The sequence below is a fragment of the Lytechinus pictus genome, chromosome 7 (assembly GCF_037042905.1).
Source record: "Lytechinus pictus isolate F3 Inbred chromosome 7, Lp3.0, whole genome shotgun sequence".
NCBI lineage: Eukaryota > Metazoa > Echinodermata > Echinoidea > Temnopleuroida > Toxopneustidae > Lytechinus > Lytechinus pictus.
Genome location: NC_087251.1, coordinates 46,836,330 through 46,908,418, shown reverse-complemented (window position 1 = coordinate 46,908,418; position 72,089 = coordinate 46,836,330). Strand labels below are relative to the sequence as shown.

Sequence of the window (72,089 nt, the reverse complement as noted above, 5' to 3'; positions counted from 1 at the left end):
AACCTCTTTAGGTAATAAAGAGAATTCCTGTCATTACCTGCTAAATTGTTCAAACAGCTCAATTCAAATTCAGCTGCCTGGTCCAACATATGCTGAGGTATGGTTGCTTGATTAAGGCTAGATGCTGCTTGATCCTGACCTGGTCCTGGCCTTGCTAGACCAAGAGCAGCACTCATGTTTCTTCTTGTTGCACCCATGTCTAAGTCCTTGATACACATGAGGGCTCTGTGGTACTTCCCAATGGCACCTTTGTAATCCTTGTTCTTGTAGCATTCGTTGCCAGTGTTCTTGTAATCTGAAGCCCTTTCTAGCCTCTGTTCTGGACTTTGGATGCCGCTGCTTGATGCATCGTTAGAGCTGGAAGGTCCTGCTTCAGCCATGTTCAAACGTGCATAGGACGCAGAAGAATTAAATTTGGTATTTGTTGCAACCTTAAAATGAAATGAGAAATTACAAATGTTTCAATAATGAACCAATATACAACAGTAACAGTCCAAATTCATGACAATTTATTGGAACAAGGACCCATTTTTTTTACACTCATAGTCGAAGAGTAAATTTGAGATATGGTAATGACATCGTCTGCTAATGCGCTATCAATTTATTTCACAAAGTCCTCTATTTGTTATACCAGGATGAAACTCCTGACCAAATAGTTCAAACACCCTAGGCCTAAAAAAAACCTGTTTCCTGTAGCAGAGGACAAAAAAATGGGAAGGTCAATCAGTTTTTTTTTTTTTTGGGGGGGGGGGGGGGTCGAAATTGAGCAAACTCTGCTCACGATATGTTCAACAATATCATAGGCTTATTATATTCACTCGCGTTCGTAATCACTCGCGTCGGGTTGGTAATCACACGCGTTTTTGATTTTTGGCGATTTTTTTTTTTTCGGTGCGATTTTTTTTCTAACGGTGTCTTCAATGGGACAAACGTACTGGAAAAATAAAATAATATTGAAATTCGAGTTTCGTTTTATTTTAAGCTGGTAAGTGCCTTAAATAAAACGTTCTCGACCAGTTTTAAGATAACAAGCAAATTTTGACTACTGTTTTAACATAATCACATTCCACATCTTAAATCTTAGAGCCATAGGCGGCGGAAGCGGGGGCTCCCCCTAAAAAAAGAGAGAGGGGGGGGGGGAGAAAGGAAGGGAAAGAGGGAGAAAAGAGAAAGAAAAAAAAAGACAGACAGAAAGAAAGAAGCAAGGAAAAAAGGAGGAAAGGCTACTCTCGATTTAGCTTTGCCTTTGGAGGATTTTCCTGAAGTCTGTGGTATTCTTTATAAAGCATAGTGAGGTGCTACAATTTCATAATATCACTATTTATTTGCTTCTCCCTTTCTTTGTGAATTATTCTACACTAACGTAAAAATCAGGGAGGAAAAAAGTGCTGAAGAAGAAAAGCAAGAAGGAAGGAGGAGGAGAAGTAGAAGAAGAAAAAAGAAGATGGAGGACATAAGGGGGTAAAAATGAATCTAAAAAGAGAAAATTGAGGGGAGGATGTAGAAGAAGAGAAAGAGAAAATAAAATAAGGGGAAGACTGAGAAGAGAAAAGGAAGAAGTGAGAAGGGAGATGAACAATAAGGAGAAAGGGAAGAAATTGAGAAGTAGAAGAACAGGGAGAAGAATAAGATGACATAATAATGGGAATAAAAAGAAGACTGAGAAGAAAGAGAAGTAGGAGGGGGAGTAAAGTGCACTCTGGTTACAAAGAAGTCCGAGGGACCAACAAAATTGTTCCTTTATACACATAATTGTGTGTGTGTGTGATATGAGTTTTTTTTAATTTTTTAGAGTGGTCACAAAATTCGAGCGGAGTTGACCTTCCTTAGAGCAACACGCTTGTGTGTTGCTGCCCTCTACGTTCGTTGATATTGACCAAAAGCTTCGGTCTTAGTGTCTATTAATTATTATGTTGGTTGTTCCGCTGAACGCCGTTGGCTCCACTCACCAAATACAGAGAAATTTAAAAAAAAAAAAAAATGTTTGAAAAAAACTCCTCGAAACAGACTGCTGCCAGCTGTCTGGGGCAGATCAAGCTTGTTATCTATTCTTGGTACTTAGAACAGTAGTCGAGTACATTTTATTTTAAGGCACTTAATTGCCGGCTTAAAACGAAACTCAAATTTCCCTGCATGTCTGTCCCATTGAAGACATCGTTAAAAAAAAATCGCACCGAAATAAAAAAAAATCGCCAAAAATTCAAAACGCGAGTGATTACGAACCAGAACGCGACGCGAGTGATTATAAACTGCCATATCATATGGACAATGTTCAACTGCACAATTCCCCAGAAGAAAAAAAATTACAGAAAAGTAGAGTCTGTAGACACTTCCATATATTTTTTTTTTGGGGGGGGGGGTGAGGGACATGGTAAAATTTGAATAACAAAATAAATTGGCAGATTAGAATAGGGTCGGTCGGGTTACAGTGAGAATTTTTTTTTTTTTTTTCATTTTTCACCCTTTCCTTTTTTAAAGCAAAATGCAATGCACACTCATCAACGGCATGAAATTTGTCGGTCACAATAATATTTGTATGTCCCAAGATCAGTCACTAAGAAACATAAGAAATCTGTTCATGATCCAGCCAACCTACAGAGGAGAGAGAATTTGGAACTGAATATAGCTGTTTAAGCCTGCGTTTGTTCAGAAGCATCTATAAGTATTTTGAGACTAGGATCTTGCCATTTATTTGGTAGTTATGATTTTAATTGATTTTTTAATATTCATTTGGTAGTTATGATTGTAAAGGACAAGTCCACACCGACAAGAAGTTGGTTTGAATAAAAGGAGAAAAATAAGAAAGTTATGACATTTTAAAGTTTCGTTTAAAATAACCCACCTAATAAATGGCAGCGAATCAATGTCAGACTGCACAGCAGTGACAGCACTGGTGACATATTTCGCAATAAATTAACATTGCCAGTCATATCATATGAATGTTGCCTTAGCCTAGGCCTATCGTGAAATTTGCGGAACTTCTGAAAGTTGGATGTCAGTCACCACCGACTGACAGACTTTTTACTTTGTTCAATTTTGTGCAAGAAGGAACCACAGTGAAAAAACGGTGATTCAGACTGCACTTTTCCACATCCATATATTGGGTATACCTAGTTTTTGTGTGTCCGGACGATCAATTTTAGAAAGTCATTTGGAAAAATTTACAAGCAAAGTTTCATCAACTTTTAGTACAAAATGTTAGGAAATATTATATAGAGAACAAAATAGATTAGAAGATGATTACAACTATTGAACTCATATTTCTAGTGTAATCTAACCCAGGGCATGCACTGATGCAGGGAGCTCCGGCCCGCTTCGCTTCGCGGGCCGGAGCTTCCTGGGTAAGTGTAATTTAATCCAAACTACAAAATAGAAGGCGTCAAAAATATGAAGTGACCGGACACCTGACCCCCCATCCTAACTCCATCTCCGGTCATAATATGGTGACCGATTTCACGATGGCGATGCAATGGAGTAGAGAATTCTGTCTGACTGTCATTCTTCTTAAATCATTTTCCAAAGTACTGCCCTTCTCATTCTGCTTCTGTAGACTGTGCACAGTCTACAGAAGCAGTCTACAGAAGCACAGTCTACAGAAGTAGTCTACAGAAGCAGAATGAGAAGGGCAGTACTTTGGAAAATGATTTAAGAATGACAGAATTGTGAGCCGAGCTGGCCGACAGCGACCGGTGCGCAGCGCATCGGCCGCGCCGTCCGATCCCCGGCCCACCGGGTCGGCTTTAGAGAGGTACCGGTAAGGTGTTCCTGTGACTGTGGTGCTGCGGTTCTGCAAGAAAGAAAGGGAACTGAACTAAACTAGGTCAGGAATAAGAAAGTAAGCTAGCAGAGGAAAGAAGTAAGATATTTAGAATTAATAAATTACTCAAAATTTCAGAAGATTTCTACCTTTTAAAAAAATCTTTGATCGTTTACAGCCTAATTTTACCTTCAAAAGTGCGGACGACGGCAGGCGCATGCAGCTTGTCGATAAATATTACATACAACATGTTCCCACATGTTGATATTTGTGTTGGGTGTGAATGAATGTTGCCCGCAAAAGGAAACAGAAAGATTCTCAACTCAATTCCATTTCCATGAATCAAATTTAATTACCATTAGAAATTAATGTTACCAACCATGTCAGTGCATATATACGAACCTCGTATTAGTCACTCATCCTACGAACGAGTGTGAGTGGCTTTGTCCTGTAGTGTAGGTACCGTACCGGGTAGGCCTAGTTGATTTAGACTCGAGAGTCTAAGACTAAGATGTACGACGCAGATTGCAGGGCCCTCTTCTTCCGTTGAGCACGTCTCGGGGCCGGGGGGGGGGGGGGTATTTGACCAAAAAAGTGGTAGGTATGTGCCGCGGGCGAGACAAAAAACGGGGGCTCTGAAGCGGGCTTATTGTAAAAAGGAGGATCCTCAGAACGGGCTTCGGAACTACAAATGTTTGTGAAAACGGGGGTCCTTCTGTTGGAACGGGTCGCCTGTGTGTGCGTGTGTGAGTGCGTATGCATCCCTATGGCTATGGAACGGGCATACATGCATGCAGCTAGCCTGGTGGCGCGGCAGGGGCGCCGGGTGCGCTCGTGCAGAGCTAGTAGAGGCGATGGTCGAACTGCGCTCTGCGGCCTCTTTTCACCAAAATTGCAGCTCATTGTAGCGGATCAATGCGGCCGGAACGGCGTAACAAAAAATATGCTATTTTTTGGAGCGGCTTCCTTTAATTCATTGTTCTTTTTCTCAATAAGATAAAAATGCTATGCCTTGGAACGGAAATTATTTGAGTGTAAAAATACGCCTTGGAACGGAAATTTGAGTGTAAAAATACGCCTTGGAACGGAGATTTGAGTGTAAAAATGGGGGCCCCCTCCGCGGCACATACCCATATCGCATTATATATAGTCCACCTCCTGGACTGTTATTACCAAACACATAACACACTACATCCCCAGAACACGCATACACACACCCCCTGAATAGTCACATGAACCAACATTTTTTTCGGGGAAAGTGAATCAGTGGGTTAGGTGAATCACTGGGTTAGGCGAATCACTGGGGGTCAATCAGTGGAGGGCGTGTTTGTGTTGGTTATGTGTGCGCGCGGGGGTATCGGTACGGTCGGATAGGGTTTGCCCCTTTGGATTGCCCAATCAATAAAAATCGTCCAGGACGTGGACTACATTATATACTGAGTGCTCCCCCCCCCCGGGTTGAGCATAAACACATCGGGTACTTGACCTGGATTTTGCCGGGAACGGCAGGTGCACCACACTGGATGAACACCCTACTCTTTGACGAATAGGGTATTGGTTTTAATGTGCATAGGTTGTACCTCTCTTATAGGCCTACACGGGACCAACATTTGCGTGTTTGAGTGTTTTTCCAACTGTATTCACACCTGCACTGAATACAGTGGTGAGGCACGCTAACACACAATGCTATAGACAGCTGGCAGCCGTCTGTTTCGAGGAATTTTTTTTATAACATTTTAAATTTGTTTTTGGTGAGTGGAGCCAACAGAGTTCAGCGGAACAACCAAAACAGAGACCGAAGCTTTTGGTCTAACTTAGCCAGAAACTCTTTAATACTATTAAAGAGTCAGACTATTAAAAGGGTTGGTCCAGGCTGGAGATATTTCTATCTCAATAAATAAAGTAAAATTCACAGAGCAAAATGCTGAAAATTTAATCGAAATCGGGTAACAAATAAAGTTATTGAATTTTAAAGATTTGCATTATTCTGGTGAAACAGTTCTAGGCATGTCGTTATGAATATTCATTAGGTGGGCTGATGATGTCATATCCCCTATATGAAATTAGATTTATTCAAAATTTTTCTACCAAGAACTAAAACAATTGGATTGACAACTGATTAAGTGCATTAGTTATTTATTGCTGCAACTTATTTCATCATAACGGAGACACATCATTTACACATGTATGAAAAGAGGAAACATTTATGATTTCATGTGATAACATAAGAAAAAAGAAAGTGGGGATGTTGGGGATGTGACATCATCAGTCCACCTAATGAATATTCATGACGATGTGCATATAACTGGTGCAAAATATTTATAAACTTTAAAATTCAATAACTTCATTATCCGCATTTTATTATTATTCAGCATTTTGCTCTTTGAATTTTACTATGTTTAATTTAGATATAAATATTTTCAGCCCGGACCATCCCTTTAATAATAAATAGTCTGACTCAAAAAGCCGGTCGGGAATCACTCACACTAGTACGAGGATAGTATGCTATACTATATCTCTGTAATTTTAAAGACTGAAAGTAACGTTAGGCCCCTATCACAGATACAGCTATTCAGGATATCTCTATCAGATACGTGTTGAGAAAAATTGCATATGTTATAATGGTCTTATGATCTTTTCAGACGTAGGCTCTTCCTAATTTACCTAATTTCCTAAATCTATATCTTTTTATTAGGGTCTATTTTTGCAAATCCCGGAAAGGGGGGGGGGTGGGTGACAGCGATGCAGTCGAGGTTGTCCTTGAGTCAAGAGACCACAATTTGCCAGGCCCTGGCCTTGGCTTGGCCTTGGGCCGAGTCACGTATGAGGGAAGGTTTTCTCCAGCAGCCTTGACTGACAAGAAGTACCAGCCGCAGTCTCAACTGCATCTGGGTGGGGGGGGGGGGGATAGGGAGCGCTCAACTCCCAAAGTGTGGAAGGTATGGTAGTGGATAGACTCGTGATTCATGAACACTCTCATTTATCACACACATTATTTTCTTAAAGTTTATCAGTCTCTCAAGTCGCAATAAACTTGGTTTAATGTACCTAACCTAACATTTCCAAAAATATATGTGCAAATTTTTTCCAAGATCACCCCAATATCAGATTATAGATATATCTGATAAAGTATTCATTAATAAAATAACTATATCAAAACAGATCCAATGTTTGATTAATTTCTTTCTTTTTGCTATACTTTACAGACGGAGGCTTCACCACTTCAAAAAGATGAAAGATGGAAAGTCTTTTCTTGTCTGGTCAACATCCAAGGTCAAGATATATTGAAGTTGACAGCTACTAATGACTTAAATAATGAAAATCTTGAGAGCTCTGTGATGGACATACCTCCTAAGGGAGAGAAAAAAAAAGCATTGGAAAAGCTCATTCATCTTTGCAATATATCTGCTGGCTGATTTGAGAGAGAAAAGAACCAAGGAGAAGAATGAAAAAGCAAACAAGAAGAATAGTGTGTCAGATAATTCTATAGGAATCGTGCAGTGAGGTTAGTAAAGACGGAAGAAGAACTAAAAGGGAATGGACATCTAGAGCTCAAAGATGAAGTCACAGAATTCTGTTAGGAAGAAGCAGAGAGACAAACCAGCGGATCGCAATGGGAACAGCGACCTGACTAAAAGTAAACAGAATGGTCATAAGAAAAAGAAGAAAATAAGTGAAAAACAAGGCATGATAAACATAACAAATACTAGTAGTAAAAATAAGGGAAATGCCGAGAATAACAAAGAAATGGTTAAAGGGAGTCAGAGCAGCTTGTTAGATTTTGTGTCTCCAGTTGAAAAGAGTAAATCAAAGAAAAAGAAGAGAAATGACCAAACAGATAATGGAAGACAGCAAAGTTTGTTAGATTTTATATCTCCGAAGCAGAAGAAAAGAAGAGGTATTGGGAAGGGGAACTGTGTTAAAGAAAAAGAAACCAAGGAGATTAGTGAGACCAGAAAATGTATTGAAGGTGAAAGTTCTGCCTCAATATCAGGACTGAAAAAGAAAGTTCCAAAGAAAAGGACGCAGGAGGATGGTCAGAGCAAAAGTAAACCTGCAACAGACCCTGTACTAGAACAGAAAGCTTTTAAGAAAAAGAAAAAGAAGAAACACAGAGAACATAATAGCAATAGCAGCAGCATATTCTCACGGGATAGTCCCCAAGAAAATAAACAAAAACCTGGAAGTGAACAGCAGGATCCATTGAATACAAAGGGAAAGGATTTGAAAGAAAGCAACAGCAGTGCTTCTGACCTTGCAAAAGACAAGAAAGCCAAGAAGAGGAAAGTGTCTACAGAAGTGTATCCAGAACGGTCTAAGAGAAGCAAAGAGGTCAGATCACCGCAGCAAACTTTGGAGGAAAAGAGAGCATTAGAGGACGCATTTCTGTTCCAGCACACACATATTTCTAATTATATCAGAGGTATGTTAATGATCTAACTTTTCATATCCATAAACCAGTCAAGGGACTCTCATACCAAACGAGTTCTCACTTCTCAGGTACTGCATTTATAAAGGATCTTATCTGTTCCTAGAGAAATGTAAACATGTTTATTGCCAGGCTAGAATTTGTATTCTTTGGGCCAATGATATTATCCTTGTTAGTATAAACAGCCTTCTACTTTTAAGTAGAGGCCTAACTAGACATAAAGATATGTCTGTTTTGAGGAGTTTATAAGCACACCCCTTTTTTTCTCTCATACACATGGGGATCTCCATTTAGATGGCAGTGTTTAGTGGAGCCAGACAAAGTCTCAGCAAAACACCAGAAACAGACTCAAAATTTCAGTCTAAGCCTAGGGCCTCCTGTTTTATATTCAGTTTATATCAATTCTAGATGGGTAGATTTACCATTCAAAACACTAAAATCTGGTATTAGCTGGTATACTATAAACCTTGTTAAGTCTCTCTGTCTCATTTTAAGATGTTGAATTAGGAACATGTTAAGAAATTAGAGTGAAAGCCCCCCCCCCCTTTGTGATCATGTGCGACGTTTTTAATGAACATAATGCAGCTCTTTATTCACTTAATTTATTGGTATTACTTATCCCATATAGAAATTTGAAGAATTCTTCCCAAATCACTACCAATATTTCATTTAAATGTGTGTTTATTTAATAGTTTTTCAGCAATTGTCTATGAATTATCACATAATTTAGGTTTGAAAAGTTCTAAGATTGATAGTTTGAAACATTGTTTTCAGTTCAAACTACAGTTCAAACTACAAACAGAGGACAAGTCATTGAGAAATTTTCTATATATTTGTATTTGAGAATACAGGTGGTATTATTAAATGTATTCAAAGATATATGTTTCAGTCAAGACAGTTTAACTTGCAGAATCAGAACTTCCCCTGAAATCATGTGATATATTTGTTCTTAACTTTGTTTTTCATCCAAGGCGAGCTCTACAGTGAAGTTTACGAAGGCTCAAGCTTTACTGCAATGTCAAGCATGTTGAAAGAGTGTATTCTGCAAGAGAAATGGGAGGATTCTATCAAGATCCTGTGTGCCCTATGTACCTACCAAAGACCTGATATTGAATGTCTCTGGAAGGTGAGTTATCTTTCATTTAATTACTACGGTATTGCTATATTTTATTTTTTATTTCATTTCCAGGTACACATTTTACTCGTAACAATATTTAAATTCATTACATTGAAAATAATCATCATACATTATCCAACATACAATATTTATCAAAGTAAAAAAAAAAATATAAAAAAAACACTCACTCAAAAAAAGGAAAGAACACAAGCTAATGCCTGGGGATTATCAATTATCAAAAGAAATCAATTTTCTGTTAAAAGACTATCCCCATCAGCTGGTGCTAAAAAAGAACACTAACATTAAAATACTATTCAACAAATAACAAATAAAAATGACATTTGAAGATATAATTTGCAAATGCAGGTTTAGAAGAAGGAAAAAAATGAAGGAAGGAAGAAAGAAAGAAAGACTTTTTACTTTCCAAATGAAAACTTTATTTACAAATTATAATCACAAAAGTCAAGTATACAATAAAAGAATAATTTGACATGAGTATTCAAAGGAAATCAGGTAGTACAGTTTTTCAACTGTTGATTATAAACACAGAAGTAAAACCAAATGTTATATTTAAAGCAATGCAATACTGCCCTCGCTAATGGTAAAAAGTAATTCATTCATGCACCATTTCCGTAAGAAGGCATTGATATTGGAGCATAATTTGTAATAAGAACATTCATACAGAATTCTGTTTTTTAGACGATGTAGCCAAGCAATTAGTGGATCAGTGAAAGTTGAGGTGCGATGCATACAATAAATGGTACTTTTTAGACTGATGATAACAAAATTTGCAAGGCCGATAACCTTTCTGTCACGTCCTCTGGCATGCGGAATGAGAGCCCAGTATAAGTCAAAATTAAGTTTAAGAGAGGGGAGGAGATTGTTCAAAAGTCTGTGAAGAAGATTAAGAGGGGGTTGGATTCCTTTACACTAAATAAAGACATGTTGAATGGTTCCTGGTTCTCCGCACCATCCGCAAAAAGACGAAATGTCTGTATTAAGATGATGAAGTATACCGGTAGTTAGCGACGGTAATATATTGTGCAGGAGTCTGTATTTGATATCAGCCTCTTTTTTATGTGTTGGTAATAGATAAATAAACAGCCACTTCACTTTTGTAGATGAATCGAGAAAACCAGTATCATGCCAATGTGAGCTTGATGAGGTCGTCACATTATCAAGTTCTTTCCTGTAGATCCTGTAGATAGCTTTAAAAGAAGCAATGGGTCCATATTCAGAAGAAGCCAGAGTGAAGTTGATTGGCGTATCTGGAGCCAACAATAGATCAGAGTTTTTGCGTTGACAGCCTGAGTCGTTAAAATATGAAGGGAAAACTTGAGAGAAAGAAAGAAAGAATGAAAGAAAGGAATAAAGAAAGAAAGAGGAAGAAAACAATAGAAAAAAGGAGAAAAACGGGAAGGAATGAAAGAAAACAAAAGCTGGATTAAACTTTTAAAGTGATAAAGGAGAAATGATGAAAGCAAAGTAAGAAGAGAGGGTGAGAGTTTGAATTGAAATAGAGAGGAATAGAATTAGTGTAGGGGGGGTGGCAGAATCACTGATATATGCATTTTTTAAAACATTTGTTGGCTAGAATGAAGAAATTGCAATGTTTAAATTACAAAATGTTTAAAATGCCTTTTCGATTGGTGGCATGTTACATAAGAGCTCTCGAAGAGCATTAAGAATTATGATGACATTTAGTCGCTATACCATAAAGCAGTGACATATATCAATAGACCAGTCATTCAATGTGTAACAATTTTCACTATTTTGTATGTCTTGTCAAGGGGAATTGCTATTTTGCAAGCCATTGGCTTTTATTGAAATTCCCCAGTCACATCCCACTGTATATCATTGCTTTGTATGTTATGAAACTGAAAAAAAAATGAATAGAAACGGCCTTATGATTACCTGTTACGTGCATCATTAAAAGATTTTGACACTGTTTTTTTTTGGTGTGATTGTGTCCTTCACAGTTTGGAGCCCATGTTCTTCAAAATCATCCTGATAGCAACGCTGAACAAATAGAAGACCTCTACAGGTAAAAGTGCAAAAAGTATGGTAATTTAATGGGTAAATTAAATAAATAATAATATAGGATTTGTATAGCGCACGTATCCACCTTGCTAGGTGCTCAAGGCGCTCCTATATTACCCCGGCTAAGCTAGTCTACCGATTCTGGTGCGCACAGCTTTTTGAGGAATTACTTCCTGCCAGTACCCATTTACCTCACCTGGGTTGATTGCAGCACAATGTGGGTGAATTTCTTGCTGAAGGAAAACACGCCATGGCTTGGAATCAAACCCACGTCCTTCAGATTGAAAGACGAGAGTCTTAACCACTACACCACGACGCACCCACTTGCCACTTGGTCTACACTTGTTTGTTTACTATCTATTTGGTCTCGTCCCACCTGGACTAATACCAGTTTGTCTGTCAAACCATTTGGTATAATTGCCATTTAGCCCATTAACCATTTTGCCTAATTTCCAGTTATGCTAAACTCATCTCATTTAATGTCCACTTGGTCCAATACTACTTAGTCTATATATATTAGATGAATTGATTATGAATTTATTTTTTCATTTGACAAATAGTGAAATAATGAGAAGAAGTGGACATTAGGCCATCTGGGCAATAAGACTAAAGGGCAATTGTACTCAATGTACTCTAGTACTGTAGACTGTATGGTAATTAGACCAAATTGATACTAGACCAAATAGGTTTAGTCCATGTCATACTAGACTATCTGAGAAGTAGTCCAGGTGCTTGTAGATCAAGTAATCATTTAATTGTCATGAGAGAGAACTTTCTCATGAGTTAGTGAAGTAATCACCCATGATGATATAAATTTGCTGGAATTTATTCATTTCAATTTAGATGTTGAAACAAATTGTAAATGAATTACTTATTTAGATATCAGTAAGAATCCTGCAAAAATGTTTGATTTGACTTGAATATAAAATAAACCTTTACTCTCATAACAAAAAAAAATCAGCTTACTCTTGTGAAGACAGTTGGATTCAGCAAATTTAGACACACAATGAAGTCTACTTATAGAAGGTTGACTATATCTTCAGAAAGATTTATACCTATTCATCTTCTCTCATGATAAATTTCATTTAATTGTTCTCTCAGATTTGTCCGCAAGATCAATACGGCCAATCCGTACCAGAAGAAGTTAGAGCATGCCCTCTTCCTCCTCCGACAGGATAGGATGAAAGATGCACTGACAACTCTATCAGAAATGTGGCCTGCATCTAAACAATTTGCTAACAAAGAAAGCAATCAGCCACAGGTTTGTACAGTTTGTCTTTACAGCCATCTAGTGGGGGGGGGGGGGTCACGGACACAAAAAAGTTAAGTATGACTTAGAGTCGCGCTTAAATATCCAGTTGCGTGCGATATGAAATGCATCTACCCATTGGTCAGATCATACTAAGAAGACGTGCACTACTGCGTATCAATCAATAAGATTGCGCATTACATATCATGCGCGTCAGCACTAATCATGACTTTAGGTGACACTTAACTCTTTGTGAAACATATATTAGCCAAGTGGATATTGGTCAGCAGCCCATGTTATAAAGACTTACAAGTAATGAAATTATGGAAATACAAGCATTGTTTCGAGGGAACATAACTTTTTTACTTCTCGACCATTTTTTGTGATTAAGGTATCAAATAAAAGAGCAGATATTGAACTTTTTAGGCATGTGAATTTCTTTTTGAAATTCAGATACCCCCCGCCAAATGACTTTTTGGTATCCTTTCTTCAAATTGTTTTTGCTCACTCATGCGTGAATGAGGAATAATCTTAGTAATATCAGATGAAAGAGGAGATTCTAAGCTTTACATTGATAGGTCATTTGTCTTTTGTTTTTATGATTAAGTTATGATAAATCATAGCTAAATCTCGGTTTCGTTTTTTGTGGGATGCACTGTATAATGGCTGGCTTTGGCTGCACTTTCTTAATTTATCTTATTATTATAAAACCATTGTGAGATGGTTTCTTAACATGGTAGTTTACAAATACCTTTTACTCATGCATTAATTCTTGTTATAAAGTCTCTTTAGATTTAGAAGTAGATTTAAGCCAAGCATCCTTTAATTTACAATCCATATCCAATCTCACTTTTTTGTTCTTTGCAGATCAGAAAGAAGCTCATCTCAGCAAATGCTGGATTGATTGAATACTGCCAGTGGCATGAGAAAACAAAGGGGAGAGGTGATGATGAAGGTATGAAATTATCAAGTTGGGCATTCGATTGAGTACCAAGGTGTGACATCAGGGCCCCGTCTTACAAAGAGTTACGATTGATCCGATCAACCACAACTATGGAAAGCCAGTAAAGTCAACAGAAAAATGCATGTTTATTTTAAAAAAAATTCTAGATATGAATGTATATTCATAAATTCATTGATTCATTGACAATTTGGTGTGATCTCCTTTGTTTACCAAGGACATTTTGCAAATTTCCTGTAGAAAAAATTATGACACTGATGGATTTCCATAGACTTACAATTGATTGGATCAATCGAAACTCTTTGTAAGACAGGTTTACAAAGAATTATGATTGATCCGATCAACCACAACTATGGAAAGCCAGTAACACCAACATCTTAAATGCACGTTTGTTCAAAACTTTTACTAGATATGATGTATACTCATACATTCATTGATGTCCTGACAATTTGATGTGTTCCTCTTTGTTTACAAATGAACTTTGTGCAAACTTTTGGTAGGAAAATTGCGACAATGGTGGATTTCCATATAGTTGAGATTAATTGAATCAGTCGCAACTCTTTGTAAGATGGGACCCTGTTTCACCTTACATGCTTTTTGAGTATTTTCATGATTAGATTTTGATAGAGCATATTGAAAAACATCCCCACACCAAATTTGATATTAATTTGTTCATGGTGGCCCAAGGAAAGTCCATATGAATACCTAATTGGTCCCATTGAAGTCATTGTAAATGACTCATCTTGCGCTCCCCACAGACAAATCCCCACCAAATTTGGGTGGGTTTTGTTTTTTCATCATGCTCGGCCAAGACATCAAAATATGCTGAAATGTAAAAAAAAAAAAAAATTGTGACATCAACCCTTCAGTACAAGATTGCCGATTAACTTTTTAACATTACAAATTTGCCAGTTGGCACCTCGAGCATATATTCACCTTATCATCTGGCCCCGTATTTATAAAACCTTAATAAATCACATGGTGATATAGCATAAACCCTTTTATAAATATTAAATTGAATTCAATTGAATTGACATTGCACATTAACCAAACTAAATTGAATAATAGCACTTCATATCTTTCATATTACACTTAATTGCAGTTGTTGAAGATGCAACTCTTCGGAAGAGGGCTCTTACCAATCTGGGTAAATTCAACAATGATCCAGGTGTATGGGATATTTTCATCACAAAGCAAGTGGAGGTAAGGCTCCTGAAATGGAGAGTACCCTGTCATATGGTAGTATAAGTCTTAGAGAAATCGTATATTAGGAGTCACATTATCATATTAGTATGAAAGCAACTAAGCAAGCCTAGTACAGAGATGCCAACCCTCCCGATTTCATCGGGAGGCTCCCGAAAATTCATCCCAACTCCCGCCCTTACGATTACCATCTTTATCCTCCCGAAATTACGATTTTTTTGCATTGCTCAAATTGGATTGGAAACTCATGTATCGTCTGCTAATTGTAGCATGTAGTAACTCAATTACGTTCGCTGCTTCTAAATTATGTGTGAAAGGTAGACAAATAAGGAGCAGCGAAAAGCTGGTGCATGTGATATACCCAACGGGAATCCACTGTGCACCAGGCCGGTAGGCCCGGCTAGCTTCGCGAGGCGTGTGCGCTCGCGGCCACTGTAATTGTTGAGTCGTGCGGTGGAATATCGGTGTGTGATTTCGGCGTATTGATGGGTTGATATTGACACGAAATGGCGGAAAATCAACAAAAGAAGACCAAGAAATGGTCTCAGAAGTATAAGACTGAATACAGTCTCCAGTACCCGTGTATTCGGAAGTCGGAAAGAGGAATTTACCATGCATTTTGCACAATTTGCAGCGTGGACATTTCAGTTGAGCACGGAGGTCGTGATGATATTCGGAAGCACGTAGGGAGCAAACGGCATACGGACATTGCGAAGACGAGATCTTCGAGCTCCACTAGTACCCTGTTGACTTATTTCACCAAGCAAGGGACCAGCGAGGAGGAAGACGTTACCCGCGCTGAGCTTTTCTTTACTGGATTTATAGTGGAACATAACCTGCCTATTGCTGTCTCAGACCACGCTGGCCCTCTATTTAGGAAAATGTTTCCAGACTCGAAAGTGGCTTCGAAATATGGCTGTGCTCGGACAAAAACTTCAGCAATAATTGGTGAGTTATCAAATGTTACTGCTACATCTATTGCTGATATTGCCAGAGGGTCTCCCTTCAGTGTAGCTACAGATGGGAGCAATGATGGTGGTGAGGCTCAACTTTACCCTGTCCTCATAACGTACTTTGACAACAGTGCTGGAATTGTGAAACAAGGTTTGCTAAGCTTACCATCATGCAAACAAGATTCCACTGGAGAAAACATCTACAAACTGCTCAATAAAGAATTCAATGACAGGAAAATTTCATGGAAAAATTGTGTTTCCTTTTGTGCTGACAATGCTAGTGTGATGGTGGGTAAGCACAAAGGAGTTGCTGCTTATATCCACAAAGAAAACCCAAAGTGCTATATCATGGGCTGCCCTTGCCATATGATACATAATACAGCCAAAAAGGCAGCTCAGGCCTTACCAGTTGCATTGGATGAATTTCTTGTTGATATCTACTACTATTTAGACAAGAGCAGTAAACGCATCAAAGGAGTGAAAGCCCTGCAAGAACTTTGTGATGCCCCGACACACAAGATTCTGAAGCATGCTGCAACAAGATGGCTGTCACTTGGTCAGTGCTTAGACAGGTTAATAGAACAATGGGAGCCCCTTCGCCTCTTCTTCAAAGCAGAAGTGCAAAAAAAGATGAAACCGACGAAAGCCATAAATCTAACATCCAGCAAGAAGAAGACCGCTGTATCTACTGCAGGATCTGTAGCTACAGTAAGCACAAGTGGAGCAACAATGGCGAGAGCTGGTAGCATCACTGGCCCTTCAGAGTCAAGAAAAACTGTACTCCCATCGAAAGGCAAAGGAGGACCCAAGTTAAGTTCTGCTTTTGCCAAGTCACTTGATAGAAGCTCAGCAAAACCCTCAGCAAAAAGTCAGAGGCCTACTCCTTCCTTGTCTGCATCCAGCTCAAGCTCTCTCCTTAAGCGTAAAATTGGATCTGGTACAGAGAGTCTGACTACTTCTGCTGGCAGTAAACGCAAGTGTAATCTTCCTGCCACTAAGTGTTCTACTAGTACCACAACAAAAAGTGCATCTTCCTCCCACACCTTGCAGGAATCTAGAGAAAAACGTGCCAACAGAATGTTCTTGTCACCTCAAACAAAACTTTATTGCTTCTTCCTTCGATACGCTAACAAACTTTTTGAGAAGGGGAATCTTCTGCTCCAGAGGGAAGAGCCCTGTATCCATCTCCTCCACAGAGAACTTAATGGACTTCTGAAAAATATCTTCATCCGGTTTGTGAAACCATCATCAGTATCATCATTTGCTCTATTAGAGGTACCTTATTCTGACAGAGATCATCACAAGAATGATGAGGACCTAATGATTGGGCAGAATGCCAAACTGTACATAAGAGAACAGAGAAGTCTAGAGAAGTCTACCTTAACTCTGAGTGAGTCAGACATCCAAGGATTCTTCAGTGCAGTTCGCTCATACTATGTGAAAGCCTGTGATTACATCTTCAAAACCTGGCCTCTGGATGATGAATTATCAAAGCATGCTCAGGTGTTGGATGTTAAGCTGCACCAAGAAGTAAGGTTTGACTCTGTGGAGTTTTTCATCGAGAAATTCCCCTGTATGTTGGGTGATGGTGAATTTGACAGTCTTGAGAGTGAATTTGCCCACTACCAGGCAGACTCCTCCATAGCTACAATTGCTACTGAGACAGAGAGAGTGGATGAGCAATGGCATAGGATTTCACAGCTATCGGATCCCTGTACAGGTGCCAGGATTTATCCAACTTTGACCAAAGTGATGACAGGAATCCTGGTCATCCCTCATTCAAATGCCTCATGTGAAAGGGCATTCAGTGTTGTGCGAAAAAATCATACTGAATTTCGCCCAAACTTGAGTGTCAGAACTCTGGAAGCCCTCTTGATTGAAAAGCTTGCACATAGTACCCCTTGCTTTGAAAGGCAATATAGCAAAGACACTATCAGAAGGGCTAAGAAAGCCACAAAGCTGTCACTCAGCAAAGCTGCTGGAGATCTAGAAGGAAGCAGTACTAGTTCTAGCCAGTGAGGTAAGAGGAATATTGCTTACAAATATATGTAAAAAATGAGGGGAGAATAGACGAAAAGTACCTGCACAATAATAAAGAGGATAATTCCTCATTATTATTATTGTTTAACAGGTACTTTTCTTCTATTGTCCCCTCATTTTTTTTTTTATGTTAAAAAAGTGGGAACAATGTTTCTTTAAAAACATGTGAAATGCTCCAAAATAAGGGTCAGATTGCACCAGAGAGCATCTAGAAACCCAGAGCTTCCAGGGCCCTAAGGCGGGCCCTGGACCCCGGCCGCAAGGGTCGAGCGCTCCGCGCTCGAGATGTGCGCTACGCGCACATAATTTGGAGTCGGTTGCAAATCCTCCCTAATTCTGATTTCCAAAAGTTGGCATCTCTGCTAGTAGCCCAACTAGTATTTGATTTTAATTACTTGTAGAGTTGTATAACTATTAAAGTTTTAGTATTATGGACTATTCGTTAAATTTGGGGAATAGGATGAAAGTAGACAAAAGTTTGCAGTAAAAATTAGTTTAAGGACTATTTCAGAAGAATGGCAGTGTACCAGTGGGGTATTTTTTTTTGGGGGGGGGGGGCTAGAGCCCCTCCAAAATATATGACAAAAAAAGTACATTATTGTTCCATCAGTTTATCATGCAACATAAATTTTCTGATGAAACACCCTAAATATCTGGCCTCTTTGTGCTTCCAGCTATAGAATCTTTAGCAGAATAATTTTCAGCTCATTAAAAATGTGTGCTAATAATATTGATGGTAATAATTATAATATTTCATGCTTGTATAGTGCATATCACATTCATATGTATAAACTATCTCTTGTGCTGCTCCAGCAACAGCGCCAGCTATGACGAAGGTCTGATGAGGCATGCAGCCTAGCAAGCGTTAGCTTACCAAAAAACATTTAAGTTTTGTGATTGTGTAATAAAGAATATTTTTTCACATATAAACTGTTTTTTTGTTTTTTATCCTAGATGTTGGAGATTAAAGAAGGCAGTATCAACAAGGCAGAGCAAATACTCAACAACTATCTAAGTAACAACCCTGGGAATCCCAATGCTCATGTCTATCTCTACCAGTTCATCAAAAGGAACAAGCCTACTAAAACAAACAAACTCAAAACACTATTGAAGGCAAGTGTGATCAGCAAATCTTTGAAAATAAACTAATATTTATTAAATATAAGAATGTTGATTATGCAAATTAAACAAGATTAAAGATGGAAATGAACGCAAGTGCAATTCCTCTTTGCAAGGAGTTTAGTTTTGGAACACTTTTCATTTAAAATTAGTGGTGGACGGAAACAGCGTTTTTCATGATGAGTGGTGGTCAGAAATCTTCTGTGCCAGTTTGGGCCCAACCACTGTCGTCTACTGTAGCTATAACACTGACCACTAAATATGATTGAATACTAATTCAAATATTTCTTGCTTCTGTATGAATTCCTCCTGTGTGTCCATTACAGAAGTTAGCCACCCTCTTGCCTGCCAGTGATTACCTACTTGAGTACGTGGACCTCCTGGAGAAGACGGAATCGGCAGAGTTAGCCGAGGTACTTCCTCTGATCTTCAACATGGCTGATTATAGTACCTGCCGTTATCACATTGCACTGTGGAAGACGCTGGTTGAGCATATCCTCCCTGTTGTTGAAAGGTATCAATGAACATATTTTACTTATTATCTTGTACAAGTTATGACTATGTTTTATTTATTTAGATTTGCCAGGTGCGGAGGTGACTTTTCGTTTTCATATTTCTCCATAACACAGCCCCAATGAAAATCAAATATTTTATCTGTAACGGTTTTTGTACCTTTTGAAAATAGAATGATTTATCTATCTACCTATCTCTGTATCTAACATCCCTCATAATAATTTCTATGATTATCTAAAAGAAATGTTATATCATTTGGTATTTATGTAAGCATGCAAAAGCAATCTTGGCCAGAGCCAATTTTACGTAGTTGAAAGCATTTGTGGTCTAAACCAATTCGCGAGTCTTTTAGCATACATGCTTCTTAGTCTTGTATTCTCCTGTTCTACAAAGTGTGCATATCTCTGTGCAAATTATTATGTTGGTATTAGCTCGCTTTCTCTGACGCAGCGTCCAATCTTTGGAATAAATTACCCTTTAAATTTTATATATATATATATATATATATTGTCATTCAAGACTTTCACACCTAAACTAAAGTCTCATCTTCTCTAGCATCTTCTTCTTCCAGTGCTGCTTCAAGATGATAAAGATAAACGCACCGAATGTGTGTGTATATGTTTGGAACTTTTCACATATTATTATTATTATTTCATATTAAAAGCTAAATGAACGTAGTTGCAGTAAAACACTGATTTCGTGAGAAAGTCTGTAAAACCAAGGTAAAGTATTGATATATCATCGTGGATCTAGATCTGGTACAGTTACATAAACTGAACTTTGTGAAATCATAATATCTAGCTAAAAAACGATCACACTGAAGATCGCCAACACAGATAGGCACACGTGGGACAGTGTATTATTATTGCTGGAATAAAGACCCGACGGAAGTGACCGAATCAGCGCTTATTTTGCTTATTTCTCAGCAATTACACAATTTCTTCCAGAATCCTTTGGCACATATTTTTTATTCATACAAACAGACACTTTGGTGATCATTATATTAAATTCTGTAAAAGGTCATTTTGAGATCGTTCCCAAAACTGGAATTTATCTTTAAAAGCTATATTCTTGTAGTGCAGGTGGGTATATACATTTGTAAGTAAAAACAAAAAACTGACACGCATCCGAACTCTTTTATTCTTTCTATTTATCTATCGTGTACCTCGGAATAGAACAGTTTTAGAAAGAGGGTTATATGAATGCCTATAATTATGATTTATCATTATCGTTAATTTTAATTGCCATTCACAGTAAAGACAAGCCTGCCAAAGCTATCCTGAAGAAATGCTGGTCCAGTCGTAAGTCTTGGTGGACTAGCTATCACTTTGACAGGCATGGTGTAGCAGAGATGGTGAACAGACACCCAGAGATAGCAGTACAGAAGGCAATCCTGGCAGCCATCTTCTATGGATCTAGTAAGATTGCAAATTTAGTGGTCCGTATTCTGAAATCCGGTCTAATTCAAACTCTGATCTTAAAAGTCAAGTCCACCCCAGAAAAATGTTGATTTGAATTCATTGATAAAAATCAAACATTGCTATTTAGTTTCAAATTTTTTCATGTTCATTTCAGACAATCTTCAGGAACTAATTTGTAAAGTGAAATTTCTTCTTACTTTTTCTTTATGCAGATTATCCATTTGTGCGGAAGGTACAGAAAGCCATACAAGAAATTAGACCCGAGTTGTCCAAAGAACTGGAGGATGAAACTTCCTTGTGGTCAAATCCTGCTGTATGAGAATAGGTGTCCTCCAGTACTCCCCACTTGCTGAAAAAACTGAATTGAAAGTGTATTATTAGAACCAGAAACAAAGATTATTTTGTGATGCCATGTTGCAGGAATAAAGTCAAGGCTAGTCTCGAGGCCAAATTTTGCCGGCATTGGCCGAGTCATAAAGTCAATGGGAAATGTGACTTGGAAGTAATGGCCTTGACTACATGTTTATGATACACTTAACTCAGGGTACCATTCTGCCTCCTTCAAGTTGTTCAACGTGTGAAGATATTTTTATGAGAATTTCCTCTAGTACTCTAAACATGCTGAAAAAGATAGAATTTGACATTGAAATAATCGTTGAATGGCATTCAGAGAAATGGAAACAGATGACTTTGTGATGCCATATTAAACTATGTTAAACATCACATCTCAAAATGTAGAAATTTCCAGGGCAGCTCAGACAAAAAAAACACTGTATAATAGAATCATGGTTTTGGTGACGGCCTTAATGTGGCATATGATAGTTAATGAACCTTCACATTGAAAATAACGAGTCATCACAAACTAGGAGGAGGAGGAGGAGGCAAGGTTTACACCAAGAAGGGGTACAAAACCAAGGACTTTGACAATTTCATGGATAATGCCTTTATACTAAGAAAGGGCCAATGATGAATGATTCTTTTTTTTTTTTTGCAAAGGCCACTAGATACATGGTAAATTAAGACCAATTAAACATGAAATCTGCATATTCCATGGTTTTGCCTCCCTCCTGGTTTAAAACTAAAACCTCTTTTAAATTTGGACCTTTAAGTTTCATCCTACACCATATTACTATAATAACTCAGTTTAACTTGCTGATATAATTGTATGTGCCACCAACAAAATTGTTTTGTTACTCATTATTTTTTATAAGTTATGGTGCATCAGAACGGCTCTCATTTATAATTAAGTTTAACAAAAATATTTTAAAAAAAGCAATGAAATATAGAAGGTTGTCTCACTCAAAATCAACATCCAGTAACCAATTTATGAAAGGCCCCATTAGCTTTTTTTAATTTATTATTTTACTTTAAATGCATCTGGAAATTTCAAGTTGGGTATTGAATGCTGGTTTTGGTGATTACATCAGTCATGACAGTAAACTTGAAAGAGGCAATAAACGTAGCTGTGGGGGGGGGGGGGAGAGGAAAAATATTGATGACTCTTCCCCTCTTTTGTTTTTGTTTGGTAGATGTATGTATGGAAAAGTGCTTCCAAAATATGAATATTACCTTTCACCCTTCTTTTCCAGAGGGGGGGGGGGGGTTCTCTTATGGATTATTATTATATATTTATTTTTGCATCTCGATCCTGACAAGGTTTTCCAGATACAACTCTGGAAAGAGGTGTTGGTGCTGGAAATGACCCCAGACATATATGGGTTATTATGTTGAGAGCTAGTGTGCAATGCCATATGCTTTCCATGTTTTTGTTGACAATGCCAAAATCTCAGGATATTTTACTTTTTTATGTATTTTTCTTGCTATTAAAGACTTGTATTTTTATTGTTGAAAACCAACTGAAAAGGTTGTTTTTTGTTAGTGATATTTCATGTCAAGGATTAGAGGCATAAATAAGGAATTGTCTGTAGAATGGTTGGTTGGTTGATTGATTATTGATTGATTGATTGATCATTTAAAATGGAAAAGCTGCTATATAAATCATTTGTGTTATTATTGATTGATTGATTAAATGATTAAGTGATTGAGTGGTATATTGATAGATTGATTAATTAAGTTAGCATGTAATTTAAGGACTCTTTTGATTGTTGAAAGAATGATTAATTGATTGATTCATTATTCGTTTTCATTTTATTTTCAATTCAATTTATTTCATTATCAGATGATAAACATGACAACAAACATACACATACTACATAATATACAAAGCAGAATAAATGCCATAATAGACACTTCAGTTACAAATAATATTATACAAAAGTGATTGGTAAATAAAAATGTTACAGTTACAAACACATTTTGATAATGAAATATTAGTTAACATATGAAAGTGAAAATGAGGGACTTATTAAAAAGCAAAAGCTTGTATTGGTAAGCCCCCCCCCCCTGGAAATAAATAGTGATTTTAACCATAGGCAATTAGAAGTATGGTAGGGCAAATATGATCAATTTTAACGAAGAACATTATGGCTTTTTGATAACAAAGAGAGAGAGAGAAACTTAAGGAAAAAAAATCAAATATCTACCTATTAGTACCTACCTATATGTTTATCTATCCATTCATCTTTCCTTTTCACTTTTACATTCCTCCATCTATCCATCCACCTGGTATCTCATCCTTTCATTTATGTTTCTGTTTATAGTAACTCCAGTAGGAACACGGCAGGACAGCATTTTTGCTGGTGAATGCCAAGCTGGAGTATATGACGTCTAGGTTAATCAGTCATAGCGGCTGACCTTATAGATGACAGATATTACTCTCGGGTCTTTTTATCAATGTGGAGACAATGGGAGAGTGGGGATTTGAACTCACAGCCTTGCGATTATGAGTCCGATGCTTTAAAGGACAAGTCCACCCCAAAATAAAGTTGATTTGAATAAAAAGAGAAGAATCCAACAAACATAACACTGAAAATTTCATCAAAATCGGATGTAAAATAAGAAAGTTATTACATTTCAAAGTTTCACTTAATGTCACAAAACAGTTATATGCACATCCTGGCTGGTATGCAAATGAGGAGACTATGGCATCATCCACTCACTATTTTTGTATTTTATTATATGAAATATGAAAATTCTAATTTTCTCCTTATTGCCAAGTGATACAAAGATTAATTCCTCCCTGAACATGTGGAATCAGCATTGTTTAATACTATATGGTTCAGTCAAGTTGGTCCTTATTGTCAAATCTATAAAAAATGAATAGTGAGTGATGGACATCGACTGACTCACCTAGTTGTGCATATCACTGTTTTGTGAAAAATAAGCAAAACTTTAAAATGTCACAACTTTCTTATTTTACAGCCAATTTTGATGAAATTTTCAGCACTATGCCAGTTTGATTTTTATCTATTTATTCAAGTCAGCATTTTCCTGGGGTGGACTTGACCTTTAACCACTGGACCACCGTCGATCCGTATGTCCATTCATTTATCTCTTATCTATCCATCCACATATTGATCTATCAACTATTATATCCATCAATATATCATCTAACTATCCATTTTATCTGTTTTCTATCTCACTACCCACATCTTAATTAGTCATTCTTTATAGCTATTGATTCATTAATTCATTTACTTTCTTGATAGAAACGCAGATTTACGTCTGCATTTACTTCGACCAGATATCTCCACTCCGGGTCTCCACTATATGGTGTCTACTGATTTCAGAGGCCGGTGCAAAAATCAAAAGTGCAAATATGATAAATATTGCAAACTTCATTTGATTTGATTAACATTAACAAGCATAATCAGCAGTTGGAAACAAGCACAGTTCCGTGGGGGGGGGGGGGTGGCGGAGATAATTAAAGGGGTTATGTCCATGTCAGATTTTTTGGTAAGATATTTTTCCCCCTCCCGGCCCTTAAGAAAAACTTAGATCAGCCTCCCCTTCCACTGTTTTATGAGCATTGTTTTTCCTAGCTAGAGTGGCCTCTTCCACTTGTAATACTTATCAGATTTGTTATATATTTTGATGAAGTTATAGAGAAAAATCTTTTGAATAAAAAGTGCGTTACTTTATTAAACTCTGGTTCATCTCTTGTTCATGCAGTTTAATCGACCAAATGATATGCTTCATAGCCGAGTATGAATTCATATGAAAGACATTCAACCATTTCTAGGTCAATAAACGGAACATTACTATTTTCAACTTGCTTATATAATTCTATCTTTAAAAAAATATTGTTTTGTTTCTGCATTTCTCATTGTGTTGGGGTAAATTTATCCCTCTTCAATTACAGTAGGCCTAAATCGGTTTTCATGAATTTTATAGTGTCTGTAGATTGGTAAAAATGGTTTGCCAAATCTTTTCTTAGGTCTGACTCTGTTGGTTAAAAACTTTTTGCCAAGCGAGCAAGGGAGGGAAAAATACGAGTCGTATTATTTTACGATCGATGAATAATCAGGTCAAAGGTCATTTACGTGGCAAGCTTGACGTTCACTTTATCTTGTCCGGAAATTCGGCTTTGAAATCATTAATCATTCGATTTTCCGAACTTCACACATCAAGATGGGTCTTTGCAAGTGCCCCAAAAGGAAGGTTACTAATCTTTTTTGCTTTGAGCACCGAGTCAACGTCTGTGAACACTGTATGGTCGCAAATCATCCAAAGGTAATTTTGTTTTTATTATTTTCGTTTAATGGCAAATCAACGGCAAAGTGCAGCGCATCACGCCGAAGCTTCAGGGGAGAGTGAAGTCTGTGTTTCCGTTCACGCATTTGCTGTGACGTGGAGGTAGATGAATTGAGTGAAGATAAAGATTGAAGAATGGGCATTTGTGTTTGTGAACTTGGAATGTGTTAGAATTATGCTTCGGATTTGCAGTAGACATGGTAGACCTAGACCTTTATGATGTCGAACATATAATAAATAGGGAGGCCATGCGCCAATTTAAAAATTTGGCCATATCGTGAATGCTGACTCCAGTGACGAAATGCCACATGATTTTTATTTTCAGAAAAAGTATATCTTGTGACCATTCATTTTGAAGCTTATGACTTGATCTACACTGTAAGAGTACATTTTTAAAATGTTTATCTTGAAGATTTAAAATAATGCATATTAAATGAGTCGAAATTTGCATATTTTTCCACTGAAAATTTTGAAGATTTTTACAAAAGTGATTACCGGTACATGGAGATACTGATAAAAGTATCAACTATCATGGCCATTCATTTTGAAGCTTATGGGATGCTCTAAATTTTAAATGCAAATTTTTTTACATTGACCTTGAATATGCAAATTAATGCACATTTAATTAGGTGCATGTGCAATTTGCATGATTTTTCGTCAAACTATAAAGATTTTCTCAGTGATGAGTTGACGTGGATTTGTCTTCTTTTTTTTTTTTACAAACAAAATATTGTAACGTTACACTTTAAAAATAACTTCATCATATTCATAATTCAACTTATAAAAACTCTAAAACACATATTTCTATGTTTATGCAATTAATATGCATAAATTAATGCGTGCCTTTGATGTCACAAATAAAACTGCCAAATATGTATGTTGCAGTGTCACACTTTTTTTTAGATGTGAATGGGTGGGAATTTATGTGTAAACATCTGAGCATTTTTCTTAGGTGATCCAGGTTATTTTTTTTGCCCCTCCCCTACCTTCTGTTCTGGATCATCCATGTACACTTGCTAAGCAGGAAACAAAATGAAATAAGGGGGGGGGGGGTCAGGATGATTTCTCCCCTGAAATTATTATATTTTAGTTGATTCTTTCAGTGACAAACAGGAAATTAAATACTTATAATCATTAATTGACAAATGACTTCATCTATAGTTCAAGAGACCAGTAGAATCATAGAATGAAGAATTTAATAAACAATAACATGTAAACATGTACATAATATTTATAATTAATTGGGATATTCATAATTCCCTTTCACTGAAAGAAGGATTGAAAGTGACAAACAGGAAATTAACAAATGACTGTTTTATTGTCCTGGCTTGTGATTGAGGCTGGTATTTGAAGAACGACGATGGGAGTACTATTGCACTTTGAACTCATTGTAGCCCATATACTACGTCTGCTATCTTATTTTAATTGTATTTTCATGTCATCAACCTGGAACTTAGATCCCAAACTAAAAAAAAAAAAAAAGAAATTTACAATAACGATTTTGGTCTAAGCAACAGTCATTTAGTGTTTTGATGACAACGCTTTACAAACGTACATGTGGCGCATTGGTGAATCTTTATAGCAAATGCTAATCTCCCACTGTTAGTTACGTAGATCTAAATATCTATACTTCGTCTTTATTTATACTCTTTTTTATGAAACACATTTTTATACTCTTCAGTACTTTGAAGTTTGATTGTTCGATGTTTTTTAAAGAGTAGGAGCCCTACTACATATTTTTAAGGTGTTAAAGTAACTCCATTTGTGTAGAATAGGCTAGAATTAGTTTGTGAAATTAGTGACTTTTTGTGCAGTCTGTAGAGGTTTGGTAAAGTTTGTGCAATATTACAGCAACTCAACTCGATACAAGCTTAACTCAAAATTCAAGTTACCACTGGAAAAATATGATTGTTTTCACTTATTATAATTACGCTTACCAATGGATAAAATCTGCGAAGTTTGCCATAGAGTAGGGACCAAGACAAGGAGATGGATAAATTGTAGTGAATGCCGAAAATGGACTCACACGAGTTGTCTAAAAATTAATACTCGTGAATATAAATCGATATTAGCGGAGAAAAACTGGATATGTCCAGAATGTGTATCACCTTGCACTATATGTAACAAGCCTGTTAGATATGGTCAAAAGGCACTAGAATGTGACCGCTGTATTAGATGGACTCACATCGATTGTTGTGATGTCACTGAAACCGACTATGACAAGTATGTAACAATAGATAACTTTGAATGGTTGTGTCCAGAGTGTGAAGTTCTTAACTTCACAGACTCTTTTTTTGACAATAGCTCAAATTCAACAGCAATGTCTGATGATAGTGATGATAGTTCAAACAAGAGTATGGACGAAACAAAGTCTTGTTCCAAAAAGAAGTCGTCAACTAATAAACTACATTGCCTCTGTATAAATTTTCAAAGTATCAAGAATAAAAAAGCAGAATGGGAAACACTGATACATATGTACCAACCAGATGTTGTGTTCGGTACTGAAACATGGCTGAGTCCCTCAGTGTTAGATGCGGAATTCATGCCTAATGGTTATACAGTGCATAGAAAGGACAGAGAAAGCGATGCCCATGGTGGCGTTTTTCTCATGCATAAAACCAATTTGCCAATTGTGAGAAGATCTGACTTAGAGAAAGGATCAGAAATTATATGGTGCCAACTTAACCTAATACATAGGAGACCAATTTTATTGGCTACGGTCTATAAACCTAAACACAATGATATGACTACTGTGTATTCTCTTAAAGAATCACTTGACTTGATAAATGCTCATGTTAAGCCTTATGATGTCATCATCCAAGGAGATTTTAATCAAAGTAACATTGACTGGAAAGAGGCAATTGTATTGCAAACAAGTTCAGCCTCAAAAGAAACTGCTGAAGCATTATTAGATGTTACAATTAGCAATGGCTTAGAACAGTTAGTAAATAGCCCAACAAGGGAAAACAATATATTAGACCTCTTCTTTTCAAATAACATTGCTGTCGTCCAAGACGTAAATGTCATCGCAGGGCTTAGTGATCATGATATAGTAGAATCAAGTATCAATGTCAAAGTAAGAAGGAATTGTAAACCTAAACGAGTAATTTTCCAAAGACAGAAAGCTGATGAGGAAAGAATTAAAGAAAGAATAAACCAGTTTTGTAAGAAGTACAGGGAAAGTTATATGAACTGCTCAACGCAGGATAAATGGGATAACTTGGAAAAAGAGCTGAAATCCATAATGAAGGACCATGTACCAGTAAAGTTGGCTTCTAATAGACGAAATTTACCATGGTTCACAAGAACACATAGGAGAATGTGTAGGAAAAAACAAAGATTGTATAATAAAGCAAAGAGATCTGGTTTGCCCAAAGATTGGGATATCTTCAAAAAGTTTTGCAATGTAATTAGAAAAGAATTAAATAAATCTAAATCAGAGTATATAACAGACAATTTACTAATGTCATTAAAAGAAAACCCAAAGGTTTTTTGGTCTATATTTGCAAAATTAAAGAAAGAAAGTACTGGTATTGATGACTTTCTAATCAATAATAAAATAATAAGTGCTGATAAAGAGAAAGCTGTGCTTCTTAGCAAGGTATTTGTAAGCAACTTCACAAAAGAGGATGTAACAAATGTACCACTAATCTCTACTCAACTACCGGAAATACAAAAACTTGTTATTAGTGAATCTGGAGTACTTAAACAACTACAGAACATTAATCCTAACAAGGCATCTGGACCAGATGACCTTCCTCCGTGGTTCTTTAAAATGGTAGCAAATGAAATAACCCCAATTTTAACTGATATATATCAGTCCTCAGTAAATGAGGGTTATGTACCTTTACAGTGGAAAAGGGCTAATATTTGTCCTATCTTTAAAAAAGGGGAAAAGTCAGATCCAAATAATTATAGAGGAGTATCATTGACTTGTATTGCTTGTAAGATCCTCGAACACATTGTACATTCCCATATTATGAAGCATTTGGAAATGCATGAAATCTTGGTTGACAACCAACATGGTTTTAGAGCAAAACGTTCTACTACCACCCAATTAGTACTTACTATCCATGACATAACAAATGCTCTTGAGAAAGGAAAATCTGTACATGTAGCTTTCCTAGACTTTGCCAAAGCGTTCGATAAGGTTCCACACGAACGACTACTGAGAAAACTCAGAAGTGTCTACGTGCTCTTACCTTGGTGTTGAAATGGATAACAGGATGCGCTGGGACGCCCAGATCAACAAAGTCTGCTCCAAAGCTTCCAGAGTACTCGGTTTCCTGAGAAGGAACTTTTGGTCTGCTCCCAAGGAAATAAAACAACTTTCCTACCAAACGTTGGTGAGACCAATCCTGGAATACGCCTCCCCTGCATGGGATCCCCATTACAAGAAGGATACCCAGAAAATAGAAGCCATTCAGAGAAAGGCAGCTCGTTTCTGTATGGGGAACTACAGACAAACCAGTAGCGTCACAACCATGTTACGGGCCTTAGAATGGGACTCATTGGAAGACAGACGGAAATACAGTAGACTGAGCCTAATGTTCCAAATAATCAAAGGTCTTGTTGCCATCAACCCCAAAAACTTCATCCAGCAAAACACCCGGCAGACTAGAGGAAATAGTATCAAGCTCCAGCGTCTACTAGTCAAAAGGGATGTTCATAGATACAGCTTCTTCCCTCGAACTACCAAAGATTGGAACGAGTTAAACATGGACACAACATTGATAAACTCATTAGACTCTTTCAAATCCAAACTCAATCAAAAACCTAGCAAGTGACCTGCTTACTTGGTGATTTCACACACATCAATAAAGTTGGCGGAGTACAGCAAGTCTGCATATGCCGACTTAACCCAAGACAAGACAAGACAAGTATAATCCAGAAAGAAAAAATAAAGGAAAGACAGCCACATCCACGCAAAGCTTTCTAAACTTAAATCAATCCTTGACTTTGACATCAGCCCCCCCCCCCTCCCCACGCACTGGCAGATCCAGGGGGGGGGCAAAGCTGGACCATGGCCAATTAAATTTTTAACGTAAAAGTGATGTTAAAACAGAAGTGTGCCCCCTCTCTCTGTTTTGATCCTCCGCTCTTCGGAGATTAGCCATAAATCGCGGCGGTCAATAGCATAGATGAGATGATCATTAGTTAGCATGTGAAGAGTACAGGTGATGGGCATGAAGAAAGTGAATACCTTTTTTGAAAATGAAAACCTTTTTTTTGGGGGGGGGGGCTTGTCCCCCCCCCCCCCCCCTTTGAAAGTCCTGGATCTGCCACTGTCCCCACCTACCTATGAAAGCAAGCCCCCATAATTGTGACAGATATTGCAAATTTAGCAAGTAAGTCGCCCACCCCTAATTTTTTTTAATTGCTTGGATCATGAGCTCTCCTCCCTAGCCCCCCCTCCCCCCCAAAAAAAATAGACAGAAGCCTTGTCCCCTGATTCCATTATTATAAAAACATAAGATCTACATATACAGATTTATTCTACTTTCCAAATATATTTTAACCTGGCCCGGGGAAAAACAAATAGGGGGGCCATGAAATTTTATCCCCCCTTCTAATTTATTGTTGAAAATTCTAATTTGCTCTAAGTCTCACAATCCATTCCTCATTCATTGCTCACAATACATCATCATCAAACTCATGTCCAACAGTTACAATAAAATTAGTTTTAAAGGAAACTGTTGTCAAATGTTATTTTGAAACTGATACAATCAGGCGAAATATCCTGAAAGGCCCCGTAAATTACTATTTGTGGGATTAAGTACATTTTGCTTTTCCGCCAGAGAGGGCACATTTTACCCTTCCAACGATCGCAAATTAATCTTTAAAAATTTGACATTGCTTTGTTGTCTTGGGCGCTTCTCAGCGCCATACGTATTGGCTGCAAGTTTGGTAGCAATCGAGAGAGAACATTGCAAGCTACTCAAAAACATGGTTCTTAATATGTTCTGAGGGGGTCAGTTTTGAGCTGTAGGCCCTCAAAGATACCTCAAATTTAGCCTAATATTACTCCTATTTTCAGTTAAATATTTCAATGAAAATCATAGGAAAAAAATAGAATTTTTAGGGGAAAATAAAGTTCATCATCTTAGCTCCGTTCAAAGCCATCTTGCAGCCTATATCACAGTCTACGTCCCTCGCAATGCATGATTGTTGTTGACCCTGCAAACCTGGAAGTTAAAACCATGTTTTTATTTTACCGTAAACACGCTCTGCAGCGTGACGATATGCCCAATATATGTCATGGGAACTTTTTTTTTTTTACTGAAAATGACCATGGTTCGCCGAATTAACATTGAAATAACGAAAATTGTAAGTTTTTCTTCTGTATTATTTTAAATTCGTGAATACTTAATAATTCACATTTAGCCTTTAAATAGAGAGGCTTAGTTGGGAATTTTTGTGTTGTCGGACGCGAGATTTAGTGTTCCGCGGCCAGTGTGGCATTACTACCAGTGGCAGAGTGATACAGTAACGTTATATACTAAGGCTGAGTTTGGCCAAGCACTCTTTGATTTTCAATAGATTTATTTTGTTCAATGATCGATACACGTCTCGCCCTCTCACTGGACAAGACTCTCGCACATGGCATGGGACAATTTTTTTGTTGACGTGACATTGCACAATTATACTATCTCACATCATCACAGTACACCCCCACAATAACAATGGATCATCCTAACTGTTCGATTATATGATATCATACACGGTCACACACATTAATTTAATGCGTACTATTATCTTATCTTCCTTTTTGACTCTAGCACGTGTTATTGTGTTGTCAAAACCCATAGACATAGCCAAAAAGGAGGATAAGACCTAGATTAGAATCTTAATCTTATTGTTCTTTTTGGCTCTGTCTATGGGGTTTGGCCAGGCGATAATACGCACTGGAGTCAAAAAGGAAGATAAGTAAATAAGCTTGTTGAAATTATATTGGATGGATAAAAGTGGAAGAGTGGTTTAGAAGAGAAGGGAAAAGAGGGGTTGATGGAATATCCAGTTAATAACCGTGCGTAGTATTGGTTGAATAGTGGAGTCAAAAAGTAGGATAAGCATATAGACAGTTGAATTGATTTATTTAGTGGATAGCCTACTGTCTAAAAGTGGCAGAGTGGTTTAGAAGAGAAAGGAAAAGAGGATTGATGGAATATATTACCGTGCGTAATTTGGTTTAAAATTTGTGTAAAAAAGGAGGACAAGTAGCGTACTGGCCAAAGTGACAGAGAGAATTTGAAGAGAAGGGAAAAGAGGGGTTGATGGAATACAGGTTAATTACCGTGCATAATTTCGTTGAAAAAGTGGAGTAAAAAAAGGAGGATAAGTATATAGAGAGTTGAATTGATTTATTTAGTGGATAGCCTACTGGCCAAAAGTAGCACAGTGGTTTTGAAGAGAAGGGAAAAGAGGGGTTGATGTAATTAATATACAGGTTAATTACCGTGCATAATTTCGATAAAAAGTGGAGTAAAAAAGGAGGATAAATATATAGACAGTTTGAATTGATCTATTTTAAGTGGATTACCTAAAAAGGAGTACAAAAAACTACCCTTTGATTGTTAATCGTTCCTTCTCAAATTCTCCAGTTGCCAGCGCGGTGAACGGCAGAGCTCACAGGAGGTTGTGGCGGTTGTCATGGGGATCACGTCGTTCTGGTCGGCTGAAGTCACAACTCATCAAAGGGTCCTGCAAACCGGCAGAGAAAATTATATAAAGAAGTAAAATCCCATATCTATACGCAGAACAATCACGTTTTCCTTTTACTGACAAAACTGACAACGAACTAAATAAATTGAAGATTAATACAAGGTGCATATATAATAAATTCAGGCCTAAATGTAAGAAATTTTTTTTTTTCACTTTTAGAAAATGAGAAAATGATTGTCCAATTACAACTAAATGAATTCCATTACACAAATTTAATTACTTGTAGGAATCGAGAATTCCATTTTAACTTTGCCGACAAAATAAAACAAAACCCTCGATCAGTTTACTAGTAGGGTCTAATTGAAGCTCATTGAAAAGTTTAAGTAGCGTGAGTGTCACTGACTAAATGAATGTAAGGCAATTTCATTTCGTTTTCTAACTTACCTAGCAATGATATTCCGGATGATTAATTAGCTTTTCTGAAAATTGTTGCTGTCAGAAGTTGAGGGGAAGAATGTAGAGGCACGTATCGTTATTAACTGGGGCCTTGCCAAAAGAGATCCTGAAAAATAAAATTTAACAAAAATGATTAAGTCTGATATTTGTCCCATTGGTTATCTTACTGAATAAATTGAACTGTGATAGATCAGAAAAGCTGGGCTTTAATTTAAGATTATACTTTTCATGAATAAAATTAAATGATATAAAAATATTTACAAAATGCACAGATCCCTTTCACAAGCTAATATAATCACGCATTACTATTTACATATCTTCTAAATTATCTTCCAGAAATATATATATAATGTATATTATGAATCTACATTATTCCTGATGAGTAACTATGACGATGATCAATGCCAAAATGCGAATTAGCTCCAAATTCATATCCATATGATCATGAGAGCAGTCAAATCCAACAATTCTGTTCTTCAAAGTCATTACTAAAAAGTTTCCAAACTCCAATTGCCACAAAAATAGGCGTGTAATTTTCAAAATCCAGTCTGAATTAAAACTCCAAACACAAACACAAATTTTTTTTTGGAACTCATCTACTGGAAATAATCGTCGTCTGATCCTGAATCTGCAACGAAGTTTTGCCTTTCATACAGATTTACACTCTTGTCCTTCTAAGGTTTGGTTTTCTCTTTCTTGTCGATGGGTACAAAGCCGGGAGGATGATGTAATGTGCCAGTTACAGTGTCACTTCTATGCTTCTTCTTCCCCTTGCCTTTCTTGCTTCGGCCGAAAGATGGCGATGTTACACGAAGCGGACTAGCGATGCTAGAACTCAGCGAGGAGAGGACGTGCTTGACGGTGGGAGTCGAGGATGACGAATGCACGGATGATGCGGCTTGTGGACGGATGCCTGACAGTCCGGGAACGTCTCTTGGAGGCAATGGGGGCGATGCTCTCTCTGGTGAAGCTACTAGTTCTCTTGGCGGAGAATCTATCCGGGCAGGGGCTTCGCTCGTTGATTCCTCTCTCATGAGGTTGTCCTTCTTGTCGGGTTTTCCTCTGGGATGATAGTGATCCCTGATCAAATCCATGAATGCAGGCGTTTGCTTGCCGCATTCCTGTTTCTCCATATCACTTCACAGAGATGAGATTCGAATGTCGATGCTTTGCACCCATTCATTCTCCTGGGGGGCGTTTCATCAACATTTTTGTCCGACAAGTTGTCAGATCTGACATCTTTCCTTGATTTTGATTGGCAGAGCCGCACTGTTACTATGGTAACTGTCGGATATAATGGGACTTGTCGGATAAAACGTCCGACAAGTCCTTTCATGAAACGCTCCCCAGAAGTGGTCTTTCCCTTGCTTCCAGGCACCTTCTATCGTATTAGTATGAACGGTGTTTGCCTCTCCTGTTGCCATGTCTCGATACTTCTGCACAAAGGTGTCGGGAGTGCTCAACGGTAAAATGACAATACCTGATCTCGTTCAACCTATAATAGGCATGCCATCCATCCGAGTAGATTGTTGATCCCTTTTCCACACGTCGTTTGATCAATGGCAGCAGAGTGTTCTCGTCTCTTTTCTCAACTGGGTAGAGAACGATCCTATTTGAAGATCTTTCGACCATCCGGAAGATCCATATTTTCAGTTCGCGAGGATCTCCCCTATGGAACTTGGTTCGCCTCCTGAACAAGCTCTCGTCGATCTCAACTTCCCCGCGAAGTTTTTGACTCATAATACAGATCATGGACGAACTTCCGGAGGAAATTTGCCTAGTCCACGGCGGAGTTCTTGTAATCCATTTCGGATTCAACAGCACAGCGGTGAAGTGTAGATCCCAAGATCCACTCTCTCAAAAAGATTAGTATCTCCCGGACATCAAAATGAGTTCCCTCAAAATAGGAAAACTTGTGGCCGGAATAACTCTTCTCGTGAGGCCATCTGCCTCCTTTCCTTCCCACTTTCTTAATTGCCTTGCAAGGTTTCTTGCAAACTTCACAAAATATTTGTGATGCAATGAAATGATTCTCCTTTAACCATTTGTACAAGACATCTGGGCTAAAAGCAGGTGAAAAGAAAATGGGTTGTGAAAATTTAGTAATCCGATGTTGGATTGCTCTCGCTTTGACCAAGTCATGTTGATGATCTTACATCGACGACTTAGTGTGAAGTGAATCAAATTGGCGGGAACCGTAATCAGTATCACTCACTCAGGCAAAGATCTACATAATTTGACAACGCCTACCTATACCAAAAACTAAATGGGGCTTATGAATATTCATATAGACCTAAATGCATTGAAACAGATTTGCAGAATAAAACTTACCTTTATGTGGTAGTATTTAGGTTGACCATTTAGGTATTCATACCGCTTTGTCGAAATATTCCATGCATATATCCGATAGTTTCTTCCTCCTTCGGAAAGGCGAGACAGAGCTTCAAAGTGCAAAACAGCTGCTCTATCTCGGCATAACCCGTACAGGTTAGCCCATTCCATGAATACTATGGGATTCAGGCCGTTGACAAAAACGAACTAAACACCTTTTCCAATGTCTTCGATTCTTATTCCAAAAATATCTTCTAATTCTTCTCGGCCATACATTTGCCTCTCCGATGATATCCTGAATATCACTCCAAAGTAAATATATTTGTCAATTCCTGGTTGACATTTTATGGCAGTTGTAATATTCAGAAAGATAATAGCTACTGGTGAGCCACGCGCCAGATTGATAATAAGGTTATCGAGATTCTTATGAATAATCATGAGTAGAGAGCTAGTGAATCAGTTGTCAATCAATCAATGTCGTGACAATATTACAGGTTTTCATTGGTCAAATGGAGTTACTGAATAGACAAATCAGTGTGCAGTATTTTCCAACTTCTAATCATGCGCAGAATCGACCAATCACATAACTTATTCATTTCCCACAAACAGTGTGTAACTGAAAATGAATGAGAGACACACACTTCACCCAGAGATGTAATATACATGAATCTTCATGAATGAAATATTCCTGCATACATGCACCTGTGCGATGTTCTCACTTCCAGCAAGTTTTGGCGGCAACTGACCCCCCCCCCCCTCCCGAGAGATGTTTACATCCAACACACGAATTGTTCTGATCTATTTACACACTTTTATTCCAAGAATAAGTCTACCTTATACATATCACAACATGCATATTCATTATAGTGATTTAGGCTATTTGATTCTCCATTAAATTAACAATACATGTGAAGTTTGAATGTGTATCATAGGCCTATCCATAAATCCTTATTTCAAAGTGAACTTTCAATGCATGGGATTTATTAATTATATTAGCAAAACACTAAATTATAGAAAAACGGTAAGACATTTGATTTAACTTTCAAGGGGGAGGGGGTATTTCACGAGGCAAACACATTTTTGCCATGTATCCAAAACATCCTCTACAAACGGGCCAGTCCAAACGTCAATCATCGTAACGGGCATTGAAATTTACATCTCCACTGAATTAGGCATACCTACACACATGTAACATACGATATCATGTACGTGTAGATGCCATTGAGAAAAAAATAGCTTCACACCTACGAGAGTAGTAACTGGCTCTATTATGACGTCAGCAGCCCAAACTCGAGCTATTTATTGAGTCAGTAGTAGGCCCTATACCTTTACTATTTTCCGAGATGTTCATTTGGTGATATGCCTATTTATATTTATTTTGTCATCTACATGAATGACTTGAATTTGTTTATTTAGGCATGTATTCCTACGCAAATTGTTTATTTAGTGAGAATAGGTCTGCCGTTAATTCTAAATATTTTTTACTCTTGGCATTTCTATTCACTGAATATAGATACTGTCTATTTATCGTTCTTTATCCACCTTTTCAACGATTTAACGCACGGTAATTAATGTGTATATTCTATCAACCCCTCTTTTCCCTTCTCTTCAAAACCTGTATTGTATCAGTCATACAAATTCAGAGAAAATTGTGATGTAATCCCAGAAAAATTATTCCCGAGTCATGATGCTTTCATATTTCTTTTTTATGAAATTTGTGATAACATTCTGTAATTTTTAAAATCATTAAAAATAATGTGAATGTAATTTAATATATTCTTCTGTTCTTTTCAGTGTATTGTGAAGTCATATCTTCAATGGCTACAAGATAGTGATTACAGTACAAAGTGTTCATTGTGTGATAATGAATTGGCAGATGGCGATGTGGTTAGATTGTTATGTTATGGTAAGTAAGACCTACTACTCCATTTTCAACAAGAGGCAATTTTTACTGAATGTCTTTAATATTCACAAATTTTGTTGTAATGCACTTCAAGTTTACTCCCTTTTTTCTTTTATTTTTTACCATAGACCTGTCATGTTTTGAATTCAAATACAAGGAACCAAGTTATTGATATTTTTATTTTAGTGTGGATGGACTGGTGTCACTCACAGTCAACTTTATAGCTGACGTACTTTGCTGAAGTGCAATGTATTTTCTGTTTCTATTGAAGTCATTCCCATAGGAACTTGGGGCAGCTTTCCGCCACATCAAATGCAAAGTTGGTCAATAACCAATTTTATGTTAATCAGTCATAGTGGCTGACTTCATAGACAACAGAAATAACTCTATGGCCCTTTTGGTTAAAGGGGAGATAATGGCCAAGCGGGGATTGAAACTCACAACCTCACGATCATGAGTCCAATTTTCTAATCATTAGACCACATGACCCTGTAAATTGCATTTCAGAACTATATGTGTAGTTGTACTTTTATTTTCTCTATTCCGCTTTCAATCTTTTTATTCACAGATGTGTTTCACTGGGAATGCTTGGATGCCTATGCGAGGAACTTCCCTTCCAACACTGCACCAGCAGGCTACACATGTCCGACCTGTAACGTCAGCATATTCCCAAGCCCCAACATGATATCACCTGTCGCTGAGACACTCCGGAAATATCTAGCAACGGTCAACTGGGCAAGAGCAGGATTAGGACTGTCGTTGGTAAGTTTGTTTTTGTTTCCTGCAAAAAGAAAAACAAAACAAATGAAGAAAAATGTTTTCGTATTGTAAAATTATAAGTATCATAATTTGTAGGGTAGGAAATAATCATAGAACTTAATATTAGAAAATTACACTGCCCTGACTGGGATCTGGAGGCTGTTCCATTAAGAACCACAATTTTTGTAACTTTGCCATTATGGCTACTACCATGGTAACAGGGATCAGCAGCCAGTGACAATCAATGTTTCCATTGCAGTTCCAAAATGGCAAAGTTATAATAGTTATAAGTCTCTATGAAATGTACACCTTAACCCAGGACCCAGGCTTGCAGGACCAGTGCTCTAAATGAAGCTGAGCTCTTTGGGCACCGTTTGAGGCAATGATTAGCCCTGTACTTACTACTTCGCAGTAGGCTCCTATAAATCATCAAGTTCCTACGCCAAAGCAAGGCAACTCACGCAATCCACTGTACATGCCAGCAGGCTAGATTACCAAGCATTCATCACAAATTATGTTCAATCCCATTCCCTGTTTAAGCATTTATTTGCAAAAACGCTTGCACAACAAACTTGCCAGTATGAGAATTCACACTCTTGTCATCCTTCATGGTGTTTTGTATAATTTGTGAAAATTCCTCACCTTTTGGCACAATAGATCCAACCTGAAAACGCCGCATTAGAAATAACTCCATTCTGTCTTTTCTGAAAATCGAATGCAGGAAAGGCGGCGAAAACCAGGTAGATGAAACCCCAGATCAGCACGGGCATTGCAATCACATCATACGATGGCTACATGCACGCCTCATGCGCGCACAGGAAATGATGCTGTCAAGGGCCTATTTTGGTATTTGGTGCGTAAAATTTGGCGATAGTATCGATCGGAATTAATCCTTGTTTTAAAGAGTAAGTCGCCCCACTTCCTGCCATCATTATTGGAAGGAGTTAAAGTACGGTAGAGGAAAAAAATGTTTTAAAATCATTTGAACCTAGGACCCTGGCATGCACAACCAGTGCTCTACCTACTGGGCTATGGGATCTCCCATCAAGGCAATGTTAACATTTTCACAATAGTGCAGTGGCCCATTTCTATCCCAACTCACTCCTTTGCCAAAAGCATAGCATTGAGACAGGTCTTCCCCTTAAGCATTTGCTGCCAACAGATTTTTTTAGTTGACAAGTGTTCTGTCGTACTCTGACAAAAGGAAAGAACTCTGTTGTTTTTTCTTGATTTAAGATATTTTCTGGTCGCTTTACTGTGATGTTAAAGGAATTGGAGTCACACAATCCCAATTTGTCAAGTGTAGATATTTCTAAAGCAAGTAACTCCCAATAAACCAGTATTTTCCACATAAAAGCAATGACACATTTTCCTCATTTACTAAGAAACTCATTCCACAGAGTTGCTTCGATTTGTCGTTGGAGGAGAGTAGTGTCATAATTCATAATTGACACGATTTATATGCAGATGTACGTATGCTGCGGAGGCATCAGATTAATGCACCAGGCATGCTCGTAGATGATTATGTAGCCATGAAATGTACTTTTTGTGACATAAAAGAATGTTTGCCACTCTAATAAATGTGAAAATAAAAGATGAGCACTTGTCTTCCAGATTATTTGTACCCTATTAATTTCATTACAAGTTGGTGTAACACTTCGAGGCTCTCCATTTCTACTAGGGAATGTTTCATCAATAATTTCATCCAACATGTCATTCGATGAGACAACTTTCCCCGATTTTGATTGGCTGAGAAGCCTTGTTAGTGCATGGTAACTGTGGGATAAAACAGGACTTGTCAGATAAATCGTCCGACAAGTCCTTTTCTGTAACACTCTCCTGATGTCAGAGGCGGCGGAACATCAGGCTTGGACAAAGAAAGTGGAGGGGCACCTTTTGTCTGCCAAACAATAAGTGCCTCTCCACTTTCATTGTATGAGCCTGACGTTCTGCCGCCTCTGCCGGATGTGTTCAAAGGAGGAATGGATGAAAGAAGCAAATGGAGCAAGAGAACAGGAGGTTTGGGTTTATGATGGAGAATGCATTCTGGCAGAGGAAGAGGGGGTAAGGGTGATTACTGCAACTACAAGGTGAAGCTGACCCATGGAAGTGGCATGTCGGACTCGGACCTTGCCCATTAAAAATGTGTTCCGTCCTATTACTTGGCATTGCTGTAGAGTGTCGATGGAACGTTCGCCAGTAGCTTTGTTGATGTGGACAAAATAAGATATAAATCTGTGGAATTGTTCTTACAGCTTTGTGTTGATTTTCACGATCACTTACAGATTGAAGAGCCTAAGAAAGACATCCCAGCCTACACACAATCTACATTACCAGCAGCAACTCAGTCCTTTGATTCCATACCAGCAACTTCCCCAACTGCAATAGCTGTAGTCTCTCCCCAGCAGGCTGCCCCCGCCCCTGTCTCAAGAGGGAGCTATGGTCAGACGACGAGACCGCAGCCGAGGCAACCAGCAGCCTTAGGGGTGGGGTCGACTGGGACATCAGCAGTGGAGAGCGTTGGGCCACACACCAGGTCGGACAAGCAGTTCGCAAGTGGTGGTGGAGCTGGTATGTTACGTTATGTTCTTTTTCACTAGATATGAAATTAGATCAGTGTTTCTTCTTTTGTTTTTAATTAGAGGATAGAATATAGGATTAGTGAAAGTTTGAGAAAATATTTGACTGAAAAGAAAAATTAGGGGGTTTTAAAAGAGATTTCTAGAATTGTATCTTCTTTTAAAATCTTTTTGAATTTCAAAAGTATCTTGCAAATATGTCTCATTCGATTATTTGTCAAGTGCCGCAAATGTAATCAAATTATATTCCAATCAGGAGATATGCTGTATGTAAGATTGCTAAAGCTCTTGCATTGTTTTCTATTTTGCAAAGTACAAAATGATGAAAGTGAATTCTATTTTAATTTTTTTATCATTATTTGTATCAACAATCAAGTGAATTTTTAATTTACTGTTTAAGATTTATCGTTCTAAAGTTGTTCGTATTTTATGTTGCATATATCCTAATCTAAGTATTGATTTTCCTGATACTTGTAATGGATTTTGTACTTCGTTTTGTTTGAAATGAGAAAATATAAAAACTGGAGCTGTATGCCTGAATCAGAAACTATTAAATTTATTTCCACTTAACAGAGCACAGAGTATATGATACAAGGAAGGAGGAAATGATTGTAGACATCGTTCAAGATCATGACAAAGACAAGTACAAGAGGAGGAGTGCTCTTCACTGGTTTGCAAGATGGTTCAAGTAAGATTTGTCATACTCCAGATTGCTGCTTCAGGGTTCCCAGCCTATCAGGGGAAATTATTTTACTTTTTTTCCAGTCGGGGAAAATTCAGGGAATTTGATGAAAAATACCTCAAATCAGGGGAAAATGCCTAAAATCAGGGAATTTTGATCGGCCCAAAAGTCGAAAGCACGGTAGTCAGTCAGACTCTGTTATATTTTGTTGAATATCAAAATAACATCCATTGAATGACTTGTTATGGTGGTACTAATAAGTTTCACATCATTGTTTTTTATACTGAAAATACATGTAATTCACTACAACAACTTAGAAAACATGCAAAACTGGGAATGGGTTTCAATAATAATCAGGGAATTTTTAAACTTCATCAGGGAAAATAGGAAAAATCAGGGAATTTGTTTTCTTGAATCGCCGGGAACCCTGTGCTTAAATGTTGATATCAGTGGTAGCACCAACTTCAGAAAATCTAACAGCTACAGAAAATTGAGTAGATATATTTATAGGAGAATTAGAAGAAGCTGCAGTACAAGTGGCAATAATATTGAATTTTATCTCTAAGATATTGAATTTTATCTCTTTTCTTGCAACACCCCCTTAGGGGGTGTTGCAAGAAAATATTTGCGATCAATTGCAAATATTCTGTTGCAATTTTACAATTGATAGATCAATGTTAGCTGTAGCAAATCAGATTAAACTTCTTGGTTCAAGGAGCAGATTAGCAATCAATCACTAATTTGCAATTAACTGCAAGACATATGATTGATTTAGGAAACAAAAATAGACTTGCAATTGATCGTAAGTTTCTTGCAACACCCCATAATGGGGTGGGCCATATTTCTCATGAATTCTGTAATCTGATTGGTCGATTTTGTTTGTGAGACAAACCCGTATTTACCTATTTTACTGGGTCACAAAGATCAAACTGGTAATATGAGCAAGTATTACCTGTTTAGTGTTTAGCTGTTGTTTTCATTATTAGGCGCATGCCCAGTGCTGATTTCAACCATGTAATATGAAGCCGTATTAAGTGCGTATCTAAGCATCGCACTGCGCACTACTATTTGTGCATCAGTTTCAATGGCAAAAGGTGCATTCTTTTTACTGTGATCATTGTGATGTAATGAATGACTTCCTTTCAAAAATCATTCTCAAAATACATGGTTTTGCATATTCCGCTATAATATAAGGGGACACTTAAAGAGGTAAAATCGTTACACCCTGCTTGTTCTTACGTAATACGGGTAATATCTATGTTCTGGTTCGATATTACGTGAACAAGCAGGGTGTAACTAATAGAATTCAAAAGGATTTCTTGAAATATTGCATGTTGCAGACCGCAGGCAGTACATGCACAGTTTTTTCTGTACAATACAAAATATGAAGTACAACACATATCATGACGAAAGAATAACGCAATGTCAGATTAAAGGTTAAAGTATTTTTTTTTAAAGGATTGGGGGGGGGGGGAATTACATGTATTTTTTTAGATAAAGAAGAGAGAGGGGAAAAACCAATTTTACACATAAGTGGGTCAAGAGTGAGCAAGCAATCACGTTGCTCCTATAAACTCTCACAAATGCAACCAGTCTCACTCATCACCAATCCTTCCATTCTTTTATTCTCAACACTATTTACACACACCTATTCTTTTTCTTGTACAATCAACCGCTCCCTCCCCTCTCGTCATTGAACTGTTGCACCACTCCTGTGAAAGTAATGCCTGTTGTAGCAGTAGCACTGGAGTTCAATGGCAATGGGGATTGTTGATTTGGAAAATAAAATCTGATTATTAATTGGTTTTCTTCTTTTTCAGATCAAGAACAAGCAGTAGGAAACCAGTCGACTCCAACGCCCAGATCAAGAGGATCGCCGTGCTGCTCCTCATCTGTCTTCTTGCCTTCTTCACCTTCGTCATCATCATGACGTCGGTCGGCAGAGCATCAGCGAATTCGGACCCCCTACTCGACCCCATGAACAACCCCAACATCAGGATCGGGAGAAGAATATAAGAAATTTTTGCATAGTGAGGATGATGAGAGAAAAGACTCTTTCCAAAGTCACATTGAGGGGATCAACCTGACTTCTTTAGTCATTTTTTTCTGCTGAGCTGTGACCAATGCAAACATTATGTTTATATTTAAAGCATTTATCATATTCTAGCTTTGAGCTTCGGTATCAACTTGATTTAGAGCTTATGGGCCAGTGCAGTCGTGTATAGATACAATATTTGTAATAAATTAGAGGCCTGTGAATTAATGACAAATCATGGTTTATTCAGCTGTTATTGACTTACCATGCTTAACCTTGGTGGAGGACAAAGTAAAAACTTAGAGATGCAAGTACCTACGGTAATATGGCGGATCATCATTTTTTAGATCGTGTGGCAAGGAATAAAGTGACAACTTGAATTTGCCGCACCCAAAGCTATCAGCCGTTACAATCCAGAGTGGAAGTTATGGTGACAGTCTGTGTGTGTGCATGTGCAAGCAAAGAAGCAGACATTTGTGTGAAGGTGAAGACATACTAACTGAATAGAAGGAAAGCACTTGGTGATGAATGTCGGCTTCATGGCTTCACCTTTTACAGGGCATTGATGGCCGTCATGGCAACGAGACTCCTACCCAGCTGATAGAAGATAAGAGATTATGGCTGACTCTGGTTTTTGATGTATAAAACATCTCATTTTCAGTGCAAATCATACTCTGTAAATATCCTTATGCTTGTTAAGTTTCCATGGTATTGCCTGCATGTTGTACTGTGCATATACCTAGAGGCCAGGATGGGGATCCATAAAGCTTATGCACAAATTTTACGCATGAGTGGTAGTTAGATCAGATGACCATATTAAAGGGGATGATTTGAATGCTCTTAAAAGTAACTGTTAGCATGTCATCTGCCCTCACTTTTCATTTCCTCTGATAAAAGTTATCTCCAAAACGAGACAACAATTTATTTTTTAATTATTTATTTAGTTGTGATGGAACACTTTATCAGCAAATGCTGTTTTTTGTAGGGGTCCATTTACTCCACATTGCGCTCAAGTACAAGTACATCAAAGAAATCCATTTTTTTACCTGAAATATGACCTCATATGTTTTTTTTTATCATTATCACCTGTATCTGTTTGACCAACACCCTCCTCAGACATATCTGTGCTTGGATCTTGAGTTTCTCCAGAATTGAGGATCTTTTCAAGAAATTCTCATCAGTGGATTCTATTCTCCTACTTGAAAAATTTATCTTATAGTCACTTGTAACAGAAATATTGCCAAATGTCTTCTCCTGACAAATCTCTGTCCATATCGAGAGATCTGGAGAGCATTTATGAAAAGAAAATTCAGTTATTTTCACTGACTAATGTTTTAAGCTACCAAAATTCTTGCATCTGATCGTCTCAGAACACATTAGTCAGTGAAGATCACAAAATTCAAACTCCAGATATGCAAGTTGTTAGCCAGCCAGAGCATGATTTTTACATTGTATTTGATTTCTAGTGAACTGTCAATGAATGGGAATGAAACACAATGTGTGAAGCACCACAAGTCAACCATTATTTCAAATATTAGAGTTTATTACTTTATATGTCTTGTTTTATTTAATTTGTCAATAAATCATATACATTTATCAAATATATTTATTTTTAATTTTGCATTCATGAATTTATTGAAGGGAGTGGCTGAAAATTTACATTTGTTTGTTTGTCGATAAAAATGAATATTTCAAGGTCTTACCAAGATTTATATAACATGATTCATTATCCACACAAGGTATATTGAGTAGTATGGTTTTGATTACTTGTGGTTGATATAATTTTTTTCCCATGAAAATGTAGTTTGGAAGAGGCGGAAGTTCTCCAAGAGATGGCTTAAGGGGAAATCCTATAAAAATGATCAACATTTTGTATGTCCAACCCTTCTTCTCCATTGTTAATCCATTACATGAACTGCTCAAGCCATGATAATTTGAAAGCATAACTCTTTATATGAACTAGTAAATGTCGGTAGAGACAAATGTTTTCAGAAAGGTCCTGCATTGGGTATGGACATATTTATTTTATGGAATTGCCCAAAAATGATCATCCGATTTATCAAGTATTTTTGTTCATATTGATAAGAAAGAGTACAGCGTAGATATTTATTTTTCTGTTCCGAGTTTCTGATTGCAAAGGCTTTCTTGATACAGACATTTTATATTCTGGATTGATACCCCCCTACACTTTGCGATACGTGCGCTCAGGTTTGCCCACACATAATGTGTCTGACACCTTTTCCATTCCCTTGGGAGTATTCATGCTCGACTCCTTACAAACATTGCTAAAATTGCACATATTTCTTATGCAATCGAGTATCCATTTAACTTCTGGTTGAAATGAGGCAATCAGGGTGAAATACTTGAATTCCCATAGGATATTACGTTCCTTGAATAAATGGACCAGTTTGAAATCATATTAAAGGTCAAGTCCACTCCAGAAAAATTTTGATATGAATAAATAGAGAAAAATCAAACTAACATACAGTTTGTAACGCTGAAAATTTCATCAAAATTTGTTGTAAAATAAGAAAGTTATGATAGTTTAAAGTTTTGCTTATTTTTCACAAAACAGTGATATGCACAACTCAGTGACATGCAAATGAGGCAGTCAATGATGTCCCTCACTCACTTTTTCTTTGGTTTTTTATTGTTTAAATTATACAATATTTCATTTTTTACAGATTTGACAATAAGGACCAACTTGACTGAACCATATAGTATTAAACAATGTTAATTCCACATGTTCATGGAGGAATTAATCGTTGTTTCACTCGACAATGAAGAGGAAATTAGAATATTTCATATTTCTTACAATAAAATACAGAAGAAATAGTGAGTGGATGACGTCATCAGTCTCCTCATTTGCATACCGACCAGGGTGTGCAGTAACTGATTTGCGAATTTAAGCAAAACTTTCTTATTTTACATCTGATTTTGATGAAATTTTCAGTGTTATGCTTGTTTGATTTTACTATTTTTATTCAAATCAACTTTTTGTTGGGGTGGTGTAGATCACTTATCATTCACATTTCTTGCTAATTTAATCCTTGGATGGTGAGAGCCAATGCTGATAAAATATTCTTAATTGCCCAAAATGACAATACTCAGACCAAACTATCATGATTTTTGCATCTCTAATCAAGTAGATAGATTACCCAAATAGTGGATAGTTTAAGGTCATGGGACTTAATAAAGATTCCAAATTCTATATTCTTATTTATTTGCAATATATCCAAATTATCATTGAATAAAAAAACATAGAAATATTGAATGCATTTCTATTTTTACCATGGGATTATGGATTGGTGTTAAAATCAATTTGGTAGACAGCTTTAAATATAGTTCAAGGGTAGTATATAAAGAGTAATATATGTCCTAGAATTAATTTATAGAGTCTTTAATGTGCAACTACTCCCTTCCCATGTAAAGAACAAGAATGGGAGAGAGATTTGAATTTATTATATAAGAATTTCCATTCCAGATTCTACCATCAAATTATATTCTACATGTACTTTAGATAAATTGAATGAAAGTGATCGCACTATGTATAACACTGTTTCTATACTTGCCAGTCACTGATTGCAAATGCATGTAGTTTTGTCAAGATAGCATTTTGGTTAATTCCAGTTTGTCTTATGAAGTAGGATACTGAATTCCTGTATAGCCGCAATCAGTTAATGACTTTCAATGTAGTGATATAATATTTCTCCAAGTATTCATATAAGTATTTCATTTTTAAGGACTTATTTTGATTTTTATAAGGATTTATCCTTGGTTATTCCAGGTATTAAGATAATACACATTCATTTACAGTACTTCAGTATTGTAGTCATTTTAAACATCTTTTGAAGCACTTGTGTTAAAAAAAGTTTAATTATTTGAAAAGGGACTATTTTCTCACCTATTAAGTCATTTAATTTCAAGAGATTTTTGCTAAAAGAACATCCTTAGATTTTTTTTGTGTACAAGAAGACTTGAAAAACAAATCCGGTGTATTTTGTATGTATGCAATATAAGTAATTCTTAATAGCACCAACAAAACATGAATTCATGTGGGACTGCAAATCTGCTATTCATACATAAGTAATGTCCACTTCTATCGCATAAACTTCATGAAAATTTATTTTGTCAATTTAGTCCAGCAAATTCAATGCTTGGCAATCTTGTTTTACATTCCTAAAGAGGTCAAAATGAGCTGTTTGTATAATTATTCAATTGTGTACAGATATCAGCATGTTATGTGTTTTTCTATGTCCTTTATTACATCACACAAATATGTAATAAAAATGTCATGATTAGTTCATTTAGAATGGGTCTTATGTTGGGAGCTACACACATTGACAGAATATCATGCTTTGCTCTCATAAGACGTGGTATATTCTAAATTTGGAATTTTAATGAAATTGTTGTTGAAATATATGAAAAGAAAATGCGTTCTTTAACCATTTCAATAAAGATGCTACAAAGTACAATATTATTTATGATTAGTTCTTTGGTGTTTAATGTGATGGCAATATGAGACATGTACTTACCGTTGTAATAACATTAATGTGTGGAATGGGAAGAAGAGAAACAGAATGGCGAAAGTTGAAAAAATCAGACAAGGAAATATTAAAGAAAGCTATGCATCTATTAGTGAAAAGTGAGATCAACAAGATTGTTTAAATTTCTGTCTTCATCCAGATTCAATTTATTATCTAACCTATATAAATATTAATTGCAAATCAGAACATACATAACATTTAAATTGATATTGATTGTTGTAGACAGTGATTCAAAATTCAAGGTTCATTATCAGTTATTTCCGGTTGACTTGGCTGTCATGTCAGGCAAACCCATATATGAAGACCAACTCAAAGAAAATGAGAAAAACTGTCTTCATGAACAGGTGGTATTTGTGGACAGGTTCTTTTGATGTGTTTCAATTGGGAATTTTATTCAAGGGGAGACCAAATTTTTGGTCTGTATAGAGATGTGGACCTTCTGTGCAAATGGTCACTAATGCAGGATTGACTATACAATGCCATCCAGAGGCTTTGGTCCTTTTAATAATGAAACAAAAAATGATGGAAAGATAAGTGACATTTCAAGACATCTTCCGGTGCTTCCCTGTCCGTCATTCGTTGAAATTCTTGAACGCTTGCTTGCGGAACGAGAGGAAGCTGATTTCGATGCCTACTCGCATGATTGACAGCAAAAACGTTGCAACTGCATTTGAGAAAGAGAGATATAAATGGCCCAAATATGATATTATGTAATGTATCTTACCTTTTTATATAACATATTCTTCATTCTATTTTAATTTGCTATAGGCCTATTTGGAAACAGTTTTAGTTTTATACCTCAACAAACAAAGTGGGGGGGGGGGGGGGGGGTATTAGAATCGGGGTATGATTGGGTGGTCAATCGGATGAAAATCTTGCAGGGGAAACTTCTTCCACATTCTCTGTCAAATGCCCATTTATGACACATGACATACCTTTGGTCTTCGAGAGTAAAGATATACAAAACTACAAGGTCACATCACTAGCAATCTATTGCATGACTTACATTTCCAACTTTAGTCCAATCCAGATTAAATGTCTTCCTCACTCTCAATATACCATATCCACTATATTTTGCATCTTTTCTTTTATTCTTTAATGCTCATAATATTATTGATCAATACAACCCACATAGCATTTTAGTAGTAGACGAGGCATTCTTTGTGTGTTGTGTTGGGCCTTATCGTTTGCCAATAGAATACATGATTACCAGAACTCATGTAGACTTTCTACCAACGTTCATTTGAAATAACAAATGAAATGAAAAAAGGGGGACTGTAATTTCATCAACTTTCTTGTTATTTTATCCATCAGAAAAAATATGACCAAAGGAAAAATTCCCCCCTACCTATTCTATCTATCTATATATCCATCCATCCAGTTGTATGAGTTGTTCTTCTGCCCGTCTCTATCTTGTACATAGGCAGCCCTCTTGTATTATTATTTTATTGTATTATTGTTTTATTTATATATACATTTTTTTTTTTTTTGGGGGGGGGGGTCACTGTACACCATTCATTCTCTTACCAACTGAAATCCACTCCAGTTTAGCAGCGCCCAATCTCTTCCCAGCCTTCGTGTTATAGACGAACCCTAGTAAGGCCGTGTAGTAGCTCAAAACATGAATCGTCTGAAGAAACAAAAAGTAATCGATTTGTTTAGCAAAGCAATATGAAATGATTGGTGTTTTAATCAGGGGTTGATCCAGCTTTCGCCAATGGATGGAGGGGGGGGGGGGCGAAAAAAAAAATCACCCATAGTTTCCCCGATCGGCCGCTCAATGTTGATTTGGATCTGTTTCTTTGAAGGGGTAATTCTAGTGGCCATTTCTTAGCTTTATTCTTATAAAACAGCATAAATGTATAATAATCTCATAAGCCCTATTTAAATAGTGCGAGCGCGAAGCGCGAGCTGAAAATTTTGGAGATATCATGTATTTTGTCTTGAAATTGAACATTCTGGGCAATGTTTGTGATCCTGAACAAGATGCGTATGTAACTAAATAATTACTACGAGCGCGAAGTGCGAGCAGAATTTTTTAATATACGTTCTCACCTGATCGAAAAGGTACATGTTAAGGACTGTTTGCAGTTAGTCATGAAGACGATACATGTTTCAATAATCAAATAATGCGAGCGCAAAGCCCGAGCTGAAAATTATTAACATAAAAAGTGGATTAATATGGGTCAGTATATGGGTATGATATTTCTTTACACAAGTAAATTCAACATGCGACAATCAACTTTCACCAGGTATTTCACTTTAGTTTTTAAAAGATTAAATATGTTTAAAAAAAAAAACTTTCAAAATGTGAATGCAAATTTGCATGAATCTGAACCCAGGTGATGTCTGGACAGGCTTTGTGTTCGGACAATCGATTTTAATTGCCATTTGGAAACGTTTTAACGCAAATTCTCGTCGATTTCTTGTACAAAATGTAGGCAATATTATAGAGAACAAACTTGAAGATTACAACTAATGAATTAATATTTTTTGTGTCATCCGAAGCCCCAAAAAGAAGGCTTCAAAGAGTTTAAAGTTTCCGGACACCCCACCCCCATCCTACATGTTATGTAGAATAGATCTGCAGCAGTAGATCTATTTACAATTACGAAAATAATGTGAAAGTCGATGCATACACAAGTTCGTAAGGTAATTCGAAAGCAATTGATAGACAAGATCCTATTAGTATTACTATGAATGAAACTATGTGAAAATTAAAAGCATTTGAAGCTACAAAATAATTAAAAGATAGTGGTCATTATTTGATTGGGGCGTCTCCAAATAAAAATCTTGAACATACTTCTAATATTCTTACCAGTAAGCTCTCTGTGAATCCTTGCGAGGTCATATCTGTTCTTTCGAAGACGGTATATTGTAGAAGATCAAAGACGATAATGAATGCCAACACCAAAACAGACAATGATGATGTGTATACATAGAGAGTCTTCTTCTGAGTCAGGGCCCAAATGTTGAACGCCATCGCTGACTGGAGTTCTCGACACTCCGCTTAGTCTAACCTTTCTTAGTTAGTTAAACCCAAGTTAGGCCTATATCTGAGTATCTCTTTCTTATTATTTTGTTAATTGATCTGTGATTAAACATGTAAAGTTAGATTGCAGAATTCAAGTTTATATATAAAAAATGGAGATATTATACCGTGTCATGATTTCCAGATATAGAGCTTTCAAATTCATCTGCCTTTAATTGAGATTTTTTATCTGATATGATGATGCGCTTGCGATTGGATGTTGCCAAGGCACGCGTATGACGTCACAATAATCCTTAAAATTATGTCCGCGTACCTCGGCGTAAAGTGACGTGAATAAAATAACTTTTCTGAAAATATTTCATAATTATTTTTCGGGGACAGTGGCATATATTAAGCCGAAATAATTGAGGGGCTAGATGTGGCGGATATAGCAAAACTTCTATGAAAAAAAAAAGATGCATGAGAGCGAAGCAAGCGAATAAAGATTTTGTACTTTTTAAAACAAAATCCATATTTTGACATAACATTAGGGAACTAGTATATTCTACTCTTTTCCTTTCCTTTTCCTTTCTTGGTCGTTCAGTAATAATCTTTTTATAAATTTTTTAAAGAATTAGGATGTTATATTTTTAAGGGAGAGTTCTGGATCGTTTGAATGCCCCTGTTGAAAAAAATATAACGTCATCTTTAGGTCGATCGTCTTGCTCCCCCTATCAAAATATCCTGGCGCCGCCCTAGCTCTTATAGGGATTAAGAGCCACCAGTGTTACTAATTTAATTCTTGCTCGCAAGTGAATTATCTGCGGGCCTTTTCACATTTTTTTATAATAGATTTAAAATAACAGTTTTATGCGAATGAAATCATTCGATTGGCTGCTATAGAAAATTGTTATCACAACAAATCTTTGTGAAACGGATCCCAGGGGCCCGTTTCACAAAGAATCACAACTACTGTCTCTTTGTCATTATTGTTACTTCCATGGAAACTTTAATGTTGATTGGCTGCTAAACCAAGTTACCAAGTATAGCTGTCATAATGGCAAAGTTACATTCGTTGTAGCTCTTTGTGAAACATAGCTCCAGAAATCAGAATTTTACCATGAAAACCCAAGGGTTTCATTTAATCTGAAATATTAATGCAAAGGGATCCTCGATCATCGTGTACAATTCAGGGCCCCGTCTTACAAAGAGTTACAATTGATCCAATCAATCGCAACTATGGAAAGCCAACAAAGTCAACATATAAAATGTGGATATGTTCTAAAAAAATCTAGATATGAATGTATATCCATAAATTCATTGATTTCTAAACAATTTGGTGTGTTCTCCTTCGTATACAAAGGAAATTTTTCAAATTTCCTGTATAAGAAATTATGACACTAATGGATTTCTATAGAGTTACGATTGATTGGATCAATCGTAACTCTTTGTAAGACGGGGCCCAGATCGTCTAACAAATCAGTTAGTGAATATGTGCCTGACTAAACTGGTTAAAATCAACCCGAATTCTGGGAGATTCTTAGTCCATTATTTACTTTTGACAATAACACTCAATGTGTCTGTCAGTGGCGTAATAAGACCTCCCCCCCAAAAAAAAAAAACATTGTGATTTAGGCATAAATATATATTTTTAAAAATTCTTTTGATAGATTTCAAATATCACATTTAATCATGTTCCTTTCAGTTTCCTTCTTTTTCTCATTTTTTGATTGGTTATGAAACTTAATTCTGGGGTCGATCCACGCACCTATACGAGTCCCCAAACTGCAAATCTAATAGGTGTATATCAAAATAAATGAGTAATAATATTCGCAATATTCTATCTTTTACAGAACATAACTGTCAAAACACACAATGATACTGTAAAAAAAACTGCGTATATTTTGCGTTTCGTGGCAAGAGTTTATTCTAAAAAGAAAATCAGAAATTAAAGTATGAAATTGAGTATAATAGGTCTCTAGTCTTAATTGCACCGAAACAACATTATTTTACATGAAACTAAATACTAAAATGAAATCTTCAATTAAAAAAAGTACACACAATGAATGCAAGATAGCCGTCCAATAGGAATGATGATAGAATTTTCTCATGTTTTGTTATTGATTAATAATCAATAACAAAACTTATAAAGCCAATATGGCGGATGAAAAAAAAACTGTTTGCGGAAAATGGCATAATAAATGTACATGTAGTAAAATTAGAAGAGTTACGTTTTGAGACAATATTATAAGCTACCAATATCGTAAATCGATAGCATTTTTTAAATAGATGACAAGGCACGTGTGAAACGCCTCCAATGTTTCTCGTGGCTCAAAAGACTATATTGATATACTACACGCACACGCCATACATATTTGCGACTGTTTCGTTAATTTTTTCCCCCGAAACGGATTGGAAACCTCCACAATAATTTTCTTTACAATTTTTTTATGTGTGTGTGTAAATCGAGCGAGACGCCCTCCCGCAAAGCAAAAAATTCCATTCTTATATAATAATAATAATGTGCAACATTTATATAGCGCTTAATACAAATGTTTCTACGCGCTAACCCGGTTTTTAGCATGGCTATGATCGGTTGCTCGGGTGTTCAAGGAATTCCTTCCTACCGGGTACCCATTAACTACACCTGGGTGGAGAGTGGCAAATGTAGATAAACGCCTTGCCAAAGGACGCTAGTGCTGCGGTGGGATTTGAACCCCGGCCTTGTGGTTCAAGCTCTGGAGACATATCCGCTGAGCTACAACACCTCTATCTATTTATATATATCAGTATTCAGAAGTTTGGACGATAAAACGGGTTAAAATTAATGGTTCCAAAATGCTATACTGCAATATCTAATTCTTTAAACACTTCGATGATCACACATTTTGTTTGAATGTTCCCCATCATGGTCTAATGATTGATAAAATGATGTCGCTATAGGAATATGATCTGCGCTATTTTTTATATATAGAATAAAGGTTTGTAAGGTAAAAAATATCCTTTAAAAATTCTTCAAAAACCTATGAAAAACATATTCTGAAACTTAACAAGCAACATATGAGTTGTATTCAGCACTGTCCATCAAAAGGAGCCAACTTAGATTTTGGTTGCAGGGACCCTTTTAAAGTGTTTTTTCTGTAGACGTTATGCTATGTTGAGGAGCGTTTACCGTTTTGCAATACAGCTTACGCAATTATACTTCAGCATCTAAATTAAATTAAAGATGAAACAGTATTGGAACATTACGGGACCCCGTTTTCACATCGAAACAAATTTCGTCATTACTTGATAAAGTAAAAAATATATTTCTGTCCTCATTAATTAGAGATAAACAAAGACAAACAAATACCGGTAATATAAAGACCTAGGGAAAATATAATCCAATCTGCGCGTGCAGTGATTCTTGATAGAGTATTTATATAACCTACTTGAAAGAATCCATATCTTTATTGAAAAGAATAAGTAAATAAAATACATAGTCGTCATAATTTCTCCATAGTGGGGACAATTACGAGTCATCTAACGTACTATTCTAAACAAAAAGTCATCTAAAACACTTTTGGCAGAGATACTCTAGACAATAAGTGGAAAAACGTAAATAATATCTAGGCGATTTATAGTCTTCACAGCTATGCTAATAACCAACATATTTCGTATGTATGTGTATGTGTTTTAAGAAGTACTTGTACCTTGACCACTGCAACTGTCCTTTCATCCTGAACGAAAAATACATCAATAAACAACAGTACTGAAATATACAGAAATGTTAATTTCTATATTTCACAATTGATTTTTAATCACTATGAAAACGTCGCCTATCTAAATTGGAATTTTCAAACATAATGTGTCAGTTTATTGTCTTAATGTCCTAAAACATGAACGAATCCATATGGGTTGGTGGGTGGGTCGTGTGTCCTAATTCTCCAATGCCTGATCAATCATACGAATTAGTGGGCGGGGTCCTGAATCCTAAACCTTTAACAACAGTATGTATAAGAGTTGGTGGGCGGGGCATTGTGCCTTAACCCTTAAAGAATGATACGGGTTGGTAGGCGGGGCCCTGTGTCCTAAACCTTCAATGAATCCATACGGGTTCGTGGGTGGAGCCTTGTGTCCTGAATATTAATCCATGTAGGTAGTTGCAGGTTGGTAGGCGGGGCCCTGTGTCCTTAACCTTAAATGAATCCATACGGGTTCGTGGGTGGGGCCTTGTGTCCTGAATATTAATCCATGTAGGTAGTTGCAGGTTGGTAGGCGGGGCCCTGTGTCCTTAACCTTAAATTAGTTCATACGGGTTCGTGGGTGGGGCCTTGTGTTCTGAATATTAAACGAATTCTTCCATGCAGGTTGGTGGGCGAGGTACTGTGTCTCAAATATCAAAAGAATTCCTAAGGGTTGGTGGGCGAAGCCCTGAATCCTAAACCTTGGGGAGTGGGGGGGGGGGGGGGCTGTGTCCTAATTAAACTTTACAGAAATCCGTACGGATTGGTGGGCGGGGCCTTGGCAGTGTACTTGTAGTTTCTTTTCTTGGGCGTGTCTGTGTAGCTGGCTTTCTTCTTACTAGGATCCGCAAAGACATGGGGTGTAGGCATCGGTGACAGATACTGGAGGTTGTGACCTACTTGGATCATTCCATCTCGGAAAACACGACCTGTTTTCCTACTAGCCTGTGTATAAAAAAAAGAAGAGATAATCATACAGTTACAGTCATGGAGAAGAAAACTGTTCCCACACTGCAAAAACTCCGGTGTTGATTCAACATCAGCCCGGAATCTATATAAATTATGTCCACACCAGAAAAGTTTTGAAAAACAACACCAGTTTGGAATCAAATCGATGCTGTTTTAATACTAATTGGTGTTGTATAAACACCTTTCTGGTGTTAGACCAAAACGAAACTGGTGAGACATATATAGATTCCGGGCTGGTGTTAAATCAACACCGGAGTTTTTGCAGTGCAGTTTCATATCATGCTGGGATTAAAAAATACGGTGCCTACAGTGTGTTCACAGTGTGGAACACACTGTAAAATCACCTTCATGTACTGTGAAATGTTCAAACTTGACAGTATTAATCTCATATTCACAGAGCTAGTCCACTTCACTGTAAAAACGCTGTTTAAAATTTCAAACACGATGTTTAAGCCCGTCACTCTAACAACTATTTAATTGTTTAGTTGTTTAGAAAGTTTAAACAATTGTTTATACGTTTAAACCATAGTCCTTAGAGTGACGGACTTAAACAACGTGATTACAAAATTTTTCTGCATTTTTACAGTGTATGTGAACACAAAACACACATACACACTGTAGACGTGTCCATAGTGTGAAATGATCTCCACACTGTTTAATGAGCACTTTAACAGTGTGGACACACTGTGAACACACTGCACACACTGTGATCGAATTGTGCACACACTGTGAACACAATGTGAGTACACTATGTTATATACACTGCGAACACACTATGAGCACATTGTGCACACACTGTGAACACAATGTGAGCACACTATGAATACACTGAACACACTGTAAGCACCTTGTGCACACACTTTGAACACAATTTGAGCTCAATGTGAACACAATATGAGCACACTATGAATATACACTGCGAACATACTATGAGCACAGTGTACACACACTTTGAGCACAATGTTAACACAATGTGAGCACACTATGAATACACTGTAAACACACTGTGAGCACCTTGTGCACACACTGTGAACACAATGTGTGCACACTATAAATACACTGTGAACACACTGGACATGCTATGAGCACACTGTGAGCAATTTCTGACACTGTTTTCTTCCAGTGTGGTCAAATTGTCGTACAATATGCTACAAAACATGATAGCCTAGATGAAACTTTTCATGGGTGAATATCTCTTGTGCAATCATCTGATAGTAACATTAGAATATATTCCAAATCACTGAAATTCTCCCCATTCTACGTGAGTTTGAAACTTTTAATAACAAAGCCATATTCATGTCGTAATTTTTCACTTGCATATATATGGTGGCGAATATAAATGTTATAAAATTTGGAAAATCTGACAAAATGATGTTTCCAAATATTACAAGGGACATTGATTTATTCTAAGTGGTAATACCGTCCTAGATGGTCCGAAGTCTTCTGTTTTAGTTATCCATCTCTTTTGGTTATTCGATTCAATGTTGAGAGGGGAACAACATTGTGTGAACATTATGGGAAACCTTGAGCATGAGCGTATATTCAACCTCGAAATTGATCACATAATTTAATCATCATTTTATGATAATAAACACAGGCCCTGGGAACGATTTCTTTTAAATAGGGGTAGCTGTCTTAAATTTGACAAGCAAAAAAAAAAGTTTTCACTATGAAATAAAGGTCATTTTTGTCAGGAGGAATTTGACAAGCCAAAAAATTTGTTTTTTCAATAAAAAATGAAGGTGATTTTGGTTTAAATTTTACTATATACCGGGTGGGTGTTTCATAAAGCTGTTCGTAAGTTAAGAGCGACTTTAAGAACGACTCGTGATCATTTCTTACGCGCAAAACCCTCGCCAATTAACGTTTTTGTGTATACCATTTACCACAAGAAAGGACCACCAGTCGTTCTTAAAGTCGCTCTTAACTTAAGAACAGCTTTATGAAACGGCCCGGGATACCATACCAAGATTTTCAGGGGGTGCTGCCTATGGAAAATAATACACGCAGCAACCCCCGCTTCCCAGGGCAATGAATAAACATGACAAATGATAACAAATTATAATGACACTCATGTCATTAATGAGTAGATATGTAAATACGATAACGCAATCTTTCGTTTAACACCGAACATGCAATGTAATAATTGCAGCTTTAGGTTATTCATGTGTCCTAGCAATGCAAGGGAGCACTCCCCCCCCCCCCAAAAAAAAAAAGCATCGAGATATCGTGTATACCAAGGTGTAACAAAGTTCATACCACACCCAATTATAACAAAACTGTTTGAACACGTCGCGGGTGTTAACTACGAAGGTCGTTGCGACATGATACCAAATGATATTTTGATTATTTTCTATACATAAGGGTAATAACATTGTCGAAAGTGTATTTTGCTGTGATTGGAACAATAAGAACTGCATACAGGCAATGGATTGTTTCTTCACTGTACACCAGCATTCCCCACGACGAAGGTATCCAAGCATCATGTGAAGCCTTGGCCGCCAGTGGCCATTCCAGTCCCCCCATATCCGATATCAAATCTCTGATGTCTCATGTACTAACAAAAAACAACTTCACATTCATGGGCAAGCACTACCTACAGATATTCGGTACAGCAATGGGCACCTGGATGGCTCCTTCATTCGCCTGTCTCTTCATGACGAAGCTGGAACAGCAGATGTTAGATTCAGCCCCCTGTCGCCCATGGATTTGGTGGCGTTACATAGACGACATTTTCTTCATCTGGACCAGGGATGAAGACAGCCTCCATACATTCATTGACCACATCAATTCCTTCCACAGGACCATCCAATTCACTTCTGATTTCTTCCAACAGGAAACCCACTTCCTTGATGTTACAGTCCAGAAAAAGTCTAATGGTATCACCACTACCCTATACTCTAAACCCACAGATACCCACCAGTACCTCCACTCATCCAGCTGCCACCCCCGTCACTGCAAAACCGGCATCGCTTACAGTCAAGCCCTCAGACTTCGCCGTATCTGCTCCGAGGACCCTGATTTTCCCTTCCATGCCAGGAATCTGCAGAAACATCTCTGTGCTAGGGGCCACGGGGCCAGGGCAGTCCAACTGGCAATTAACAAAGTTCGTTCTCTCCCCAGATCTGAAGTTCTCAAACCAAAAAGTGACAAGGAGACCACCGACAGAATACCGCTTGTGACCACCTTCCATCCCAATCTACCCCCTCTCCGCAAAATCCTGTTTGATAACCACCACATTTTACACACTTCTGATCGTCTCCAAGAGGCCGTTCCCGATACTCCCCTTCTAGCACACCGACGCCCACCGAATCTCAGGGACCTCATTGTTCGTGCTGAAGTGCCCTCCCTCACTAACCATTCTTCTCCCATACAGCATGGCACCTTCAAATGCACCAGCAACAGGTGCATCATATGTGAAATACACCTTCACGAGGGCGATACTTTCACCAGCAACTCTACCAGCCTGTCTCACCAAATCAAGGGCAACATCACATGCACTACCACTAATGTTGTATATCTCATCACTTGCAGAGTTTGTAGGGTACAATACATAGGGGAAACCAAGACCACACTCAAGAAACGATTCTACGGGCACAGATCCACCGTCAACACAGCAAAGCTGGACACTCCAGTTGGCCGCCATTTTAACCTCCCCAACCACTCCATCACTGACATGATGCTACAGGGCATCGAATCTTTAGGTACCCGTCCTGACTCAGTCCGTACTAGCAGGGAGAAGCTCTGGATGAGACGACTTCGCACCACCCAACCTCATGGCCTGAACATCCAAGAGGGGAACGACTGATTTTTCTTTCCTATCCACTTTCAATTTATATATACATATAATTTTTCCCCTCAGCTCTTTTGAATAGTTACATTATAGTTTCTTACTCTACTTTCCTCCCATATCTCATACAAGCTCAGCTCCAATTTTTCCTTCCTTATTCAGGCGATATAATAATTATTATATATATATATATATATTTGTTTTTTCTCCACTCACCTCTTTTAGATTTACCACATTTGCTTATTTACATGTATACTATGGTTTCTTCATAATACACCCCCTCTCTTCTATATTTGATTTTACCTTTTTAGGCAATTTGCTTCCTCTTTTTCACATATACAGATTTTTTTTCTTTCCTACTATATAGTCTTATGTTTTTTCCCGTCACACCTAGCGGATTACCATATCAGTTACACCATATGTGTATATATTTATATATTTTTTCATATACATTTCTTTTTTGGATATATTTATATACATATCACTTATAGATACATATTTACACTTACCTTCTTCTCTTAGTTTGTTTAATGCTTTATCATATATACTTATATGTCTTTTGCACATTATCAGTTGTTCCCCATTCTTTTTCTTCTTTTTTCCCCCCACTCTTATGCACCAGTTTATTAAGCCTTTCTTTGTAACCTGTTTGACCCACCTCTCACTAATTCTCTAGTTATTCATCCCTCTATCACTGTTTTGTTCCAGATCCTGTTTGATGTTGCCTGCCTCATTATCTTAATCCCTCTTGGCCTTACTTACACTAACTTCCCTTTGTGTCTGCCTACTCCTTTTCTTTCATCCCCTTCACTAACCTGATTGGTCTTCTCTACTCACTAATGCCCTTTTTGTCTCCTTGTTTCTAGTGTTGCTGTAGCTTGTTTGTGGTCTATATTATGGTTGTTCCACTTTATATGTTTGTCATTTTGCCTCCGACGAAGATTCTGCTAGGATCGAAAGCTTAGGCCCCTTTTTGACTTTATAAATAAAAATTCATAGAAATAAATGCAAATTCGGCACACCATCAGACTACTATGGCCTAATTGGAGAAAAGCCATGATAGATGTTATATATCTGTAATATTTCTATATTCTCAACAAAAAAAAACCCAGGATATTATGAACAAGGACGGAAGACTTGACCTTTGATATATTTAGGAAGGAAATAATGGTCCAATTCCAATTCATGTATCTCATTAAAGAGTGCGTTTGAAAAAGATTTAGTTAACAAATTGAGTTATTACCCAATAATCTTATTCATTTGAAGAATTGTCTTTTACTTGATAGAGTGTGTATTTATTTATTTCAATGATAGCTGCTCTCGTGCAAGTAGCTTGGGCGATACTTCCTCAAAGAAATTTGAATAAGACAATGAAATGAAATTAATAAACAAATTAAGAATGAAAAAAAATAATCGATCAAATTAAATTAATAGGTCTAAAGGGAGAAAGGGAAAGGAGTACCTATGAAAAAAAGAAAGGATTTTTCAATCATTATATTGTATTTTCAACATCAGAATTTTCATTTAATTTCCCCTGTTATCTGTCCGACTCAACTTTTACGTATCAACTTTATTACAACAATCATCGATTTGCCGAGGTTTTGCTCGTTTCGCTTGCTTGTATGACTCGTATATTAAAAAAAACCGTATACCTTCTCCAACGCTCAGCGCCCTGAGAAAACGTTATTTCCTTGCACAATGAATGAAATTGGTTTTAATAAAAATATAAAAAATTAAAAAATTGTATCAATGAAGATTTTACGGAAGTTTATCGAAGAATAACAGAGTTTTAACATTTTAATTTTGCGACGTCACCTAATAGCAGAAATGTCATGCGATATCAATTTCATAGATTGGTTCATCGTCGTTCATTTTCAAAGATGAGAAGTGTTTGAAATAATTGCCCTGAATGTACAAAATAATTTCAAATTTTCTGAGAAAATGGCACTTGACATGGCAATTTACATCACCTGACACATAATAATTTTTTAATCAATAAAACTTAGTGTTAAAAAATGATTTCTAGTGGATTTTCTCCAAACATATGCGTTTTTGTTTTTGCTGTCAATATAAAACTAACTTTAAGTAAGAGCGAACATCCCCTCACTCCTTTCTTACCTTGGCTATCCTCTTTTTAGTCGACTTCTTTTTCTTCTTCGGCGTCATCGACGACGAATGTGGCTGGTTGTTGATTTCATTGTCCTCCGCGTCATCTATCGACATCGCCATGTTCTCTTTGTCGTCATCATTGTCCGTCTCGAAGCGGACATACCTCTTTGAGTTCGTCTTTTTAGTCTTTTTTCTATTTTCTCTATCATGAACATCTTCATCTGCCTTTAGTTCGGTTTGATGTGGATCACCCAGAATATTGTCCGTCGATTCGGAAAACTTGGAATACTCTGTTTTCTTCCTGCGCTTTTTTATACTGAATGAAATTCCCCAAATCTTGAACAGTCGTTTCTTTTCGTCTGCTCCTCTGCGTTTAGCAGTCGGCTCGTCCATCCCGTCAACCACGTCGTGGTCACCGTCGGATCTAGTATCCCTAACGATGTCGTCTTCCGTGGGCGGGCCATGATGCTCGATGTCGTCCTCAACCACCATTTCGACGTCGCTTTCGTTCTCCACCTGCTCATCGATCTCGAGTTCGATCCTGAAGTTCTGAGCTTGGGTATCGTGAAGAAACTCCTGCGACTGGGACAGTCTCTTGCGTTTGCGGATCAGTCGAAACGACCAGATTCTTTTCTTCTTCTTTTGTTTCTTCAACGTCTCGTCTTCTGTCTCGTTTGGTCCTCTCTTTCCCTTCACCTTTGTACCCATGTTGATAAAATTATATCGAGATATTAACAAGTTAATAAGTATGGAGTTGATATGTATTTCAGTCGGTATAAAGGTCTCATTTACTATTTCATGGATCTCAAGGGCTGTTCTTGCACGTGAAGTGTGTCGATATAAAGGTCATCTTTAATCTTCTACGAGTTCTCAAAGTTTAAAAGCAATCGGGATCTCTCCCGACATCTCGCGTCCCTTGATAGCTATTGTAAATATTGAGTAATACTCACGCCCCAGTAGCATTGCAATCGTGTTTGATTAAGGAGTCTTAACTTATGCAAGTGACTGAATTTCTATTTTTGCAATATTAGCATGATTAGGCGCTTGGTGTCCAAAGTATGAAAATCTTTCCCAACGCAGTCATCGAGGGTTTCATGAAGTATTTCGATCAGTCTGTTAAGAAAAAAAATAAATGAAATGTTAAAATGTAATTGATAACTGGATAATATACATTTTCAGAGCTGCCAACTTGTACTAGAATTTCAGTATTTTGGTATACTGAAAAGTGAGACGAATGATGAATGGTTTCATGCAAAATACTGATTTTTAAAGTTTCAGTTTTAGGTGCGGTCCTTTGGTATTTTTTTAATACTGAACTCCGCACTTATTTACTGATTTTCAGGTTTTAAAATGCTGAAATGTTCTTGTTCATGTTGGTGGCTCTGCCATATAGACAGCGGCGTTGTGAGCCAGAAAGTTTGAGGGGGGCTAGGTATGGCGTATTGCGTAATTTTTTATAAAAATTTGCAAGAGAGCGAAGCGAGTGAGCAAAAATTTCGATATTTTATTACAAAAATCACAATTTTCGATAGATTTTGACACAATATCAAAAATAAGTCATATTTCACCCCTCTCGCTTTTCAATTTCTTTCATTTTCTCTCTTTCTCTCTCTCTGTGGGGGTGCAAGCATCCCATCTGTACGCCACTACACACCTGCAGCCATCTAAACCACACATTGAAAACTCCACTCGCGGTGGTCATATTTGTGGACTCTTAAGATAAAAACTAAGGCAGGGGGCAAAGGTTTCTCGGTTTTTAAGTCAAATTTGAACTGTGTAATTATAGTCTTACGTATTTGTTTTGAGGGCTTTTACCTGTACGAATGACCCTCTGCCCTCTCAACATACACAATGATGTCATTAATGCTTTTGAACGAGGGGAGAAATATATCATCTATAATCATAATAATGATAATAGCACTCTTTTAATTAATTGTGATAGAACGTGTTCTCATTGGATATCTGATTGATTTAAAACAACGGGGAGTAGGTATGACCCTTATTTTGTTGACATGCAAGTCTGCCGAAAGACAAAATGAATTTGATCTGATGACCGTCCCATTTGAAGACCATAAAAGACATGGAGGGGCAATTAAGATCGAGTGACTGGGGTGAAAAGTTAGGGATTTGTCGAATACTCGCGATGGCATGCAGGGAAGTGCTACTATCCAATACATGACAGAATTAGACAGTAGCTCGATCGTTTTATTTTATGTACCACTTTGAAAATAGAGATTGTGAACACCTTTTAAGGCAAGGAGCATTTTGTGGGCCATTGCGAGTTTGGCGTCGATGGCGACAGTTAAAATGGAGAAGTTCGATATGAAAATTGTGGTATGAAATACAGGGCTGCACTGTTTTGTACAAGTAATCACTTTTTTCTCGCTAGATCAGTGAAAACGAAGCACAATGGGACATCATTATACGCCTTTTAATGTAGAATATACATGTATAAAGTACAGATCAACTCTAATGTACTTTCTGACTTCGTAAAACTTCTTATGCATACTAATCTCGGTTTATTGAATTGTGGGTGCTGCGTGTATACACTGCAAATACTCCGCTGCTGATTTATACCACCAGCCAGGAATCTATATAATTATGTCCACACCAGAGACGTATTGAAACAACGCCAGTTTGGAATCAAACCGATATGCTGTTTTAATATAATATATACTAATTGGTGTTGTATAAAAAGAACTTATCTAGGTGTTAGACCAAAACCAACCTGGCGTTGTTTACTACTTCTCTGGATGTGAACATAATATATAGATTCCGGGCTGGTGGTTAATCAACACCGGAGTTTTTGCAGTGTACCAGTAACTATGCACACCCACCACACACCCTACTGTTAGACAATACAACTTTCAGTATATGGTTATTATAATAGTATATATTAGAAACCATTACCACTCTATAGCGAGCTTGGTTCCATGTACAAGAATATATGCATATGGCCCCTCTGTCATGATATTTGTAGATCTCGAGATGAACTTGAAAACAGATGGTATTTAGTCAATGACATTCCTGTTATATCAAATCCATCGGTGATTATTAATTACGCTTTTACTATACAAAAACGAAAACACGAATATAGAATATTGTTGAATGATAATACATTATACTTACTATGTTTGAAAAGCTAAGAGGCACTTTCCCATAGACAAGATACGCTTCCTCATAAACAGAAATACGGTATTTTACCCGCGACTAGTTTTTCGGAGAGTATCTGGTCCTACAAATTTTGCGAAGGACATACAAGAATTAGATCGTGAATATGTGTTTGGGGAGTAACTATAGTTTTTCGAAGAGTATCCGGTCCTATATTGCGAAGAACGTATGTACAAAATACTTCGTGGATATATGTTTATAATATAATGTGCAACTACACGCCAAATCAAGCATATACCACACGGAGTCGCGCAGGAACACCGGCACTATACATGAAAAGCAATGACAATACAGGGACCCCGTCTGCAATGATAACAATACAATCCCAAATCATTGAATAAATAGAAGTGGGCTACTAATTCGACCCCGCACGTTCACAGGTGAGCGATTTTGCCCTCCGACTCCATCGCTACTCCAAAACACAATTCGCCCGAGAATAAATTAAAGGGATGGTCCAGGCTGGAAATATTTATATCTCAATAAATAGAGTAAAATTCACAGAGCAAAATGCTGAAAAGTAAATTCTGATCAAAATCGGATAACAAATAACAAATTTATTGAATTTTAAAGATTTGCATTATTCCTGTGAAACAGTTCTAGGCATGTCTTTATGAATATTCATTAGGTGGGCTGATGATGTCATATCCCCACTTGTTCTTTTGTATTTTATTATATGAAATTAGGTTTATTCAAAAATTTTCTACCAAGAACTAAAACAATTGGATTGACAACTGATTAAGTGCATTAGTTATTTATTGCCGCAACTTATTTCATCTTAATGGAGACACATCATTTACACATGTATGAAAAATGAAACATTCATTATTTCATGTAATAACATAAGAAAAGGGAAAGTGGGGATGTGATGAAATCAGCCCACCTAATGAATATTCATGACGACGTGCATATAGCTGTTTTCACAAAATATTCAATAACTTCGTTATTTGTTATCCAATTTTGATGAAATTTTCAGCATTTTGCTCGCTGTGAATCTACTCTATTTATTTAGATATAAATATTTTAAACCCGGACCATCCCTTTAAAAGCAGACCATCTGAATATATCAGGTGCGCTCATATTAGTATTGAAAATTGAAATTGAAAAATTGAATTGAATTGAATATTAGTATATATATACACATTTTTGCCAATGCACCCTTTGTTTTCACCAGAGTGAAACGAAATATGAATAATTCGCGGTTCGGGGGCATGTGGGGTATAAAACATTTAGAGTTTTCAATTGAATAAATGAATTAGTGTTATAGTAGTTCATAGACGTTCCCAAACATTATTGATCTAAAAATATTGCTTTTTATTAGGAATTAGATTTTATAGCGGAGAGAAAGTCAATGAATTGAGTTTGACATGATATTAGGTCTCACATTCGTCATGACGTATAGAAGCCAGTTTAGATCCGGGATCAAAATTATTAATTTATTATGTTGAATAGAAGTCCTCCAGTCTTTGCGGTATGAAATTTAAGATGTTTTGTCAGGAAACGTGGTTCATGTTGTTTTAGTGTCAAAGACTTGGGCGGCGTGAATATTTTTCGAAGGGGCGGGGAGATCTACAGGTTACGCCATTTTTATTTACTTTTTACTCAATTGAATAAAAGGGGTGATATACAGTTAACAACCCTAAAACTTTTTGCATGCTCTTCTTTCTATTTAAAACCATCGAGGCGGTCCCCTCGCCCCTGGTTAAACATGATCAGGGGTCCGTTGCAGAAAGAGTTGCGTTTAAACGCAAGTAAAAAAATCAATCGCAAGTCCAAAATGCGCGCTGTTGATTGGTTGAAAACCAAGTTACGCATGATTTCTAGAGTTGCGTTTGATTGCAGCTCTTTCTGCAACGGGCCCCAGAGCAATTCAATGGGCTACCAACATGGCGCATAATGCTTTGCTAGGCAAGGGCGGAAATCTCTCCCCAAAGGTAGGGGGGACCAGGGGCTGGAAAATTTGACAAGCATTAAAAAAAAAAGGTTATCACCCAAAAAGTAAGGTCATCTCCCCCAAAATACATGTATTATTTCGATTTTGAATGATGTATTCCTTTCCATCACAAAAGATCAAAAATAGTAGGGGGACATTTGATATTGTGTCCCCCTTACTATTTTGGGTAGGGGGGACGCGTCCCCCCTGTCCCCCTGGGATTTCCGCCCATGTTTTGGGCAAGCCAAAATCAAAGAAATTGCGCCATGTTGATAACGCAATGCATGTCATAATAAAGTATTAACGTATAGACCGGAGAGTTTAAGGTGAAATTTGAGGGAAGGACTCGAGCTCGCCGTCTATACCATGTCTTTATGAATTCCGGGACTATTTTGTAAAAATCAGTTTTCTGTTGTATTTCATTTACATCATTTGCGTTTCAAACATGAGTAAAACAATCATAATAATGAATCAATATATCATACCACGATATAGCATTCGCAGGTATGAGCGCAGAACCCCCTGGAAATCAGATAGATATGCTAAATGTTCATTCGATGTATATCTTGGACGGTCTATCCCCAACCTAAAGAATTCATATCAAGTTATCATACTGTCAGCAATTACTGTCAAGGACAAGTCAACCAACAAACGTAAAAAGGAAAAATGGGAAATCCCCTTATTTTTTGCTGAATCGTTTGGTATTAAAGAGCGCGCTCTGACAAAAATAACTCGTTTTCTCGAGAGTCCACTTTGTAGTGATTACGAGAATATTATAGAAACAGAGAATAAAGGTTATGTGAATAGAGAGAGGAAAATCAGGCATGCATAATCTGAAACATTTAATGGAAATCGGGTGTGAAATGATAATGTTTTGCAATTTTTAAGTTTCGCTCATTGGCACAAATATCGTGATATGCATATAATATAGTCAGTAAGTATGCAAATGAAGAAATTCAATAGACGATATGCCATCTTCAATATTTCTCTTGTATTTCATTATACTGAATAACAAATATGGAATATTATAGTTAGTTCCTCCAAGAAAACTCCACAATTGACAAAAAGTTTATTCCAGTTTAAGAATCACAATAAAATTTAATTAGGGACACCAAATCTCAAAGGGCTATCTGGACGGTAAATTACCAATTCGTCTACTGCCAACTTGTCTACTCACCACACCGTCTTCTTTCATTTAGTCTAATATGCCAGTCTGTCCATCAAAACTTCGTCTCAAAACCATTTGGTCCAATAACCATTTGGTCCAATCACCATTTCATCTTTGACCCTTTCGTCTAATAACCAGTTGGTCTATTGTCAATAAATGGCTATTGAACCCCGGGGGGGGGGGGCACTCAGTATATAATGCATAGTGGGTATGTGCCGCGGAGGGGACCCCCATTTTTACACTCAAATTTCCGTTCCGAGGCATAGCATTTTTGTCTTATTGAGAAAAAGAACAAAGAAAGCCGCTCCAGAGCATAGCATTTTCTTCTTCTCGAGAAAAAAGAAGAAAAAATCCGCTCCATGGCTTCGCATATTTTCCGTTACGCCGTTCCGGTCGCAATTTTGGTGAAAAGCGGCCGCAGCTCGCTGTCCGACCATCGCCTCTGCGCTAGCGCGCCCGTCAGTCGTGCCGCCGGGCTAGCTGCAAGTATACGTTCCATAGGGATGCATACGCACTCGCACGCAGGCGACCCGTTCCAAGGACCCCCGTTTTCACAAACATTTGTAGTTCCGAAGCCCGTTCCGAGGACCTTCCTTTTTACAATGAGCCCGCTCCAAGGCCCCCGTTTTTTGTCTCGCCCGCGGCACACCCCTACCACTTTTTTGGTCGAGTGCCCCCCCCCCCGGGATTGAACCAACTAGTTATTAGATGACATGATGAGTAGACGAATTGGACTAGCACTAAGCCATTATGGTGTACAGGGGCAGCAATGTATTTTGATGGGGGGGGGGGGGGGGGCAAGACGGTCTAAAATTGACGTCATATTTTCTTTTAAAAATTGAATTATAGAATTATCGGCCCATGCAGACCTTTCCTTGTAATATTTCTTGTCTTATTTCCCTCTTTTCCTTCCTTTCCCTCCCTTTTCCCCTATTTTTATCACTACTTGAAATATCATTGGAGGATGATCACCCCTGCCCCTTTTTAGTGGCACCACCCCTAATTTGCCCCCCAAACCCAAACCCACACCCAAACCCTATAGTAGGGTTTTGATGTGACCAAACAAACAAAAAGGATTGAATATCTTCATTCGTTCTTGGTGATCAGTGCAGTATTAGTAATATACAGAAATTGATTATAACTATAGTTGACAGCCCGCGAGACCGATTTTGTTCCCCTTCATCGGGTGCGCCGCGGTCGAGTGGTTTAAGGCGCCTCGTTGCAGCGGCGTAACAGGTGCCTGTTATCAGAGGGGGAGGGGGGCAGAGCCAAATATTTCCCAGTAATTCCGTCTAGAATTAGTCGCATGATCAGGATTGTATATCAATAAACTTTTGAATTTGAATTTGATCAGTTCAGGGGGCAGTAGTGAGCACGGGAAGCGCGTTCCGGGGGGGGGGGGTGGGGTGCAGGGAGGGGAGTGTACCCCAACCCCGCGAGAAGCGCGGAAGGTCCGACGTTCATTTGAATTGTTCCTTATCTGCTCTCGCTCATCTTAATACGTCCTCTGCCTGTTATTGGAGGGGGGGGGGGCAGAGCAAAAAATCCCGGTAACTATGTCCAGAATCAGTGGCTTTGCTAGGATTTCATTTTAGGGGGCGGTAGTGAGCACGAGAAGTGTGCGAAACACTTAATGATGAGCGCGCGAAAGGCGCTCCATATCAAAAGGGGAGTTTTTCCCCTCCCGCTTGCTCACTACCGCCCCCTAAAATGAAATCCTTCTGGACTTAGTTACCGGGAATTATTTTGGCTCTACCCCCCCCCCCCCGAAAACAGGCAGAGGACGTATCAAGATGAGCGGGAGCAGACAAGGAACGATTCACAGGAACGCCGGAGCTTCCACGCTTGATTCTCGCGGGGGACACTCCCCCTCCCTGCACCTCCACAAACGAGGCGCCTTAAACCACTCGGCACCTGATGAAGAAAAAAAAAAGTCGGTCTCGCGGGTCTTCGGTCAAGTGGTCGGACCCCAATCATTTATTCTTCTTATTATTTGTTTATTTTTATTTATTTATCTTTTATTCATTGCGCACGTATATCCACCTTGTTAGGTGCTCAAGCCGCTCCTATGTTACCCCGGCTAAGCTAGTTTACCGATTTCGGTGCTCAGGGCACGTGACCCCCCCCCCCCAATCGGCTGACAAAAAAAAACTGGGAAAATGAGAAAAAGAGGGAGAAAGGAAGAGAAACGTGATTGGAAAGAAGAAATTATTGGTTATTATAATGTTACATTATATTATAATTATGTTATGTTATATTACATAAGAAACATTTTTTCATAACTTTATGAAACATAATTTGCTCAGGGCCTATGTCTTCATTGTTCCTGGTGCTCGCGTTGTCTGTTTAACGAGATATATAATCCGGTTGTACCAAAACCTCCCGTTTTCAAGTCAATATACACCAAATATATTTCCTCGCACTTCGAGATATAATTGTTGTATATGTACAATAGTATGCTTCTTTTTCATGACTACTTAAAGTGATTGCCCCATTTTAAGGTCTTAATATAAAAAAATTCCTGACCGTGTTTACGTTCGCATTAGTGGATTGGTGAGATATGTCTGCTCTCCATGAATTCCTAGAATCAGTCCTTAAAATGTCCCTTTTTCTGATCTGAATATCAAAAAAATTTCAGCTCGCGCTTCGCGCTCGCATCATTTGGTGAGTGAAATACGTATGGTCTTAGTGAATTCGTACAAATAAGCCTTAGAATGCCCCACGTCAGATCTAAATTTCCTAAAATTTCAGCTCGCGCTTCGCGCTCGCATTGTGTAGCGAGACAGGTACTTATCATGATTACAAAAATTTGAAAAAATTAATATCCCTTTTTAGGTCTGAATATAAAAAAAAAATTTAGCTCGCGCTTCGCGCTCGAATTGATTGGTTAGTGAAATATGTATGGTCTTAGTGAATTCCTACAAACAAGCCTTAGAATGCTCCTCTTCAGGTCTGAATTTCCTAAATTTTCAGCTCGTGCTTCGCGCTCGCAATATTTGATTAGTGAGATGCGTATGCTAATAATCATGATTACAATGACTACAAGTGCTCAATGTGTTAAGATGTAATTCTAACAAAATCAGCAAGAGCTTTGCACTCGGATTAGATGACTATGGTGAGATATGTATACTCTTAATGGATTTCTAAAATATAGTCCTTAAAATCTCCCTGTTTGAGGTCATTATATACAAATTTTTCAGCTCGCACTTCGCGCTCGCATTGCTTAGCAAGACAGGTACGTGTCATGATTACAAATATTTGATAAAAATAATGTCCCTTTTTAGGTCTGAATATAACAAAATTTGAGCTCGCGCTTCGCGCTCGCATTATTTGATCAGCGAGATACATATCCGTTTAATGGCACTGTCCTTAAAATGTATCTGTAAGGTCAGAATACCTGGCAACTGAGCGCGCGTTCACCTAGTGACTCAAAATTTTTGCTGGTGCCCCCCCCCCAATGCCGTGACCCACGATACGCCACTGCCGGTGCTCACGGCTTTTTGAGGAATTACTTCCTGCCGGTACCCATTAACCTCACCTGGGTTGTTTGCAGCACATTGTGGGTAAATTTCTTGCTGAAGGAAGGCACAACCTGGTTTGGAATCGAACCCACGTCCCTCAGACTGAAAGACAGAGTCTTAACCACTAGACCACGGCGCCCCTATTTATATGCGTTCACACGTGTCAGATTTTTCCCCCTTACAAACTTTCCCATATACGTGTACTTACGATTAATTTGAAATGGAGTCAAATAGACACGGGCACTAGACCTTTGATCGGAAAATCACGACAGTCAAAATATTGAACATCCCCCTTTGAAGTTCAAGTGATAAGTCAACGCCGATTG

The 72,089-nt window shown here is 37.5% G+C and overlaps 5 protein-coding genes across 10 annotated transcripts in view; 2 read left to right on the top strand and 3 right to left on the bottom strand.

Annotated features, from left to right (window-relative positions):
* The window catches only part of LOC135154809 (tetratricopeptide repeat protein 9C-like), a 4,850-nt gene extending 845 nt beyond the window's left edge, over positions 1–4,005 (bottom strand). The window contains exons 1-2 of one of the 3 annotated variants that reach the window (XM_064102926.1): positions 3,907–4,005; positions 38–431 (exon numbers count right to left, since the gene is read on the bottom strand). In XM_064102926.1, the coding sequence (XP_063958996.1) occupies positions 38–380 (343 nt within the window). In that variant the 5' untranslated portion in view covers positions 381–431; positions 3,907–4,005. Of the gene's footprint in view, positions 1–37; positions 432–3,632; positions 3,681–3,906 lie in introns of those variants that run through there. The other 2 variants (XM_064102925.1, XM_064102927.1) reach the window with 2 other exon arrangements.
* Positions 3,436–22,654, top strand: LOC129264311 (TATA box-binding protein-associated factor RNA polymerase I subunit A-like). Of its 4 annotated transcripts, none has more exons than XM_064102923.1 (12): positions 3,436–3,486; positions 3,651–3,835; positions 6,964–8,180; positions 9,158–9,312; positions 11,283–11,347; positions 12,445–12,604; positions 13,460–13,547; positions 14,656–14,756; positions 18,704–18,862; positions 19,195–19,382; positions 20,636–20,799; positions 21,015–22,654. In XM_064102923.1, the coding sequence occupies exons 3-12, from the start codon at positions 7,316–7,318 to the stop codon at positions 21,119–21,121; spliced, it is 2,052 nt and encodes a 683-aa protein (XP_063958993.1). In that variant the 5' UTR covers positions 3,436–3,486; positions 3,651–3,835; positions 6,964–7,315; the 3' UTR covers positions 21,122–22,654. The 4 variants fall into 4 exon arrangements, with proteins under 4 accessions (XP_063958993.1, XP_063958992.1, XP_063958994.1 ...); XM_064102922.1 differs by having other exon boundaries at positions 3,651–3,856; XM_064102924.1 differs by having other exon boundaries at positions 3,450–3,521.
* Positions 22,655–34,995: 12,341 nt separating this feature from the next.
* On the top strand, positions 34,996–48,342 carry LOC129264127 (zinc finger protein-like 1 homolog). The gene is made up of 6 exons (XM_064101526.1): positions 34,996–35,094; positions 37,699–37,810; positions 38,376–38,569; positions 40,852–41,137; positions 41,719–41,833; positions 43,648–48,342. Exons 1-6 carry the CDS (start codon positions 34,996–34,998, stop codon positions 43,841–43,843), a joined length of 1,002 nt encoding a protein of 333 aa, XP_063957596.1. The 3' UTR covers positions 43,844–48,342.
* A 602-nt stretch (positions 48,343–48,944) lies between these two features.
* Positions 48,945–51,392, bottom strand: LOC135154668 (uncharacterized). Its single transcript, XM_064101525.1, has 3 exons — positions 51,228–51,392; positions 49,937–50,039; positions 48,945–49,073 (listed from the first exon to the last, which is right to left on the bottom strand). Exons 1-3 carry the CDS (start codon positions 51,390–51,392, stop codon positions 48,982–48,984), a joined length of 360 nt encoding a protein of 119 aa, XP_063957595.1. The 3' UTR covers positions 48,945–48,981.
* Positions 51,393–53,274: 1,882 nt separating this feature from the next.
* Positions 53,275–65,572, bottom strand: LOC135154808 (uncharacterized). Its single transcript, XM_064102919.1, has 3 exons — positions 65,103–65,572; positions 61,983–63,086; positions 53,275–56,050 (listed from the first exon to the last, which is right to left on the bottom strand). Exons 2-3 carry the CDS (start codon positions 62,679–62,681, stop codon positions 55,850–55,852), a joined length of 900 nt encoding a protein of 299 aa, XP_063958989.1. The 5' UTR covers positions 62,682–63,086; positions 65,103–65,572; the 3' UTR covers positions 53,275–55,849.
* Between the last annotated feature and the right edge of the window lie 6,517 nt (positions 65,573–72,089).

Coding starts and splice junctions, on each gene's coding strand:
- LOC129264311 (XM_064102923.1), top strand. CDS start 7,316: ATGAAGTCACAGAATTCTGTTAGGAAGAAGCAGAGAGACAAACCAGCG. Junction 8,181..9,157: donor TATTTCTAATTATATCAGAG/GTATGTTAATGA, acceptor TTTTCATCCAAG/GCGAGCTCTACAGTGAAGTT. Junction 11,348..12,444: donor CAAATAGAAGACCTCTACAG/GTAAAAGTGCAA, acceptor TTGTTCTCTCAG/ATTTGTCCGCAAGATCAATA.
- LOC129264127 (XM_064101526.1), top strand. CDS start 34,996: ATGTCTCGATACTTCTGCACAAAGGTGTCGGGAGTGCTCAACGGTAAA. Junction 35,095..37,698: donor TAGGCATGCCATCCATCCGA/GTAGATTGTTGA, acceptor TGTTCTTTTCAG/TGTATTGTGAAGTCATATCT. Junction 37,811..38,375: donor GGTTAGATTGTTATGTTATG/GTAAGTAAGACC, acceptor TTTTATTCACAG/ATGTGTTTCACTGGGAATGC.
- LOC135154668 (XM_064101525.1), bottom strand. CDS start 51,392: ATGGCGTTCAACATTTGGGCCCTGACTCAGAAGAAGACTCTCTATGTA. Junction 50,040..51,227: donor GATTCACAGAGAGCTTACTG/GTAAGAATATTA, acceptor TTGTTTCTTCAG/ACGATTCATGTTTTGAGCTA. Junction 49,074..49,936: donor ACTGGAGTGGATTTCAGTTG/GTAAGAGAATGA, acceptor TCTCAAATGCAG/TTGCAACGTTTTTGCTGTCA.
- LOC135154808 (XM_064102919.1), bottom strand. CDS start 62,681: ATGGGTACAAAGGTGAAGGGAAAGAGAGGACCAAACGAGACAGAAGAC. Junction 56,051..61,982: donor CTAAAAAGAGGATAGCCAAG/GTAAGAAAGGAG, acceptor TTTTATACACAG/GCTAGTAGGAAAACAGGTCG.